We start from the raw sequence: 72,089 nt of genomic DNA on the forward strand, positions 1-72,089 counted from the left end.
ACCAAGGCAAACCTAAGATGTACTCTTATTGATGAGGTGCTAAATCCTGAAGCAGAAAAAGAGAGCAAATAGCTCAGTAATTCTTTGGATTCATATGTGAACAGATTCAAGTTGTTGCATTGACACCAAGTGGAGAACCTTTTCCATTTAAAACCATAGCCTCTTCAAGTTGATAGTTTTCTGGCAAACACTATTGAAGTCAATATTCAAAAGCCACTTAGAAGAATAGCATCAAGGCAGATTTTAGCCAGATAAGTCATTTTCTGGCTAAAATCTAGCTGGTGGAGAAGTGTTCCAGAAGATCTGGAAGGGGGTCTGAAGGCTTCCTTATCAATCTTTCATCAGAGTCTGGTGGCCAGGGGACACTCATCGAGGATGCTAATGATGAAGACGGTGACGGGGAGGGGTATACTCTTGGTCACCTCAGAGGGGCATGCACTTGGTGTGTGTTCTCTAACTGGCTAGATTCTGCTGCAAGTGAATGCCAAGCACCAGAACCACCACACGAGGGTTCTGATGGGGTATTGGTATAAACTGATGATACTGGGACTCCTTCTTGTGAAAGTAAATCTGATATTCTCCTTCTCCTTAGACTCCAGAGAGGTAAAGAAAACCTTCACTAGGCCACTACTTGGTTGAGGGACTGTCACACCCTCTGTCCTGGTGTTTGTGGTGGAACATCCTCTTCTGCTAATAGAATGGAATCCTGTACGTCTTCCAGGCTCTGGAAAAATTGGAGGCTATTTAGACATGAGTTCTATCAGAGAGCAAGTGAGATCTGGGACCTCTAGACAAAACTCTCCATTAATTTTGTTGGTGTAAGAGCTCTGGCAATTGGTGAGGGTTCTGCCCCTGTTAGCACTCTCGATAGGCCAGCTGCATGGGAAGCTCTTGATGATGGAACTGTTTTAATGGTCAAAGGTGTCAAGGATCAATGTTCCAGGGCTCAATGCATCAAAAATCAAAGAGGTATGTGCTAATGGAGCAAAGAGCTTGTACTTCAATGGCATCAGTGCCTTGTGTGTTGATGGCGCCTGGAACTTGTGCATCGATGGTGCCAATGTGCTGTGCGTTGATGGTGCTGATGCACCTGAGACTGTGCTTCTTTGGCACAAGCTGCGCCGGTGGCTCCTCGGAGTAGCACATCTTTTGCTTCCTTCAACATGTCACTTCTGTTTACTTGATTCAAAGGATTCAACCTGTTTTGGCAACAAGGTAATTTATGAGGAGCTCCTACTCAACTCAATTCCCACGGAGGCAGATGAGGCTGCACTTCAGGAAGAGGACCAACTATGGCCTCTGAGAGATTTAAGGAGTTCTTCCAGTTTGCAGGCCCTCAATCTTCGGGTACCTTGACCTCCAGGCTCAAGTTTCAGCACCTACGGCAATAGGCACCCGAAGGTTGTCTTTCCTGCCTTGCATCTTATTCAGTCATAGGCAGTTCTTCTGTGTCATGCCTTTCATAAATATCTGATAAAAATACAACCAATTCATACTGTTCCTCCTTTTTACAAGATGTACTTTATGTTTTAAAACAAAGTAGTTGTTGTGTGAATCCACTTGGATACTTTGGTGTTAATCCATTAGTCCAGGATAAAGTTACCACCTAAAACTTGTCTAATCTTTATACTTTTTAGAAAAAGATTAATAGAAACATATTGACAAGGATAAATGCTTGGGGAATAATTATCCGATTGAAAGATAGGATTATAATTTAGAGATTTGAAATCAAAATAATTTTCATAATTTTCACAACATAACCTCCTGTCATTACTATTTTATTTTTGATGCAATATTAATCAGTAAAGAAGAATCTAGTCAGAATTGCCAAAAAAGTGCTTCTGTAACCATAGATTATGCTTTGCTAAGATGCAGACGCATCTTAGCAAAGCATAATCTATGGTTAATGTGCGCAGGCCATCAAATTTTTGATGGCCTGCGCACATTAAAACCGGGGGTTACGCACGGGGCCAGGCCATGCGCGCACCAAGCACATTTTAGAAAGGGCCCGGCCCCATGCGTAACCCCTGATACATATAGAAGCGCCAGACCAGCAAAAAGAGACGGACTGGGGGGGGGGGGGGGGGGGCATGGTCTGGGCAGATGCCAGCTGGGACAGTGGCCATTAGGCCCTGTCCCGGGTAAGCATGCACCAGTAGCTGACCGACACGTGTAACTTACCTCTACTCCGAAGGAGTAGGTAAGTTATAAAACAAAAAAAAAAAAAAGGGTAGGTAGGTAGGGGTTAGGATTGGGGAGGAGAGGGGAAAAAGTAGGAAGGTTAGGTAGGGGTATAGGGAAGTTCCCTCCCAGTCCGCTCCTTAATTGGAGTGGAATGAGAGGGAACTGGGGAAGGCCTACTTGCATCACCATGCATAAGTTTCTAAAATCCCCCCGCCCTGCACGTGAGAGTCCTGACCTGCCCACACGTGTGCGGGAGCCATATTTTATAAGATGTGCGCACCGACATGCACCTGTTATAAAAAAGCTGTGTCCATGTGCACATGGATGCCCGTCCAGTTCTTTTAAAATTGACCCCTTTTTGAGGGGGAACATTTTTTAACAATAAAATTGACAAGATAAGTGCTAAAGATGCCAAATTCCAACTTTCCACACCATTTAGCAGAGCCAATTAGAGTGGTGTTCAAACCTGTCCTTGGACCCTCCCCCCCAGCCAATTAGGATAGTCTTAATGAATATGTACTGTATTTGCATGCACTGCCACAAAAAGATGCAAATATATATCATGCATATTCATTAAGGATACCCTGGAAACTCAATTGGCTAGGTGGGGGGGTCTGAGAATCAGTTTGAACACCACTCTGTTGTAGAGCCTTCTGTCTCGCAGATTCCCATACCTGCCCTGGCTAGTTGAGTTTTCCAGGATAGCCTTAATTGATTTGCATGAGATAAATTTACATGCTTTGGAAATCTATTATTTGCAAAATTTCTCATGCATATTCTTTGTGACTATTCTTAAAACTCAGCTGCCCCTTTCCTCCAAAACAAAAGCTTTTTGTCATGTGAAGTTCCTGCAAAAGAATTCACAGTGCTTCCTCAAAAGATTTTCATTTCCATTTTCTACCAAATCATGACAACCACAGGGTCGGTCAGCCATGCGTCTGCAGTTTGCTGCCTCCTTGTGAACCAAACAGGAAACAAAGTTTACATTTCTCACAACAGTTGCTAATTTTATGCATTGCAGGCAAGAAACCCTTAAATATTGCCCAGATAACACCCCTCCCTCCCAAAAAAAAAAAAAAAACCAACCAAAACCAAAACCCAGGATAAAAGATGTTGCATTCAGCACAAAACCAGTATTAGCAAGATAAGCCAATTTTATTTTTTTGGGTGCATTACTTTTGTGTCTGACTGTATGCATAAGCACATATGCACACAGCCCGAGAGATTGCTGGACAGGCAGGAAGGTGAGGCTAGCCATCTAGCTGGGCCAGAAGCAAGACGGGGGCCCTGCCCATCCCTGCCACTACCGTCACCCCTGCACTTACCTTTTCTGTCATCCATCAACAAAGATTTCCTGCGCTGCAGTAGGTCCACAGGACTCCCGGCAGTTTGTTGATGGAGGCCATGCCTGGGCTCCACTTCTCTGTGCTGTAGATGCTCTCGTGGGATGGGTGGGAGTGGGCTGATGGGAGTGCTGCCTCCTAGCAAGGGACCTTCATTTTCAGTTTATTTTTCCCCAAGAGTGTATCAGTGTTCATTACCACAAGAACAAAAATGGGAGAAATCGGTGGAAGAAAGCGACTCAGCATTTTTGTGGTAAATATCATTTTTGTTCTTGTGGTAATGAACACTGATAAATTCCATGGGGAAAAATAAAATGAAAACTGAAGGTGAAGCTCCCTACTCATAAGAGAAGCAGAGAGGAGTACGTCCAATTTGTGATAAATGTGGAGCATGCACTTCCTCACATTATTTCCAGAAAACCTTTGTGCTCATTCAAGGTGCCAGTTAGTTTACCAGCACGGGAAATCAAATCTTATGTTTATGCACAGCACAAGGACAACGGCACAAAAAGCTTCCCTATAGTTCTCTGCCAAAGTGTTTAAACCCTGCCTTGTAGAAACAGCCTTACCTTTAAAGCCAAAAAGGCAATCCAGTCTTTCTACTGCCAATTGGAACTGAGCAGTGAGTGTTGTGGTTTGGTTTTTTTTTTAAATTATGTGGACTGAGAACACCAACTCATGTTTACATAAGGCTATCAACTGGCTCTTGAATGGTAATGATTTTTTTTGTCACAAACATTCCAAGTCAGGTGACCTAGAAGAGAAAGGCTCTGTAAAATCTGAAAATATCCACTTATCAAGTCTTTCTCTATATAGTATTTGTTCCATCTGCGCTTTGCTTCTACTCCTGGTATACCATACCAGACAGCCTTTCCATTTCATAGGACAGAAACTGTTTTCCTTAATTCACTAGGAATGGATCTACTTGTTGGGATCTATCCAGTACTTGTGATCTGGATTGACAACAGTTGGGAGACAGGTTGCTGGACTTTATTGACTTTTGGCCTGACTCATCATACTAAGCCTGACTCATCATACTAAGCCTCAACTTAGTATTGAATGCTAATAAAACCGAAATGCTCATTGTCTCCCAAGATCGACGCACAATCTCTTCCAGCCTTTCTCTACCAAACACAAACAACTCGTTCTCATCTGAAGTCAGAGACCTTGGAGCATGGCTAGATAATCATCTAAACCTAAAAAAGTTCGTAAACAATACCACAAAGGACTGCTTTTACAAACTGCAAGTCCTCAAAAAACTTAAACCCCTCCTTCACTTCTCCGACTTTAGGCTAGTACTACAATCCATCATTCTTTCCAAGCTCGACTACTGCAACTCCCTGCTACTAGGTATTCCCGCCAACACTATCAAACCATTACAGATGGTTCACAATTCAGCGGCTAGAATTCTAACTAGCACTAACAAAAAAGATCATATCACCCCAATCCTTCGGAACTTACATTGGCTCCCCATTAAAAAAAGGATACTCTATAAGGTACTCACTATCATCCACTAAGCGACAAACAAATTAGCCCCCATCACATTAAGCTCTGAACTCCAACCGCACACTTCCTCCAGACCAATCAGAAGCGCATACAGAGGAACACTGCATGCTCCGCAAATAAAATCATCATTGAGCAAACGAGCGCTATCTTCAGCAGGCCCACACCAGTGGAACACGCTTCCCCCAGATCTTAGACTAGAACCCAGTCATCAAGAATTCAAAAAAAGACTGAAGACTTTTCTCTTCCAACAAGCTTTCCCAGACGCTTAATCTTACTGTGACTGACAGACTTCCTAATTACTGACAAACTTACTGTGACTGACAGACTTCCTAATTACCAGGTATCCCTTAACTAAGGACACTGTATCAAGTACTATTTTTAAGAATCTGCAACTGGACAATTATCTTTGAGCTCAAAAATTCACTTTATTTCATATATATTAGGCACTGCTTATATTTATATTTATTGCTATGTTAAATAGTTATACTTCTTATATAAAGTATTATATTTCTTTATTACCAGTTAAAATATTATTACTTTATTTAGCACTATGTTAAATTGTCAACCAGTTATACTGTTCCATATGTTATACGGTTCCATGTAAAGCTCCGCTCTTTGTTGAGCAGTTCTTCGTTGTATGTAAACCGGAGTGATTTGTAGTCCCTACAAGAACTTCGGTATATAAAAATTAAAAATAAATAAATAATAAATAAAATCATGGTGTATATCTTGAAGATGATATTCAGTACTACGTGCCCAGATAATTTTGGACACATCTAGTTATCTGGCTAAATAGCCAGCTAAGTGGCAGGCAGGTTGAGGGTAGTCCAGGGGGAGCCAACCTTAGCCACCTAACTGATCCAGCTAACTCTGAGTTAGCCAGATAACTTACCCAGCTAAGGCTGGTGGGCCCACAGGGCTGTCCTCAGTTTACACAGCCGTACTTTTCCAGTTAACTTTAAGATAGCTGGATATATTCAGTGGCGCAGAGCCAGATACATTTATCTGACTAAATAGCCCAGTTGAAGATGGACCTCCTTTTGTTCCTGGATAAGAATGTGCAAATTTTCCCACAATAATATGTTCGAATTACTTAGATTTGATGTGAAAAATATTCAAATCTCATGTTTTGTCCTGCTAACTCCAAGTTAACTAGACAAACCCTTTGAATATTGACCTTAAAGTAGTTTTCCAATCTTGCTTGTGTCTATATATCTACTTATTTATTTAAAAAGGTACTCATGTTGCACTCTTATCTCATATCTTGTCCATAGTGAATTATAATAAAACATACATATATTTTTCTACTGCAGGAGGAAAAGGGTTCACAAATATAAGCACAGGAAAGAGATCTCAGGATTAAGGAGATGAAAAGGGGATGTTGAGAAGACTGTGGAAAGGAAGGAGAGCTAGAAATTTGGGAAAAGAGAATGAGGAGGAAGTGAAATGGGGTGAGGTGAGACAATGGGATCGGAAAACTCAAGGAGGGAACAGTGGGGAAGAGAAGAAGAGGAAAACCACACATTTGGGACAGGAGAAGAAGAGGCGGTGCTGGGATTGAAGAATAGAAGGGGGAAGAGGAGGAATCAGAGGAGGATCTTGGCTCAGGGTTGAGGGTGGGGCCCAAGGTCTGGGGAGAAAGTTGAAGGAAGGACTGGAGGCTCCAAGATCTGAGGGGTAGATTCTAAGATGGGAGGGAAGATCAAGATTTCAGTGGGAGATGTCCCTTCTCTCTAACCTACCACCCACTCTGGCACGGGCACACACACCCAGCACCTATTCCTTTTCTCTCTCACATACACAAACACTGATGCTGTCCTGCTTCCTTCTCTCACACATGCACACAGCTGATCCCTTCCCTACCAGACTCCCTTATCAGCCTAACACCCCCAAAATGATTTTTCTCTGCTTCCCAAGCCCCTTATGATCTCTGTCTGACCCTCCTTGCCCCCAATAATCTTTCTCTCTCCTTCCTCAATACTCACGCTCTTCTCATTTCATACCTCTGTCACTACAGCTGAACAGGGCCAGAAAGACAGCAATGGCAATAACAGGGCTGGATTAGGGAGGAGTTTTTGTGTGTTCTGCTCGTCTTACTTCTCCCTTCCTGCTTACTGCAGGGGATGGAGCTGAATATAGAGGACTGATCCCTGCTAAGTGGGATGCAACAGGGCTAGGAGGCAGCAACTCTGCTGCCCCCTGATTTTTGCCACCCTAGGCAAAGGTTTAGTGTACCTATTGGCAAATCCAGGCCTGCATATCTCCATTTCCAGGCTTCATCCTGAGCTTTGGTAGTAGATTGGATCATTTGAAGTTGCTGTAAATCCAAAAAATTAAAAAGAGCATGTGTGGGGCAACAAAGTTGGGCATGTGCAAGTTGTCAGAGTTTAACAGACAGTGACAGCAGATGAATACCACCAAGTCCATCTCTCTACTAATTTCCTGCATGCATGCAGACTCTACTTCAGCTCCAGCTTTACCCTCACTGTCCTATTGCTAAGAGTATTCTTTGCATGTCCCATACCTTCTGCCATTCCAAGAACACATTCCCACACAATCTTTGCTTTCCTCCTCCCACCTCCTATCATGATCTTTTGCTATAGAAACTTCCTTTCCATCAAGAACTTGCTGGCATTCTGTATAATAATATATACCCCTGATCTCTCTCTCATATTCCCATATTCTTCCTTCAGGTTGTGCTAGGTTGGAAGCCTTCCTCTGGATTATTTCTGCTCTCTTTCTAGCCCTTCAGAGATGCAGATTTAACACAGTATACAGTACCCTAGACTAGAGGAAATCTCATCAATTATGTGTAGACCACTAGTAGCATCACCTTTCTTCTGCTGGTTATAAAACTCATGTATCCTAGCACAGTGTTTCCTACATTTTTAAGACCTAGGTACAGCTTTCTTAACAAAAATGTTGTGTGGTACACCAACCTCTGCAAAGCAGGCTGTGCCGACCTGGAGAGGACGAATATGCTGCTGAATTTGTACCTCTAGTCAATACCCATGAATTCCCATCATCCCATCCACCATCAATCCAGCATTGGAGGATAAAGTCCAAGTTGCAGTTGGGGGTTTAGCATATTTTTTCAGAAATAATGCCTTGGTTTTAGCCACAATCTAGCTCCATTGCTGTACAAAAAGGGAGTTGTGCCTTGGTACTTGCTGTATTTAACATGGACACCTCGCACACCTGCTGCTTCTTTTGCTCTTTACTGCCTACAGATTCCTTTTTTTCCTACCCTCAACTCATTATGGACAAACTCTTCTTTCTAGCCAAATTGACGGGCGCTCAAGCCAATGAAAGCACATGGAAGGGCGGGCGTGGGGGGGGGGGGGGGTAGCTGTCAGCCAGAAGTCGAGCTGGCTCACAGGAGAACCGGGACCTGCGCGGGGGGGGGGGGGGGGGGGGGGGGGGGGGGGGGGGGGGGGGGGGGACCGCTTTCGCCGCCAGCTGCCCCCTCCGGAGGACGGCAGAGGAGGCTGAAAAACAACAAAAGGTAAGTTGGTACATTTCGAGCTGCTTCGGGAGGAGGGGATTTTAGGTTTTCATGGGTTAAAGTTGGGATCCACTTCCTGGTGCCTGTCATTTCAAATGTCATTTGAAATAACAGGTACCAGTGCTCCCAGGATACTGTATAGGCGCTGTATTAAGCACCTATACAGTAAAATGGGTTGCGTGGGCCTAACACTTCACAGACGCTTCTTGGACGTGGCTTGCATTTGCAAGCTATTTAAATACAGGATCAAGTGGTAGGTGAGCAAGACTGTGCGTGCGGCAAACGCGGGTGCGCCCGGCACTAACGCAGCTCTTCCTACCACTCCTTACTGTATCGGCCCGTTAATATGGGGATAAGACAGAGGCTGAAAGGACTCAAATGATCAGGAGTAGGGGAAAATGAGTAAGTATGGCATGTGCTAAACAAAGTAGCGCCTTACTATCCAGGCCCTGTCTGCCACTCAATTACCACATTCCATGGCTCATGCTATAGGTAGGATGAAGAGACATGTACAGTTACACGAGCCACCTACTCATATACATTTAAGAGCCACCAGTTGTAGCACGTGGTGCTGATCTGGAGCTGAGCAGTTGGCCGTGGTCACTTTTCTGTGGCATACCTGATCAGCTCTGAAGATCTACAGGTTGGGAAACTGATCTATTAATTACAAACTGGGGCTAGGGGTGTTATTTCATTAGAGGGTAGGCAAAAAGGATTACCACCTCTCTGACCCCTGGCCTTCTTGTTTGGATTGGGTTTTTTTTGTATGCATATCAAATATTTAGCTTGTTTAGGCATAAGCAATGTTTGCTTCTCCCTTGAGGGCCTACTTACCAAAACGTGTTAATGTACATTGCAGAAAATAGGCACCATTAAATGCCAAGAAGTCAGCATGTTTTGATAAACGGACCCCTTAGTTTGCAATGTGCCATTCTGATTCTTATATGTCATGTCAACAATGGGGTGGTTTAGTAATAAGAAACTTTAAAAATGGCTTATTAGTATTACTCATTTTTTCATTTGTGATTGTTCTAATTCAAAGGAAGGTTGTGTCTTTGTCATTCTATGTCCACATGAATTAAAATATTACTTGACTGTATCTACACAGGGCTCCTTGATAAAGTAAACCAAATGATCATTTATTCATTTTTATTTCAATAATGAAGAATCTACAAGAGGACCACCCTATTTCTAAATTTAGCAGACGTAAAAGAAAACTACAGGGACACGCAACTCTACTCCTCCAGGACCACAAACCAGTCTGGTTTTCAGCATGATCAACTAATGCAAATTAATCTAGTTCATTAAAATAAATGTGACTCTTGAAAATTCATTTTGGGTATCCTGAAAACCAGACAACGTTGCAGCCCTCAAGAGGCAAGGGGGGGGGGGGGGGGTCATGGCCCTGATACAGTGAGAAGGTGCCCTTAGAGTTGTGTACATAACCCCATAAATTGTCAGCAACTTGTGCATTGTTCAATGCAAGTTTAAAAAAAAAAAAAGAGAAGAGAAGAGATCTTACAGAAATACTTAGAAACAGAGGATCCTGCCAGTAAGTTTTCTGCCAATAGTCACAGAGCATCAACAAGAGAGAACAACTTTGGCCTTATGGAGTGTTAGGGATTACAAAATGCTTAAACAGCTGCTACTGAAGAAAGAACAACTCCTCTGCACAGCAAGTATTATTTATACTCAAAGCATAGTAGCAGATAAATATCACAAAATATACACTACTAACATTTTCTGTTATCTGCACAGATGTCCAAGCGATGTCTTGTTCATGTCTTGGGTAAAAACACAGTCTCTCCCTTTGTTTAATATGGTAAGCCATTCCAAAATGCTAAACTATGGTGGAATTCCAGGCCTGAACTCTGTACAGTTAAATGGATTTTCACTGGATATCATCATCATCATAAAGATCTTCAAAATCTGTAACCAAAAATCAAGTATTTAAAGTTACTGCACAGTAAAATGAGCCCCCACACACACACACATACTGATAGCATTCAAAGTAAAAGTGGGGTACTGACAAACAAGTATTTTAGAGTAAATTAACTGGTTTGTAGATCCTATTACCTAACAAAATATAACCATCAAGGCTGCAAAAAAAATCCCAAATGCCAAGTCACGCTGGTGCGTAAACTCAGTGCCTGGCACCTACCACCAGAGGTACTGGGAATAGCAGCAGCAGCAGCATGAGCTTTTGAGGACAGAGTCCACTTCGCCAGATGCATCAAGTGGACTCTGTCCTCAAAGGTTCATGACTCAATAAATTGGTTAGTCTATAAGATGCTACCCATCTCATAATTTTTAAAGATAAAAGTTAAGTACTTTAAAATGAATACGAAATGAGGTAAGTAACCAATATAATATAGACCAAGAGAGGCATTACATGATCCTAATTATGGAAATGATCAGTTAAACTATCATTTTGAATAATCTGGAGACTACATACAGCATAGGAAGACAAATATATACTGTTATAACAGTCAAGCTTAAGATATCAAAAAGGTTTGATTTACTGTAACAGATTTTTATATTTAACAGCTTTTCTATACCAACATTAAAATACACAACATATTGGTTTACATTTTAATAAAATGATGAAAAGTACAATAAACAGGGGAGGGGGAAACAGGACAACCGATAAATAGGATATAGGAAGCAAGGAAGAAGCAAACTTAACAGAATGAAACCAATAAAGAGTGATAAAATAAAATGGAAAAGAGAATTTACAAAATGCAACAGTATTACATAGTTACATGATTCAGCAGGTTAACTTTGGAACAATGAGGATAACATCGAAGGTCATGGGGAAGGGGCAGGAGTCAGCGAGAATTTATCTGTAAAGCCTGGTGGAAAAGCCATGTCTTTAGCATTTTTCGGAATCTGAAAGGGCATGGCTCCAGGCAGAGATTGAGAGGTAGAGTATTCCAGTGAGTGGGGCCAGCAATCGACAAGGCACGATCTCTTGTGGCTGTAAGTCGGGCTTTCTTTAGTGGGGGGACTTGTAATGTGCATTTGCGATTCATTCTAGTAGGGCGGGAGGATTGTGTAAGTTTCAATGGCTCACTTAGCCATGAGGAATTATATTTGTGGATGGCTTTGTGTATGATGGTAAGGATTTTAAGAAGTATACGATATGAGATGGGGAGCCAATGTAGGTCCTTGAGAATAGGGGTTATGTGATCTGATTTGCGGGCATTGCTAATTATCCTTGCTGTTGCATTTTGTAATATCTGTAGAGATCTGATGGTGGAGAGAGGGAGGCCAAGGTAAAGGGAATTGCAGTAATCAAGCTTAGAAGATAGTGGCTTGGATGACAGTTTTGAGATCGTGTGTGTGTGGAGTAGAGGCTTGAGCTTTTTTATAACCATGAGTTTATAAAAACCTCCTTTTATGACAGAGGTAATATGGTTTTTCAGGTTCAGATGTGCATCAACTAGGACGCCATGGTTTCGTACATGAGGTTGAGAAGTGAGAGTGGCGATCATAGGGTCGTTGGAAGGAGAGCGCTTGAAGGTCTGTTGGTTATGGATGAGGATGAGCTCAGTTTTAGCGGCGTTGAGGACAAGCTGAAGGGAGGTCAGAAAAGTGTTAAACAGCACAACTCCTTTGCCACATACAAGAGGCAAATTTAGTAACAGCTGCCAACTGATCTGCCATCTCAAGATGAGAATCTATTAATACTGCCCTGCTCTGCTTCTGCACTCGCTGCCTTTCAGCTGCTTCAGCAGCTAGGTCCACGCTGGGAACCGGCTACCGGACTAAGGCACACCTCTGAGGGATCTCGGAAATCACCTCAGGAATTCTCAACTGGGGGAGGAACCCTGAGGTATCAGCACAGGAAAGTGGGGCTTGACCTCCCTTTAAAAGTAAAGGTAAAAAATCTGGCTACACGCAGGGAAAGTGTGTATTGACATCGCTTATAAGAAATGTTTGTTGCAATCACTGTAATGTTTCCTGTTGCACCAGATGAGTTTCATTGTACTAATTGTTCTATTGATAAAGATACTTAAACCCCCAGCCCCCCAAAGTGTGCATAAAACATGTTTTTCTGTGTGCTAAACCAGGCAAATATACTGGAATACAATAGGAAAAATTAACCAATGTATTACAATAACTCAAGTCCCTATTATTAAATAAGGGAGCATTTTCAAGAAGAATAAAAGATAATGAAATAGAAAAATGTAAACACACAATTAGGAGAGAATACAATTCTTTACATCAGCTATTCCTCTCAGATTACCATACTAATCCCAAGTTTCCAATTGGCTGTCTTTTTAAAAAAAAAAAAAAAAAAAAAGTCTTCAAATGGGCAGGGTCCTGAAAAACAAACTTGTTCCTCTGGTGTGTAATCAGGCACTTGCAAGGCAATTTTAAAAAGAATAATGCTCCCAACGCCACAATTCTTGTCTTTAGTTATAAAAAACTGCTTCTAGCCACATCAGGAAAAACTTGGACTTTTTGCCCACAGAAAAGGAAACCTTTATTTTTAAAATATTTTTGGAGCACCAGATTCTTATCTGAAACAGACCAAAAGAATAGCTCTAGTTAGTATATCTATGGAAGTCTCTAAAAAGCAAGTTAGGATTATACTCTTGAGGGTCTCCATTATATCCTTCTGCCCTTCATTCCTCCTTTTAAAGCAGGGAATGTAATGTTTTTTTATATCAAAACTTATCTATAGGAATACTTAATGTTTCTCTAATAGACTTCTTGAATAATTCCATTGATAACCTAGACATTGGAAGATTTAAAATCTTAAATTTTTAACCCTCATATCATTTTCCAAGTTGTATATATATATGGTGAGATTATCCTTAATAAAAAAAAAAAAAAAAAAAGAGTCCCACTAGCTTGCACATAGGTAACTTGAGTATTTAATAATGAAACTGTTGATTCTAAAAGCAGTCAATCGTGTACAATATTCAAGAATTGTCTGTTTCACCAGAAAATTTTCCAAATTGAGCTGATTAGAACAGTGACTTCTCTATTTTAATGACTACTCTCCAAACATCCGCAAGACTCATTTTCAGGTTCTATTAGCTCAGAGCCTGAAATTTCCAACTGGGAAGGAACAGTTAAAGTGTTAGGGGCAAAAGTACTACTCACAGCTTGAAAAAGCTCTTGGCTTCATCCTGCCAACTGAGTTCAATCCCGGATCTTGTTGGTTAACTGTAGCCTGTAAACTGGCCTCAGGAGATCTGGAGACAGAGAGAGGAGGCTGATCGTGGCCCAGTCTGGCTAAAGGACCAGATGAGAAATATATCAGGAAATTAATTTCTAGCTGACTCACCCTGCGAACCAAGTGTGAGTCCATAGACCCTTTCAGCAAGGACGATCCCGGAGTAGAAGTAACTTTAGCTTTCCTTTTTCTTCCCATGGACCTTCTATGGGGTGCCTTCCAAAATTGCAAGGAGGTGTGCACCCCCTTAGGTGTGCAGCTTCGGCTGCACGCCACTGCCTCACTGATTAAGTAGGTTCACTGTCATTTTAAAAGTTTGCTGACAGAAAACTTTTGCTGTAAAATAGTCCTGATTACTACTCGAATTTAATTTCATAGTTAAATTCTTTCCCCTGTTACTAGATATATATACTTAAATTCATCTTCAGATTACTTTCTCTAGGCACTGCATTGGTCACATCAGGCATGAAGCAAACATCACTCCCAGCTTCTCTCAGCCCTTCCCTTTTGTGACTTTGGCAGCCTCAAAAATATTCTCATATTGTAGATCAGCTATTCTCAACTGATGTGTCTCGCACTCCCACTGACTTGGCTGCTCTTCTCTCCCCTTTCACCCCAGCAAGAGAGGCAGACATCCTTCCACTGCTGACGCTGAAGCTACCAGCATGCTCAAGCCCAGATGGGAACAGAAGCATTCTTAGTAGAAACTGGGAACTGCAGCATGGGCTTTTCTTCTTCCCACAACACGGAAGAGAAGTGATGAGTAGTGGGGTGTGTGGAAGAAGAAAGGGCCATGCTGCATTCAGAAGTAGCGGCAGCATCGGCTAGAGGAGCAGCGCGGGCACAGAGAAAAACAGCCGACAATCCACAACGGGAGACAGCGTTATAATCACACCTGCTGTGGAACCTTCTTGGGCCACAGAAGCTGCTGCAGCTCCCATTTGTGGGGATGGAATGATTGAGAGCCAGTCAGCGTGTGTGCGTGAGTGAGTGAGTGAGTGAGAGAGAGAGAATGTGTTTGTGAGAGTGAGCACGTGTGATTGAAAGCATGTGCATAAGAGAAAATGTGTGCACATGAGAGGGACCGGTTGGGGAAGGGAGGCAGCACCCGTCAGGGTGGCGAAGCACGTGCGTACACACGCAAGTGAGAGTGGTCATAGAGGCGACGTTAGAGCAGCGGGCTACAAACCAGGGAAGCCAGGGCGCAAATCCCACTGCCGATCCTTTTGACCTTAGGCAAATCACTTCACGCTCCATTGCCTCAGGTACAAAACAGATTGTAAGACAGGGGACAGGGAAATCCTAATTAAAATTGCAGTTGGAATGATTGTTATAAGGGTAAGAAGTGTTCATGAATGTTAATGCCGGTGGGCAAATATGCATGCAGCAGTGTTTTGAAATATTTGCAGTGGCCTAATTTGTGTTCGGAGGAAGGCCTACAGATGAGATAAGAAGCTAAAGGAAGCAAACAAAGCAATGAAATAAAAATTAGAGCAGATGTGTATGTGTTGGTCAACTCGTTTCAGTGGTACGTGCAGATCATATGTATGGAGAATAGGTGCACAAAACTGATGTTATGTGCCTTTGTGAGCAGCCAATGGAAAAATGCTTGACCCTTGTAATTAACCAGAAACTTCACAACCTCTGCTGGGTCACTAAAGATCTTTGGCTTTGATAAGAGGGAAATCCTCAGCCGTTGCTGGAAACTGGAGTGAAAATTAGAAACCTATTTTGCATAGGCATAACTAATGATTTCAATACAGCTCAGTTGTAAATTGCAAACTATGGGCTGAAAATACTAAAGTATTTACATTTTAAAATGATTCGGGACCTCCAAGACAGATACTTCATTTTCGAGACAAAGAATGTGTCTTTAAACAAAAATAAAAGACAACTTGGGCTTCTAATTAGGTGATGGTAGAATGAATTTTTCCTTGGTAATTCATGGTTGTTGCATCTCAAAAAAAGACAGTTATGATGGAGAAGGTACAGAGAAGGGCGACCAAAATGATAAAGTGGATGGAACAGCTCCCCTATGAGGAAAGGCTGAAGAGGTTAGGGCTGTTCAGCTTGGAGACAAGAGATGGATGAGGAGGATAGGAGAGGTCTTGAATGAGTAGATGTGAATCGGTTATTTACACTTTTGGATAAAGGGATTAGGGGGCACTCCATGAAGTTAGCATGTAGCACATTTAAGACCAGTCAGAAAATATTCTTTCACTCAACGCACAATAAAGCTCTGGAATTTGTTGCCAGAGGATGTGGTTAGTGCAGTTAGTGTAGCTGTATTTAAAAAAGGTTTGGATAAGTTCTTGGAGAAGTCCATTAACTACTATCAATCAAGTTGACTATTACTGGCATCAGTAGTATGGGATCTTCTTAGTCTTTGGGTACTTGCCATGTTCTTGTGGCTTGATCTGGCCTCTGTTGGAAACAGGATGTTGGGCTTGATGGACCCTTGGTCCTGACTCAGCTTGATAATTTCTTATGGTACTCTTCATTTCCTTTAAATCAGGCACCAGTAGATTGATTTGAGATCCTATATGCCTCATTTCAAAAAGAATTAATCTGCATCTCTCTTTCCAGCTGGTATTTATGGACTCTGGTCTGCTGCATCTGGCAGCAGTGCACCATGTTCTGCACAGCCAGCTTGATTGGGAGCGGGACATGAGTAGCCGGAGACGACTAATCTGGTTTTACTTCCAATATCTGTTGTGTAGCTGTACTCATCTTCTCTAAAAATAACAGGTTTCTGAGGAAATGTTTGTTCAATGCTGGCAGAATTCTGACGTAATGTCTCTCTCAATGGAGCTTAAATAGAAGGCAGCCATTACTTTTAGAGCCCCTAGGGCCCCTCCAACTGAAGTACTTTTAAGTTTCCAAGTAAAACGTTTTTCCTCCATTTAGTCTGAATATCACAATTTCTAAAGATATAAACACATGTACAGGCTCTTCTGAACCCAAGTAGTCCAGAAAGAATTATAGATTAGACAGGTTAAACAAACAAACTTTGCATTCCAAAAAGATTCTCACCATTAAAGAAATCAGCATGAACTGCTTTTTCATTGGCTGCCAAATCCATCAGAAGACCCGTACTTCCTCCTGCCTAAAAGAGAGATTATAGTGAGTGTCAAATTATCGGAACTTTTCACCAATGCAAAACAAAAGCAAGGAAATAATCACTAAACTATTTTGATTTCTTTCCACCTACAAAAGTTTATATTGTAAAATTAAGGGTATTTTAATTGGAGACTAAACATAGCAGAATCCTCTCTGTAGGTTGAGCAGGGCCTGGTGACTACAAGCATGATTTAACACTTTTTTTTCCATTCCCCATCTATAGGAATAAAGATTAGTAAATGAAGTCATATGTCACCTTGGAATAGGAAATATTAACAGGTTGTGTCAGGACTGGATTATGACATTGTGAGGCTTGAATTGGGTCGAGTGATCCATACCATTATAAAAAACAATATATTTTGAGAGAAAATACATTGAGTCTATAACTACAAGAGCTTTACATCAACATAGAATAAAACTAAATTTCTTTATATATATTTTTGCCACTTGCTACTTTCAAATGAACATAGTTATCTACTTTAATAACTAGATATGAATACTTTATATTTACAATAACTCAAAAAAGCAGTGACAGAGACAAACCAATTTACTTAATGGAATGATGAAATGATACTTAAAGAATACAAGATGCAATAGTGAATTATGCATGTGTGTGATTTATATATACAGTGGCTTGCGAAATTATTCGAACCCCCTCAAGTCAGCAGATTCGTGTGGATTTCAAATGACATCTACACAGATTGTTTCAGACAGTATGTTTATTGCAAACCAGTATGCTTTTAAAGTAAAATTTCAAAGTCACAATTCATTATTTCTCTGCATTTTTTGTAAAATAAAATTAAAAATTGAAAAATGCTTGCAATTCCTCCATTTTTATGGACTTGGACATTTACAATATGGGGGTTTTTTCCTGTTGCAGGAATGTTCATTCTATCTGGGTGTTTTTCTTTTCTTGTTCTACTGTGGTATATTATAAATATTTGCCTGTTTGATTTTCCTTATGGATTTATTTCATAATGAAAATGAAGTAAACAGGAGCAAAGGCACATAAACGTTATACAAGTGAGCCTTACACAGTGAGTTCCAGCCATTAGCAGCTGAGGAGGATGCTATAAATTGATGTCACGCCTAGGGTGAATCTCACATGAGTATGAGCTTGGAAACAGTTACACAAGACGGCAGTCTGACTGCATTTTTTTTCCAGTTTTTACTGGCAGTGAGAATGAGAAATTACTACTTACCTTTTCTTTAGTATAGTTAGATGAATCCAGAACCAGGGGGTTAAGCATCTCTACCAGCAGATGGAGATGGAGCAAAAGGTGGCAAAGTATATATACTCCTGCAGTGACATCAGCCTGCCAGTATTCTCTTCAAAAGCCAAACTGTGAACAGGCTAGCAAAAACCTGATTAACAGATAATCACAGTACTCAGCCAATAGGAAACACTGAGCTCAGACAAGAATGCCTCAACACTAGTTTAGGGACTGGAACACTTACCAATAAACCCTGGAACGCATCACATCTGACTATACTAAAGAAAAGGAAATTATCAGGCAAGTAGTAATTTGTCATTGCTTAGCATCTAGTCAGATGAATCCAGAACCAGTGGGATGTACCCAAGATACTCCCGAATAGGGCGGGAGGCTGCCCGCGGTCCAGTCAAAACTGCACGTGCAAAGGCTGCCTCCTCTCGGGTCTGCACATCCAGATAATATCCGGAAAAGGTGTGTAAGGAGGACCATGTTGAGCTCAGCAAATGTCGACAGGAGACAACAATTAACTTCCGCCCATGACATTGCCTGAGCCATAGTAGAATGAGCCCTAACCTGACTAGGCAACGGCTGTTCAGCATCCGCATACGTGACCACGTCCTTAACCCAGCGAGCAATTGTAACCTGTGAAGCCGGCTTGCCCCGTTTACTACCACCATGGAGGACAAACAGGCAATCCATTTTTTTGGAAAGGTTTAGAAGCTTCCAGATACCTTACAATATGTCGACATTCCTTCGCATCTCTCTCTATCCAGAGACAGTAGGGAAATGGACTGATTCAAGTAAAAATCTAAAACCACTTTTGGCAAAAAGAAAGGAACAACATACAACTGTATCATCCCTGAAGTCACTCAGAGGAATGGCTCCCAGCAAGACAAGGACTGCAGCTCAAATTCTACACGCAGAACAAATCGCCACAAGAAACACCATTTTCAAGGTCAGTAACCACAAGGAAAGGTTATATAATCGGTCTAAACATAGGACCTGCTAAGAAATCCAAAACTAGATTTAAGACTCCACAAAGACACAGGTAACCGCAAGGGATGATGAATGTGTTTCACTCCTTTCAAGAAACGGGCCACATCTGGATGAGCTGACAAGAGGCCACCATTCATCTGAAACAGGCAAGAGCCGCTACTAGCACCTTTTAAGGAATTAAAGGCCACCACTTTATTCAATCCATCCTGCAAAGATCATGCTCGTTTTGAAATTTTAACTGAACAAGGAAAAATACCGTGATGGTCACACCAAGCCTCAAAAAAACTTGCCAAACCCACACATAGGCTAAGGAAGTGGAGACCTTGTTGCTCATAGCAAGGTGGCAATCACTGCAGCAGAATCTCCCTGCTTCAGCAAGCAAGCCCTCTCAATGGCCATACCATAAGACAGAGTCAGATCTTCATGAAGAACAGGTTCCTGCCACAACAGATTCCTGTGCACCAGAAACCGGAGGAAGGAATCTACCAGGAGCCGATGCAGATCCACATACCACGGTCTCCTAAATCAGTCAATCTGGTGCCATCAAAAGCACCATCTTTCTGTGACCCTCAATCCTCCAAACCATTCTGCCCAACAAAGGCCACGGAAGAAACGCATACAGCAGTTTGTCCTCCGGACATTCCTGCATGACAGCATAGATGCCCAATGACTTTGGATCTCTCCTGCAACTGAAGAATCAAGGAACCTTTGCATTGCGAGAAGTTGGCAGGAGGTCTAGAAACGAAGAACCCAGCAATTCACTACCACCTGAAATGCCTCATCCAACAGCACCCATTCTCCTGGGTCCAGACTCTCCCTGTTGAGAAAGTCTGCTCTTATATTATTTTTTTCCTACAATATGCAAGACCGAGATGCACTTCTGTCCATACCATAAGTTAGTCTATCTCCTGTGACACTTGCAGGCTTTTGATTCCTCCCTGACTATTGATGTAAGCCACTGTCGTGGCACTGTCTGACATTATCCGGACTGCTCGACCCTGCAACCTCGCCAAGCGAAACGCCCAGGCTTCCAGTCGATTGATGTTCCAGAGAGACTGCCGCACTCCAGTGCCTTTGCGCTGTCAGTTTCTGACAGTGAGCTCCCCAACCCTGGAAGCTCACATCCATTGTGACTAAGCAGTCCGATGATTCTAGGGAAAATCCCTAGCTGTAGCTGAGAGCACACCTCCATCAGCAGGTGAAGCGGAAGCGAATAGTCCTGATGGCTCGAATGAGAAGCAGGGAGTGCTGAAGAGGACACATGAGCCTTTCCCAATGGCACTTCTTCCAGGGTCGCCACCATCGAACCTGCAGACAGGACCACACTGTTGGGTGTATAATGTTTCAGACGCACTTGCACCATCAACTTTTGAACACGAGCTTCCAGCAGGAAAACCCTGCCCTGCTTTGTGTCAAACCGAACACCAAGATACTCAACAACTGAGACGGCTGATGACTGCTCTTGGCTAGGATCACCATCCAACCGAGCTCCTGCATCAGGGAGATCACTTTGCAGGTCACCAGGCAGCTCTCTTCCAGAGACTTGGCTTGAATCAGCCAGTCATCCAAACATGGGTGCACCAGGATCCCATCCTCTCAAGTCTGCCATCACCACCATAATCTTGGAAAAAAGTTCTGGGCGTGGTGGCCAGACCAAAAGGCAGCACCCAGAATTGGATGGCACCCCAACACCGCAAAATGCAGAAAATGTTGCTCCAATTGGATGGGAATATGAAGGTATGCCTCGGACAGATCCAAGGAGGTCAGAAATTCCCAATTGCAAGGTCATTATCACTGAGCACGTTTCCATGCGAAAATGAGTCACCCGCAAATGACGGTTGACCCCTTTGAAATCCAGGATGGGACGAATGGAGCCCTCCTTCATGGGAACAATGAAATAAATGGAATATCGACCTGTATTTTCTTGAGATGTGGGCACTGGGACCACAGCCCTCAGACTGAGGAGCCTTGACAATGTATACTCCACTGCCCATTTCTTCTGAAGTGACAGGGAGGCATCATGAACACTGCAAAATTCCAGCACATACCCCTCTCGTATAACCTCCAGGACCCACTGATCCGATATGATTTCGACCCATCTCTGATAAAAAGAGAGAAGGGCTGCCCCTCCCCATCTCCTGTTCCTGGGGATGGATCAGCAAACCTTCATTGGGAGGCTTGGAGGATTCACCAGCTGAGCCCGCACCCCTTCTGGGCTGTCTGGGACAAAAGGACTCAGACTGTAAAGCCATTATCACTACCTTCATGTTCTGTGTAAACGGATGTGATATTCCCAATGAATGTCCATCTATAAAAAGAAGTTAAATTATTGAAAGGTTGAGTCCTCTGAAATGTTGCTCCTCTGTAGGGAAGAAAATAGATCCCCTGGCACGACCTCTCATGTCAAAGGAGCACGGCATCTGCTCCTTATCCTCCAGCAGCCGAGGAACCAGGGATTTGCCTGCTTCAACTCTCACCCAAACGAGAGTGAGCCTTTAAAAGGCAGCTTCGCAAGGTTAGCCTTGTAGGTTGCATCGGCCGTCCAATTTCTTAGCTAACACTATCACCTGGCCGCTATTACCAAAGCTACCCCTCTCGCTGAGGTGCGGACCAAATCACAACCCACATCTGCCAAAAAAGTGGCTGATTCCATAACTGCCCTGGAATTCACTCCAGATTCATCGACCTGAGAGGGAAATAAAAAAAAGAGCGAGTCACCAGGGAACAAGCAGCTACCTGCAAAGACATTGCCACTGCTTCAAATTCTTGCTTAAGGATTGCCTGAAACCTATCGTGCTCATTTAAGACCACTCCTACCTTCGTAGGAATAGTTCGCTTGGAGACGGCACAGACAAGTGCATCCACTTTCAGAAAACAGAAACCACTGGATCCAGGGGGGTACAGGCCTTCCAAGGCCCAACCCCCTTTGAAATTAGCCTAAGGGGCATCCCACTCAAGATCAATCAATTCTTGAATGGCCTCCTTAACAGGGAAAAAACAAGAGGTGTATGCAAAGAAACCAAAATGGTGTTTTTCTTTGGCTCAGACATGGAATCTGCCTCAGGTACTCCCAGCATCTTCAATGTCTGGGAAAATCAGAGCTGGTAGCTCATCTCTATGAAAAAAACCCCACAACATAGTCCTATACGGTTCCAGTCCTGGAGGAATTTCCCCATCCTCCAGAGAATCAGGATTGGCCTCATCATCAGTGCCATCCGGATTCCTATCGGGAGGACCTGTTGCCAATCTAGGTGTAGTCCGGCATTTAACAGTAGTATGAGGCGAGTGAAGTCACTGCATGTGACTCTGACCTGAACGGACAGGGTGGATGACTACACCCGAAGAAAGCATTGCAATCCTTAAAAAAAAAAAAAAATCCTACCTAAGAAAAGGCAGAAGGATCCACGCCAAAACTAGAAGCCACTTGTGCTGTGCCCACTGAGCTTCTGTTCCTTGCCGATGAACCAGTTAAGGAGTTCCAAGGTCAGACACTCCTCTTGAGATGTCTTCACCCAGGCCATCATCAGCCTGGGAAGAACCAGGACTTAGTAAAATCAGAAGATAATTCTCCCCGAGCCTCTAAGCAGCACTGGCACAAATTAGAGGGTTCACCAGGCTCACATGCCCAAATATGACAGGCAGCACAGATGGCAAGGCATTTTGGTTTCTAAGGCCAGGCGCCAGTCTGTCAGTAAGCTTAAATGGTGACTGAAGGTGTGCGTCCAGCTGAATTGACGCTGTCAAATTTAGGTATCCTAAGGCTAGGCATTGCAAAACTAGATGCACTGCCACCTTCCCAACTTAAGCATATGACCAATGCGTCCCAACTTCTGTGCACAGGCAGCGCATGCTTAACATGGCCACTATCACCTGAGCACCAAAACAGGCATTCCAACTAAGCATCCAAAAACCTGGTGCACAACTTGCACACAGACACACTTGCATGCACCAACGGTCCTGAAGAGGGCAGCCTAACATGCAGTAAAGCAAGCAAAACCACCACTGCGGCATACCATGCAGTGCACGGAGAAAAGTCTAACACTGGGGCCTAGCCCACCTGGGCTGATCAACCCGCCAGGCTGCCCAAGTCCCTTAACCTCCCTCGGAAGTGGGAACGAACTGCCCATCGAGCACGGACCAGAGTACGGGGGAAGGCCTTATGACCTTACTACTTTTTTTTTTTTAAACCTTACCTGACCTCAGTCTTTACCGGCTAAGTACAGAGATGGTCTCCAGCTGTGAGAGAGGAGAGGGCATATACAGTCAGCACCATACTCAGCTTCCTGCACCCACTGCCTTAGAGCTGTTTTAACAGCTAAGTCCACACCGGCTGAAAGAAACAGCTATCAGACCATGGAAATCACCTCAGGAATACTCAACTGAGGGAGAGACCATTTGGCATCACTGCAGGGAGAATTAAATCTTTTTATTTCTCCTAAAAATTTGAAGCAATCCCCAGTAGGAAGATACACATTCACCATCTACTGGAAACAGAGAATAATGGCAGGCTGATGTCACTGTAGGAGTATATATATACTGTGATGTCAGCTTTGCTCTGTTTCCATCTGCTGGTAGAGGTGCATAACCCACTGGTCCTGAATTCATCTGTCTGAGGGCTAGGAAAGAAAAGGATTACAATCAGAAAAAATTCCACCCAAGGAAAGGCAAGAGGATCCATGTCAAAACCAGAAGGCACCTGCGCCATGCCCACTGAGCTACCTTTCACCACTGACGAACCAGTAAAGGGAGGTCCAAAGTTAGGTGCCCCTCCTAACCTGTCTTTACCCAAGACCTTCATCAGGCTAGGAAGAACCAGGCTTAGTAAAATCAGAGGAGAGTAATTCCCCCTGTGCCTCCAAACAGCGCTGACACAAGTTAGAAAGAACGTTAGGCTGAGATGCCAGAATAGGACACACCACACGAAGGGCCAGGAGCTTAAATTTCTTCACTACAGGCACCATCAGGTAAGGTTCACAACACCATGCTAAAATAAGCACCCAACTTAAACTCTGACAGGACGCTCCGAGAATGCATATAAAAACAATTGCATTCGTGTGTAAGAGTGTAAAAAAGGCACATGCGTTCTTGCACAATTTGGGCACTCTGGTAGGCGCTCCTATGGCCTTAACTAGGCGCCCAGCTAGGCGCTCAACTAGGCGTGCAACCAAAACACATAACAGGCCGGACAGTTGGGCACACAAGTCATGATCCAACGAAACTGAAGCGAGAAGTATGATGCACAAAAAGTGCGCAAAGGCGCCGCCACAGCCTACCACACAGCCAAACAGCCGAGCCTCTGAGTGGGGCCTAGCCGCAAGGGCTGCTCAACCAGCCAGACTACCCCCTCCCCCCGACCACCACCGGAAGCAGGAACAGCTGTTGGATTACCCGCCAAGCAAAGAGACCAGAAAGGGGGGAGAGAAGGAATCCTTAATCAACTCCCCTTCTCAAAAAATTTTACAAAACTTTACCTGAGCTCAGCCTGTCCCAGCTGACTACAAACATGGTCTCCGGCTGTGGGGGGTGCAGGTAAATACCATCAACACAAGCTTCCTGCACCCACTTGTCTTTCAGCTAAGTCCACACCAGCTCAAAGGCCAGCTACTGGACCAAGGCACTCATCTGAGGGACCACGGAAACCACCTCAAGAATTCTCAAGTGGGAGAGGGACCACTTGGTATCACCACAAGAGAGCAAACTAAATTTCCTTGTTTCTTTCTCCTTCTAAAACTTGAAGCAATCCCCAGTAGGGAGATGCATGCCTACCACCTGCTGGAGACAGAAATATTGGCAGGCTGAAGTTATTGCAGAAGTATAAATCCACTAGTTCTAGATTCATCTGAACAGGCCCTAAGAAATAAGTTCCAAAGGCACAATCACAATTTTAATGGTAGCTGCTAGCCAACAAAACTTTGCCTCAGAAGACATAGGGGCTGATATAAGATTCATGGCGCTACTTTTTTTTTTTTTGCACATGCGGCAAAAGCAGGCGCCTCTGCGGGATGAGGGGACAGCATGCAAATGAGATCCGTATGCTTTTGTGCGCATAATACCGAATACATGTGCCAATACACATATAAGCTCTGATAGACAGCTATAAGATACACACTAAAATATAGAACTGTTGCACAATTCATTTCAAACCTTAGAACACGGCAAATGATCAAAGACAACAAAAGATAAAGTACATGTGATATGTTTAGAAATAAAACTCTACCCCAAAGGTAACTTCACTACTTTGGGTTCTTTTGAGATAGTGCCCATTTGTCCTCAGTTGTTGGTGTGGGTAAAGGCAAATATGCGATCAGACCCATACAGTTGGCATGGCTTTTTACTCGGAGGCATATGCACTCAGATATGCAGCAGAGTTGGCATGACTTATGCATCTCAGCCATGTGCTTAAAATTTAACTCCTGCCCTGATGCAGGTGCTAAAAAAACAGGTGTAAAAAATCTGCACCAACCTTTCTCCATGCCAGTATGGCTCTCTGCATTGCCTGGGAATAGTTAACTGCCTCTTTGTATGGACTCGCGCTAAACCAGCCGCAGCTTTTTGTGCGGGTTTGTGCATACATTTTTTCCCCACACTAAACGCATTACATACATGCATAAGATTAGCGTGGAAAAACAAGTGTAATACCGCACACATAAACCACAGGTTTACCGCAGCTTATTATTGACCCCCTTAGTATTTCTCTGACAGTTAGTTTTTCAAGTGCAATTCCCATGTTTCTCTTAGCACTGGAATCCTGCTTGTCAATGAATAAGTGAAAGGAAAGGCTAGGATATTTGTGTACTGTTTATATTTTGCAATATTTTAAAGGAAAACATCTATATTTAGAGAGAATCTCTCTCCCATATATTCTTTATATATCAACCGTATTTGGGGGTTTTTTTTGGTTTTTTTTTTTTAATACATGCCCCAAGCTGTAGCTTCATTATCTTGTCTTAAACCAGCACTGGGGTTGTTATCTTTTATTGTGCCAACAAAAGATGATGTAGTACATGGGATCTGAGATCATATACAGTGTCTTGTAAAATTCTTCACATCCTTGTACATTGATGTTCAGCAGACTAAAAAAAACAAATCAAAATACGTTAACGTAGGAGTTTGTTTCAGTGATCTACATAACATTCTCTACACTTTGATCATGAAAGAATTCTAGAAAGAGTCTAAAAATAGAGTCTGGATTGCATACTCAATACTTGATGAAGGCCTCTTTTACAGCAACGGCAGCCATAAGTGTGTCTTACCAACTTTGGACAGTAGGATGGTGCTATTTTTGCTCATTCTTCTTGACATAAGAGCTCAAACTTTTTTCAAGATGGCTAGGGATCATAAGTGGATTGCAGTCTTCAAATCATTGCCACAGATTTTTCTCATTTGATTCAGGTCTGGGCCATTCAAGGACATTTTCTCTCTTCTTACTGACCCGCTCCATTGTTGCTTTTGCTTTGCATTATTCTGCTGAAAGGTGAATCTTCTCCCTAGTCCCAGGTCTATGGCAGACTGGAATAGGTTTTCTTCCAGGATGTGAATGTACTTTGCACAATCCTTCTCTTTCTGTTGTCACAAGCCTCCCTGTCCCTACAAAACATCATATAACATGATACTACCACCACATTAGCTGGGTGACAAGTTACGTGTTTAATGCCACACTTATCGTTTAGCATGGAGACCAAAATGTTTTGCTTTCGTCTCAGAAGACCACAAAAACCTTATCCCATGTGCATACAGTGTTCCCTAAGTGTTTCTTTGCAAACGTGTGTGAAGCATATGGCTTTTCTTCAGCAGTGGCTTCCTTCTTACCATGCTTGTGGAGTAATCTTTAAAATTGTTAACAGTCCACATATTCCCCAGTCCTAGCCAGAGATCTGTGTAGCTCCATTAAAGTCATCGTAGACCTCAAAGTGACCTTCCACAGCAGCTTCCTTAACCCACGGCTATTCATTTTGGAGGAATGGCTTAATCGTAGTAACTGTTTTCACTTTACAATGATGGACCTGACAGTACCCCAAGGGATATTCAGACACACTGAAATTTTCTTCTAGCTTCCCCCAATTTGTTCCTTTGATTGAATGTTATCTTGGAGTTCTCCTGGCAGCTCCTTGATCACCATGTTTGCTTCACTTCATACAACAGAAACAGCTCAATTCTTCATTCAAGAGCATTTAAAGCAGTTCAGCTACTATGACTGGACACAGGTGGTCTTTATTATAGGCCTTAAAGCAATTTTTTGAAGTAAAGCTAATTTGGATTTGCTATGATAAATTGTATGAAGACTTCTGTAATTGAGATTTCTTTTCTTAAATTACTCTTGGAATATTTCAGTATTTCTTTCATGATAAAAATGTAGAGTATGTTGTGAAGATCAGTGAAATAAACTGCTACATTAATACATTTTGATTCGTATTTTTTAGACAAGATATGAAATAATATAATAGGATGGGAAGACTTTTACAAGTAAGTCCCTTCCTCACATGACATCTGAAGACAGCAGCTAGATGTCAATATATATATTTTGTTGGGGGGGGGGGAGGGGGACAATTAGAAGGTATCAAAAAACTTAAAAGGATTCCAGTTTTCTATAAGACCAATATGAACATAAAAAGATGACATTTCTTATGTTTCAATATTTTGAGATGACACCTGTGTAGTTCTACTCCATCCTTTACACTCTTTTGGGTGCATGTTTTTTTTAGTTATAGAAAATAAATTCACAAGAAGAAAACTACAGTTATCTGAAGGGTGGTGCCTTGGGTTTCTAAGATTTCACATTTTAGACAAAAATTAACTAGATGTTTTTGAAAATTCTCAAAAAATATTAATAACTACATCAGTTTTCTCAAGTATTTTGCATTGACTGCTGAAGGTCTGCTGATGGCAGGGTAAGAAGTTTACGGCAGGAAGTTGGTTGGCCATAAGATAGCTTCCAGGTCAACATAATCACCAAAACTGATGGGCTGTAGCAGACTCAGACAAACCAACATGAAAGAAATAGGTAAGGAAAGGTTGAACACTATTTCATAAAATTTTTGAAGGTTTCTTTTTCTGTTTGTTTTGTTTTTAAGTTAGCATGTCACTTATCCGGTACTTAGTTCAATCTGCCAGCTTCTTGCTAAAATAACCAAGTGTATTTATTATATTCCTTGTTAAATTTGTACTGTTGAATTAAACCAGAGAGGTCAGGGGAAGGAAAACCAAATACACCTACCTTCCTCGCATGAACAAAATACAACTAAAATAAAAGTTGTCTTGGGCTGCACAAATATAAAGCAGACAAAAAATATTTTTTCGCCTGTATTTTATATAAGTTATTAGAAGTTACACATCATACAACGGGGGTAAAACCAACCCGTTCCGCGTGACCCGCAAGAGACATCATGAGCAGTGTACCGTAAATAAAACGGAAATTAGAAGATTCAAAATGAGATCAGAGGAATTTAAAAAAGTTTTCCCCACATCGTTGGAAGCCTGCATCTCCAACACTCATGTGCATGTATATGATGAGATCCGTGTTTACGCATTTAGATACAAGACACAAAATTACAGACATAGCCATCGGACAAACAACAAGCAGCGAGATGCAGTACTACCCGACACAAGTTTTTAAAACTGTTTCCCAAAGCACCGCGAGCTCTCCGCCCCTTCCCTGAACGCTGTCCCCCACCTCGTCCAGGTCCACGTAAGGCCCCGCACCCTCCGGGAACATTTCATCCACCGCTGGCTTCATGGCGCCCGCAGCTTCGGGCAAAATGAGAACGCCGCCGAGCTCCAGTGATTACCGCGCTACAGAAACCCTGCTTTCCCTTCCGGCTCCTCTTCCGGCTGATTCCGGCACACAGTCGGACGCTTCCGGTGGCGAGAGCGCGTGCCTAAGAAGACGGAGAACCCTTCTAGCCTTCGGAGGATCACACTCTACTGCCCGGCGTCTTGCGCTATGTGACGTAATGGGGTTTGGAGGCTGGTTTTTATTCGAGGAAGTAGCGGCGAAGGAGGAAGTAGCAATTTCCCACTAAATAACGGTTTCCTTTCTCAACTCGAATGGTTGCAGTTGGCGGTTTCTGTTTTCGTTTCCTGCTATGTAACAAATGTTGCTTTGTAGCCTTGTTCCATCAGGCAGACTAGCCTATCTTTTTAGGTATTTGTTTTACTTACATTTAAGCTTTCCTCCTCCTTCCCAGATATTCTTTATTCTCTAGCTTGGTTAGGTTGTAAAAGAAGTAATGGGCTGTGATGGTGCAGGGTGCTGGCTCGGAATCGTTAGAATGCCTAGCATGATCCAATGGTGGCCAGCCGGACAGGGACATCATGAGTGGGCACTGTCACGGCATCTTGTTGGGACGCTATCACCAAGCCATCAGCTTGTTGCACTGACAGTGATAACGTCTCTTTCGTTGTTGCTTTGCCCGCCAGTCTTTTACACTGCTTCTTTTCCAGTTCTTCACCCCAACCAAATTTATCTTTTGCCTCCACTGCCTTTTCTTGCTGCCTGTTCCACCTGAAGCCGGATAGTAGTGCTTCTGAATAGTGCTACTTTCTGCTACTGTCCAAGAATTCAGGTTAAACCACTTAGTGCTGGCAGGTATCACATTGTCCTCACAAGACTTGTCAGTACCATGCAATTTAAATTGAATTGGTAGAGTTTCATGGAAGAGGAAAGAAGTACATTTAAGGCAGGGGCTTCCCAAACTGTGAGCCCCAAATGAAAACAGCACTCGAGTGCCAGCAGCAATATTAGCATTCGTGTTTAAAATCTCAATTTAAGCCAGTAGGGCACGGGGAACCTGGGGGCAATATATACTTGCAGGCCTTGCATGAGTTTCTGTGGTAATAAGCCATTCATGAGGAGAGATTAGGACTGCTGCAGGGTTCATGAGCTTGCATTGGCTCAGGGGCTTTGCTCTAACTTTTATTAATAATGCCACTGACAGATCACTATCAGGCTTGGAACCAGCCATGAAAGTGGGGGGGGGGGGGGGGGGGAGGTTGATCCCTTGGGTGCTGGAGTTGGCTGGACTTAAGCGGGGCTTCTGGGTGGTGAAGGATCCATCACAGAAGTAGAAGGCCAGCAAGAAGAAGAAGGAGTACTCGGCCAGTTCAAGCAGAGGCCGAGTACTCCTGGGGGGATTCTGTGCAAAAAAAATTTAAAATTCTGCGCACAAAAACTGAAAATTCTGCAAACTTTATATTGGTCAAAATAACATAATTTACATGACAATCTAAGTAATTACATTTTAAATTATTACAGAAAAAAGTTATTACTTAAAGTTGCAGAATTTTGAATATTTTGAGCAGAATTTTCCTAGAAATTCACTGTAAGAGTGTCCTTTCCACATACACACCCCCTCATACAGGCTCCCTCACTCTCTCGCAGACACACATACACATATCCCCACATACAGGGCCCTCTCTCGCATACACACCCACACAATCTCCCTTTCTCTCTCACACATACATCCTCATACAAGCTACCTATGTCTCTCACGCAGCCCTTCACACAGGCTAGCACCCTCACATACACACGATCCCAATCTCACACACATACACACTCTTCACAATCTCCTCATATAGGCTTCCTTTCTCTGAAACCCACACTCAAGCATCCCCCCCCCCACCCATGCACTCTTACCTCCTATGCTCTCTCTCTCACCCTCCTCCTCTCTGTCACCCTCCCCTCATATAGGCTCCCTCTCTGAAACCCACACTCAAGCACCCCCCACTCCCCCTCTTACTAACCAAGCTGCTCTCACCCTCCCCCACACCCCCCTCCTCTCTCACACAACATTTTCTCTCACCGGCATCCCCCTCCCCTCTTATAGGCTCCCTCTCTGAAATCCACCCTCTCTTACCTCCCATGCTCTCACATCCTCCTGCTCTCTCTCACCCTCCCCACCCACCTCTTACCAACCATGCTCTGTCACCCTCCCCTCTCTCACACACACACATTCTCTCTCACCGGCTTCCCCCCATGCTCTCTCTCACACCCTCCTGCTCTCTCTCACCCTCCCCGACACCCATTCTCTGTCACCGGCATGCCGCGGGACGCGCTCCGTTCGCGGTGAAGACAAAGGCCCGGCGTGCCGTTCGCGGCGAAAAGGGAAGGCCCCCGTGTGCCGCGAATGGCGCGCCGGGCCTTCATCTTTGCCGCGAATGAAGTGCGGCACACGGGGGCCTTCTCTTTTCGCCGCGAACGGTGCTCCGGGCCTTCGTCTTCGCCATTCGCAACATGCTGGGGTCTCCTCTGCTATTTTCTGCGCAGAATTGCCAAATTCTGCACAGATGGGGAATTCTGCATTCTGCAGTAGCGCAGAATTCCTCCAGGAATAGCCGAGGCAGGCAGCAGATGGCAAAAATGAGAACAAACAGAGGTCAGGGTGGGCAGCAATCCAACAAAGTCAAAAGAAGGTCCGAAGTCAAGCTAGGAATCCAAACTAAGATGAAGCAGGGTCCAAGCTGAGGAATCAGTCTGGAGGGAGGAAGGCAAGATGGAACAGAAAGGAGAGAAGATGAACGAGGAACCACTGGACGAAGACAGGACCACCGAGGACACAGGAACCAAAGACAGGTCACAGGAACAGGAACCAGGACAACGTGGCAATCAGCTACTCCAAGGAGTTCGACCTATTGCTGAGGAGCAGGCCTTATATATTGGCAGGCCTGTGATGTCATCCTAAGGCGCCACAGGGCTTTTCCCGTCACAGGCCCTTTCCATACAGCTTTCCAGACTGTTACGACTGTCGCTGCCCGACGTCTCCACTCTGCCCTCCTTACCTCTTTGGCGACTCCTCCCGCAGTTGATGGATGTCTGGCTGCTGCGGTGTCTGCCTGCCGTCCTCTCCGGCATCCCCGGTCCGGCTTGGGCGCTGCATCCCGCCATGTTGTTCAGCTGCCATAGGGCGCGCACACCGCACGGCCCTGCTTCTTATTCCTTCTTTGGCGCGAACCTCAGGTGCGTCCCCCTGTGATGACGTCACTCATCCCGGATACAAAAGCCTCCTCTATTTGGTAGCTATTCGAGTTAGCAAGGTGGTGAAGGGTGAAGGAACTCCTTACAGATGGGATTCGCTCTCCGTACCTAGCTACTCTGCCTCTCCTTTATTGGACTTACTCTATCGGGGTACCTGCTCCTCGGGAGCCTCTCTCTTTTCTTTCAGTCGCTGTCTGGAACCGGTACTTGTTCCTCGAGGGCCCATGTTCCCGGACTTGCTGCCTGAGCTCACTTCTGCTTGGAAGAAACCGCTGCCTACACCATCAGTGAGTTACCATCTATACTCTCTCAGAGCTGTTCCCTGGAACCAGGTATTCGCTTCTCGAGGGCCTGCCTCTATTCCAGCTTCTGTGTTACCTTCCAGGAGAAACTGCTGCGTGAGTAATCAACCTACGAGGCTTTATACCAGAACCCTGTGTATGCTCCACTGTACTCACTATCTCAGTTTCTCTCCACTACAGCACAGCCATTGAGGGATCGCTGTTCCAGTGTCCTGAGGGACTACAAGCCCAGCCGGGCTTCATCTCTACTCACTACTGCCACCTCTGGTGGCTTCTAAACTCTGTTTAATAAAAGATATTCTGTGTTGTGTGTCCTAAAGCTGAGCCTGACCTGTCGTCCCTCACAGGACTTCCCCCATGGGCATGGTCAACAGCCACAGTGTCCAAGGGTCCACCCAAAACCTTACAAACAATAACACAAACATTGCTATTCTCTAGTATAGATTACTGCAATTCTTTTTTCATTGGCTTTCCTAAATATACTCTCTGTCCTTTACAGATTATCCAAAACTCTGCAGCTCGCTTACTGATTGACACACCAGTTCATGAGCACATTACCCCAATTTTACAGCAACTCCACTGGTTACCACAATCATACAGTCTCTCTTACATAATATTCAATCACCATGGATAAACACTATCATGAAAATACATTCTCTGGCGAGATCCCTCCGATTAGAAAATAAGAATATTTTGGATATCCCCTCCCCTAAAATTGAGCATCTGGTTGAAACTAGGGAAAGAGCATTTTCAATAGCAGGTCCAACCTTTTGGAATTCGTTACCAAATGAACTGAGAAACATAAAAGATCCTATGTTTTTTAAGAAAGCTTTAAAGACTTTTTATTTAAACTCCCTTGTAATGTCTAAATCCAGGTGTATGATTGTTTGACTATTCGCTGCTATGCAATTTTATTTTATGTGACTGTCTCCATGTTTTAAAACAAATCTGTGAATATGATATTGTAACCCTGAACGTAGGAAGGGCAGGCTATAAATGTTTTAAATAAATTTAAAAAAAAGGCTCAGCTGCATGTGCTCCTAGGGGTGCTCGCTCAGCTGAGCAGTGTCCCTCGCTGTCCACATCGAGCCTGTGTGGCGGTCGGCCATGTTTCCACCAGTTGGCTCATCGGGCCACCCCCCTTGGTCCGGGACTGTAGGTAAGTGTGGCTGGTCACAGGATAGACCCCCGGCTGGCCATCAGAACAGTAGCCCTCCTCTAAACCCCCTACCAAGTGGACTGGGTTTTTTGGGGTAAGCAGCGTGGAATGCCTTTAGGAGGTTCTTGTCCAAGATGTTCGAGGCAGGTTCCCATGTGTTTTCCTCTAGGCCGTACCCTTCCCAAGAGATCAGGTACTCCCATTTTTTGTTCTGACGTTGAACATCCAGTATCTCACTCACTTGATAGACATGGTCCTCTTCAGTGGATATTCTTGGGGTCTGGTCACCTCCGGGATGGCCGTGTGAAGATTAGAGGCTTGAGGAGGAAGACGTGAAACACATCATGGATCCCCAGAGAGGCAGATAGCCAGAGTTGGTAGGTCACAGTCCCCACCTGCTGAGAGATGGGGAAAGGTCCGATGTAGCAAGGGATGAGCCTCATGGAGGGCATTTTGAGCCAAATGTAGCAGGTGCTTAACCAAACCTTGTCTCCTGGTTTGAACTGCAACGCCGGTCGCTGGTGCATGTCCATCGCCTTTTTGGCTCTCTGTGTGGCCTTTTGAAGCATATCTTTAGCATGAATCCAGAGTTCCTGGAGCTCTTGTGCAGTTAGTTGTGTTGCTAGTGAACGGACAGACAGTGGAATTGGCAGTGGCGGGGAAGGCTGTTTCCTGTATACAACCTGAAATGGGGAAGAACCCGTAGTGGAGCTATTGTGGGAAAATTCCAACCAGAGAAAGAGGGTCGCCAATTGTCCTGGCGTTTGTTGGCATAAGCCCTTAGGAAGGTTTCCAAAGTCTGATTTGTTTGTTCTGCCTGGCCGTTGGCTTGAGGGTGGTAGGCAGTAGTATAATCCAAAATGATGTTGAATTTACAACAAAGAGAGTGCCAGTATCTGGCAGTTAACTGGGTCCCTCGATCCAAAACGATATGCTTGGACATATGCAGGTGAAAAATGTGGGTAGTGAACAGCTGGGGCAGTTCAGGTGCTGAGGGAAGGCATGGGAGAGGAACAAAGTGAGCCATTTTTGAGAATTGGTTGATCACGACTCAGACAGGAGGTCCACCACAAAGTCGGTGGACAGATGGGTCCAGGGTTCCCTGGGGGTACAATGACTGTAACAGCCCCCAAGTTTGTCCCACCAACATTTTTTGCTGTGCATAGGTAGGACATGAGTCCACGTAGGCCCTGACATCTCTGCATCTCAGGTCACCAGTAATACTGCTGGAGCAATGTGAGAGTCCGGGCCTGCCCAGGGTGACCTGAGACATGGGAATAGTGACACCATTCCAATACCTTGGTCAGAGGTAGCATGGAGCAACCATCTTTCCTGGGGGGATGGTCCCAGAAGAGGCCAAGAGAATCCAGGCTGGATCGATGATGTGCCTGGGGTGATCCGGCGAGTCTTCTGCCTTAAAGGAGGGAGGGAGGGCAACCTGCCCGGGCGTTCTTGGTAGCAGGCCAATACTTCACCTCGAAGTCAAAATGTGCAAAGAACAGGGATCATTGGGCTTGGCAAGCATTCAGATGTTGGGCATGGTGGAGATGTTTCAAGTTTTTGTGGTCGGTATATATAGTAATTCGGTGTTTTGTACTTTCCAACCACTATCACCACTCCTTGAGCAATTCCATAAATTCCGTTCGACGGAGGAGATCTTGTGGTGGAAGAAGTAGCAAGGGCAGAGGACCCCTATACTGTAGTGGTTGGCTCAGCATGGCACCTACACCCAAGGAAGGGGCGTTGACATCTAGGATGAATGGACGTGTGGGGTCCAGATGGTGGAGGCACGGTTCATGGAGAAAGGCCTGCTTTTGTTCAAAGAAGGCAACAACTGATTCAGTTGGCCAAATCTTGGTATTGACTCCCTTTCTGGTGAGTGCCGTGAGGGCGGCCATGATCCGGGAGTAATTGGGGATGAAGTACCGGTAATAGTTTGCAAAACCCAAATTCTCTGCAAGGCTCAAAAGGCCCGAAAGTTGTACCCAATCCTGTTTATACTTGACCTTCTCCAGATCCATATGGAAGCTACTTCTGGAAACTATATATCCCAGGAAGGGTAGACTCTCCTTTTCAAAGAAGCACTTCTCCAATTTAGCATATAAATTATTTGCCCGTAGTCACTGAAGGACTTCACAAACGCCTTATCGATGTGATGAGAGGTTCTTTGAGAAGATGAGAATGTCATTGAGGTAAACTATGACACAGGCATACAGAAGATCCCTGAAGATTTCATTCTGCATGTTTTAGAATAACAAGGGGGCGTTATATAGGTCTAAGGGCATCACCAAATACTCGTAATGGCCATACCATGTGTTAAACACTGTCTTCCATTCGTTGCCTTGCTTTATCCAAATGAGATTGTAGGCCCCTTGGAGGTTCAACTTCGTGAATACTTTGGCTCCCTGAAGGTGATATTCAAGGTGCGTACTCACCATGGAGCGATACAGAGGTATTATGACATCCTCCATTTTATTTTCCATTCTCTTCTTAATAATTCCTAACATTCTGTTTGCTTTTTTGATCACCACAGCTCACTGGGCCGACAGTTTCAATGTATTATCCACTAGGACGCCTAGATCATTTTCCTGGGTGGTAACCTATCATTGTCTAACTACAGCAAGGGTTATTTTTCCCTATATTTATCACTTTGCACTTGTCCACGTTAAATTTAATCTGCCATTTGGAAGCCCAATCTTCTAGTCTCGTAAGGTCCTCCTACAATTCATCACAATCTGCTTGAGATTTAACTACTCTGCGTAATTTTGTGTCATCTGCAAATTTGATAACCTCACTTGTTGTACCCCTTTCCAGATCATTTATAAATATATTAAAAAGCACTGGTCCAAGTACAGATCTCTGAGGCATTCCTCTGTTTACCTTTTTCCACTGGGAAAACTGACCATTTAATCCTACTCTCTGTTTCCTGTCTTTTAACCAACTTGCAATCCACAAAAGGACATCACTTCCTATCCCATGACTTTTTAGTTTTCTTAGAAGCCTTTCATGCGGGACTTTAGCGAACGCCTTCTGAAAATCCAAATACACCACATCTACCAGTTCACCTTTGTCCACATATTTATTCACCCCTTCAAAAAAATGTAGGAGATTTGTGAGGCAAGACTTACCTTGGGTAAATCCATGCTGACTGTGTCCATCAAACCATGTCTATCTAAATGTTTTGTGATTTTATTCTTTATAACAGTTTCCACGATTTTTCTCAGCACTGAAGTCAGGCTCACCGATCTATAGTTTCCTGGAGTTACATTGGCCATCTTCCAGTCTTCTGGTTCATCAGATGATTTTAATGATAGGTTACACATTTTTACTAATAGGTCTGAAATGTCATTTTTTAGTTCTTTCAGAATCCTGGGATGTATACCATCTGGTCCAGGAGATTTACTACTCTTTAGTTTGTCAATCAGGCCTACCACATCTTCCAGATTCACTTTGATTTGGTTCAGTTGATCTGAACCATCAACCATGAAAGCCTTCTTTGGAACGGGTATCTCTCTAATATCTTTTTCAGTAAATACTAGAGATGTGAATCGGAACTGAAATCCGAACCGATTCTGGTTCCGATTCACATCTATAGAGATGTGAATCGGAACTGAAATCCAAACCGATTCTGGTTCCGATTCACATCTCTAGTAAATACTGAAGCAAATAAATCATTTAATCTTTCCACAATGGCCTTATCTTCTCTAAGTGCCCCTTTAACCCCTTGATCATCCAACGGTTCAACCAAATTCCCTTGCAGGCTTTCTGCTTTGGATATATTTTTAAAAGTTTTTATTGTGAGTTTTTGCCTCTATGGCCAACTTCTTTTCAAATTTCTCTTAGCCTGTCTTATCAATATCTTACATTTAACTTGTCAGCACTTATATGTTATCCTATTTCCTGCTGTTAGATCTTTCATCCAATTTTTAAATGAAGATCTTTTGGCTAAAATAGCCTCTTTCATCTCACCTTTTAACCATGTCTGTAATATTTGTGCCTTCCTTCCGCCTTTCTTAATGCATGGAATACATCTGGTCTGTGCTTCTAGGATGGTATTTTTTAACAATGTCCACACCTGTTGCTCACTTTTTACCTTTGTAGTTACACCTTTCAGTTTTTTTCTATTTTTCTCATTTTATCAAAGTTTCCCTTTTGAAAATTCAGCACTAGAGCTGTGGATTTACATACTGTCCCCCTTCCAGTCATTAATTCAAATTTGATCATATTAAAATCACTATTGCCAAGCGGCCCCACCATGGTTACCTCTCTCACCAAATCCCGTGCTCCATTGAGAATTATATCTAAAATTGTTCCCTCTCTTGTCGGCTCCTGAACCAATAGCTCCATAAAACTGTTTTTTATTCCATCCAGAAACTTTATTTCTCTAGCATGCCTGATGTTTTACTTACCCAGTCTGTCTCACCATTTTGGTCAGGTGGATGGTAGTTGTTATGGTTAAGCGGTGTTTGGGTGGATTCTTGGGTACTGTGGCAGATGACCACGCCCACGGGGAGGAGCCCCGTGAGGCACCACAGTACTGGGCTAAACGCAGACGCACAAGCACAGAGTTTAGTTCTTGTATTATAGAAACATAGAAATGACGGCAGAAGAAGACCGAATGGCCCATCCAGTCTGCCCAGCAAGCTTCACACATTTTTTCTCTCATACTTATCTGTTTCTCTTAGCTCTTTGTTCTATTCCCCTTCCACCCCCACCATTAATGTAGAGAGCAGTGATGGAGCTGCATCCAAATGAAATATCTAGCTTGATTAGTTAGGGGTAGTAGGGGTAGTAATCGGCGCAATAAGCAAGCTACACCCATGCTTATTTGTTTTACCTAGACTATGTTGTACAGCCCTTGTTGGTTGTTTTTTTTTCTCCCCTGCCGTTGAAGCAGAGAGCCATGCTGGATATGCATTGAAAGTGAAGTATCAGGCACATTTGGTTTGGGGTAGTAACCGCCGTAACAAGCCAGCTACTCCTTGCTTTGTGATTGTGAATCCTTTTTTTCTTCACCCCTGTCGTTGAAACTATGCAGGATATGCGTGAAGCATCAGTTTTTTTTTTTAGTTTTTTTTTCCCTGCTGTTGAAGCAGAGAGCCATGCTGGAAATGCGTGATGTATCAGTCTTTCTCCCATGCCGTTGAAGCAGAGAGCCATGCTGGATATGCATGGAAAGTGAAGTATCAGGCACATTTGGTTTGGGGTAGTAACCGCCGTAACAAGCCAGCTACTCCCCGCTTTGTGAGTGCAAACCCTTTTTTCCTTCTCCCTTGCCGTTGAAGCAGAGAGCTCTGCTGGATGTGTGAAGTATGAGTTATTCTTCTCCCCTGTCGTTGAAGCAGAGAGCTATGCTGTATATGCATTGAAAGTGAAGTATCAGGCATATTTGGTTTGGGGTAGTATTAAAGAGCTTGTAGTGTACCACCAGAGGTGGCAGTAGTGAAGTAGTCTGGAAGTAGCAGTCTCGGGACCCTCGGCAGAGGGGACCCTTTTCACCCTGTTGGTATAGGGGGATTCCGGTGCAGGTTTCCCAGCAAGGTAGTACTATGGATGAGATAGACTGAGAGATTACTCACTAGATGGTTGCAGTTGGTATGCGATTCCATCAGGTCGAAGAAGTTTGGTAGCGGCACCAAGGCAGGGAGAGCAGGCCCCTGAGGAGCAGGTACCTAGGTTAGCAATACTCCGAAGGGCAGAGAGAGAGCTTCCAGCGGCAGCATGGAAACGGTAGAGTAGCTTAGAACCGGCCGAAACCAATCCTTTGCTAACTCAACAAGCTAGCAACAAAGTACAGGCTATATACCCGGATGGCGTGACGTCAGTAGAGGGGAACTCCCCCGAGGTTCGCACCAGTGCTGGAATAAAGACATGGGTGGCGTGCACTTGCGCACCCTAGTAGGCCCTTGAGAGGAGCATGGCAGGAGACAGCACCATAGCCGTTCCGGGGACGCCAGAGAGGTTGGCTTGTAGACGCGGTGGCAGCCATTTTCCCAAGGGATGCGGGAGGAGCCATGAATAAGATGAGGCAAACGGGGTGAAGTCGTCTAGCACCGATGGACGCAACAGTAGTATACTCCTATTACTATTCTCTTCCCCAACACACAAGGGATTTCTACCCATAAAGAATTGATTGTACATTTAGTCTCATGCCACCAAGATGCTCCTCTCTGTCATTGCAATGTAATTTCTATCCTGGTATAGCAATATCCCATTGGTTATCCTCTTTCCACCATGTCTCTGAGATGCCAATTAAGTCTATGACATCATTCACTGCTATACACTAATTCTCCCATCTACTTAGACTTCTGGCATTAGCATACAGACATTTCAAAGTGAGTTTTTTGTTTGTATTTATATTCTGCTTTTCAGTTGAGAGGGATAAATTAGATTCTTTAAGCTCAGGTGAGTTTTTAATTATAGGCACTTGGACTACTTTTCTTATTATTGGAACCTCTCTGTTGGGATGCCCTAACTCTAATGCTTCATTAGTATCCTTAGAATATACCTCACTCTGAACCATGCGCTGCTGAGAGACTGACAGCTTTCCTCTTTGTTCTAGTTTAAAAGCTGCTCTATCTCCTTTTTGAAGGTTAGCGCCAGCAGCCTGGTTCCACCCTGGTGAAGCCCATCCCTTCGGAAAAGACTCCCCCTTCTCCAAAAGGTTCCCAAGACCCTTACAAAACTGAATCCCTCTTCCCTGCACCATTGTCTCATCCATGCATTGAGAATCTGGAGCTCTGCCTGCCTCTGGGGACCTGCACATGGAACAGGAAGAATTTCAGAGAATGCTACCCTGGAGGCTCTGGATTTCAGCTTTCCAACTAAGAGCCTAAATTTGGCTTCCAGAACCTCCTGCCCACATTTTCTTATGTCATTGGTGCCCACATGTACCACAACAGCCGGCTCCTCCTCAGCACTGTCTAAAATCCTATTTAGGTGAAGTGTGAGGTCCGCCACCTTTGCACCAGGTACGCATGTTACCAGTCCTCATGCCCACCAGCCACCCAGCTGTCTATATTCCTAATAATCGAATCAACAACTATGACAGCCGACCTAACCCGTCCCTCCTTGGTAGGGATGTGCAGAGCAAAAGTTTATGTTCATAAGTCCATAAGTCGAAAGGGGGTCCTGACCCCCCCAAGCTGGCCAAAAGTTCCTTTTGGGCCCAACGAGGGTCCCGGAGCGAACCCGCGGGGAATCACGTGACGCCGCGTCACTCCGACGTGGCGCCGACGTCACATGCTCCTCGCAAAGGAGTTGAGAAATGGCGTCCTGACTCCCCGCTGGATCACCAGGGAGTTGTGGTAAGTCTTGGGGGGGGGGGGGGATTAAGGAGGGTGAGGGGTTTAAATTTTTATTTGGGATCAACAATCGCGATTTCCAACGTATTCAACATAGCTATGTTGAATAAGTTGGAAATCTGATCGTTTTCGCCTCATCACTTTTTTAAGTTAAAAAAAAAAAAAGTTGCGTTTTACATTTAAGTTCAAAACGAATGCACACCCCTACTCCTTGGCAGAAGCCCTAGGAGACACATCCTCGGTGCGAGAGGACGATGCACCACTTGGAGAGCAGGTCCTTGCTACAGGATCATTTCCTGCTGCACCAGGTTGATGCTGTCTGATCATGAGACCTTCCTCCTCCAAGCCAGCACCAGGGATGCCAGACTGGAGTTGGGACTTAAGCTACTATGTCCCTGAAGGTCTCATCTATATACCTTTCTGTCTGCCTCGGCTCCTCCAGGTCTGTCACTCTAGCCTCCAGAGATCGGACTCGTTCTCTGAGAGTCAGGAGCTCTTTGCATCGGTTGCACACATACAGCTTCTCAACGGCAGTAAAAAATCATACATGTGACACTCGATGCAAAAAACTGGGAGGCCCCCCTCTTGCTGCTGGACTGCTGCCTTCCTCTTAAATTTGTTCAGTTCCTAGTTAAGTTTTAGGTTGCTATGGGTGTAGTATTGCATACGATTAGGATCCTTTAAATGTATTAGTGTATTCACTATATATCTGGTAGTGATCTACAAGGGAATGATCAAACTCTTGATAAGGTGTGGGGAATTTCTGTGCTTAAGTTAAAAGGCTGATTTTTTTTTTAATTTCTTTTTTAAGTGTGAAAGTGACACCTGCCTTTAAAGGATGAGTTAGGGGTGAGTGGGAGGGTTGGGAAATACAAACACACAAACTTCTGTTTGTTGCCTGACTTTCTGACTACCTATTTAAAATAAAACACACAAACACACTAAATAATATACCCCAATAGTTTACTTCTCCCCAATACTTTTAAATTTAAAAAATTTCTCCAAGCAGTATCAAGGTGAACTTCTGTCCTTATTTTTGACAGACGCACAGTTTGACGCTGTATTGTCAGATGCTGCTGAGCTTGTTGATAGTGGACGCATACCATGGCGCCAGTAGTAAAGAAGCCTGGGCGCCTTGTGATGTGTGCTGCTTGCCATATTAGAGCATCACACCCTTGTGTACCCTCTAAACTGTGTCACCGCGGCCTAGAGGAGCAGGGGGAGTTCTCTGGTGGATTTTGCTGAGCCCCTTCCCTAACATAGCAGGAATGTAACTGGAGTGGGATATGACAGATGTTTCACCTGATTTTGAGGCCCCCCCTAACTGAATCATCAGCAGGGGAGGAACACTCAGTGGGTGCTAGACCGCTGCCCCCCCCCCCCTTCTTTTTGCCATAAGAACATGCCATACTGGGTCAGACCAAGGGTCCATCAAGCCCAGCATCCTGTTTCCAACAGTGGCCAATCCAGGCCATAAGAACCTGGCAAGTACCCAAAAACTAAGTCTATTCCATGTTACTGTTAGTAATAGCAGTGGCTATTTTCTAAGTCAATTTAATTAATAGCAGGTAATGAACTTCTACTCCAAGAACTTATCCAATCCTTTTTTAAACACAGCTATACTATTTGCACTAACCACATCCTCTGGCAACAAATTCCAGAGTTTAATTGTGTGTTGAGTAAAAAAGAACTTTCTCCAATTAGTTTTAAATGAGCCACATGCTAACTTCATGGAGCTAAGCATATGCAGTGTGAAGAAGGCAATACTGATGGTCTCCAGTAATAAACTTCTTCTTTAGCTCTTGCTGTCTTCCTTAGGACCATACACTGAGTGTTCAGTTGTATGGCCTAGTCCATATGGTCTTGCCTGCTAGATAAGTGGATAGTTGGAATGTGCAAGGGCATTCTAGCATGCAAGGTCATGTAGCGGGCAAACCTGGTACCTAGTGAACCATTAACACAAAAACCACAAAATGAAAGGAGCCAACCAGGAAGTATATTTTTCAAACCAGTGACTACTTTATTAGCGAAGACATGAAGTCTACTGTTTGAAATAAAGTCAAAGCCTTAGGTGATCACATTCTGCAAGGACAAGATTGCAAATAGCACAAAACTTAAATTACATGAACAGCACATTCTGTGCAGACCTGTACATACATTGTTAGAAATGACATCATTATGTAAACTGTACACTGTGTGGGTCAAACACTTGTGTTGTGGCTGATGTAGATGTTAAATGTGTTTATGTATAAGACAGGAAGTAGACCAATTTTACAGCACAGTAATACAGTTCAACATCATGTACAAATCTATTTAATGAAGACTTATTATTCAAATGTTTGCATTTTATTTAACATTTATTCAAACTATAGCTTTCTTAGATTATATGTTCACATAAACCAATCACATTTGTTAATTATTCTTCTTAAATATTCTCTTACAGTTTGAAATATCTTAGCAATTGAATTCTAAACAAGAGCTTAAATGACTAACATCAATATATTACTGTCAGATAAATATTTTTTTTTATAACTCCTTTCTTATTCAACGCTATAAGATACATATTTACTTCAATGTCTTTAGAATCTGATTCTTTCTGTTTCCTTTTTAGCTCTATCTCAACAAAAGTCTTTATAAAGGTAAGTAACTTTGGTCTCTGTTGTGAGTCCTTGTTATATTATGTGTTCAGCTCAGGCCTGGCTATTAAATTGTTTAAAGTTTCTTGTATTTATCTTTTTTCTGTTACCTTCTTTCTTCTTTACTTTCATTGCTGGCCAGTGCTGTATCTCTTTCCTTCTTTCTTTAACACTATTCTTTAAATAATTTAAAATCTATCTCCTTATCACAGCTCTGTAACTTCAGTATACTAAGTGACAGTGAGTACCCTATGTGAGAAGGTGGTATAAGCTAATTGTTACTGTTAAATATCTAATTAATAAAACAACCAATAATTATTTTCCCTACTATAAGTTCAAAAGAATTACTTTGTATATTTTCAGACTCTCACTCTCTCTATTTTCAATTCATCTACCTTATAAATGGGCTCTTACCGACGGCCCGCAAATGCGCAGTAGAGAGCAGCTCTACTGCGCATGCGTGGAGCAGAGCTCTGCCGGACATGCTGCGCATGCGCGGGCGACAGAGCACGCCAGTCACAGCGGGGGGGGGGGGGGGGAAGAGCAGCGGCGGACGTGGAATTTTGCGGCGGGGAGGAGCAGTGGCGGGCGGTATCTGAGCTTCGGGCGGGCCAGCAACGAGCCCAGTGGTGAGGCGAGCACGCGAGAGAGACCCCCGGAGATCACGTCGGGCCGACAACTTGAGCCCATCCGTCTGTTGCTGGGGGAGGGGGGCAGGGAGGGACAGCAGTGAGAACGGGCCGACAACTTGAGCCCGTCCTGCTGACGCCGGGGAAGGGAGGGACAGCAGTGAAAGGTTGGGCTGACAACAGCCTGAGCCCGTCCCTCCACTGCCGCTGCCGCCGGGGAATGGGTTAGGGAGGACCAGCATGTAAAGGGACAGCAGTGAGAAGCCACAGTACACAGGGAGGGAGGTACGGAGAGAGGGACAACAGCCGGCCCTGTAGAAGAGATCAAGAGGGAGTGGAAGAGGGCTGAGGGAGAGGGAAGGGGTTGAGGATGAGGTGAGAGGGGAAGGAAAGGGAAGATGAGGGGATGGAAGGAAAAGGGAAGAGGATACAAGTGCATAAGTGGGAAGGGTAAGAAGTTGTAGAGAAGAGAAAGAGGGAGTGAAGGAGGACTGAGGGAGAGGGAAAGGGTTGTGGATGAGGTGAGAGGGGAAGGAAAGAGAAGATGAGAGGGGATGGATGGAAAAGGTAAGAGGATATGAGTGCATAAGTGGGAAGGGTAAGACGTTCTGGAGAAGAGAAAAACGGAGAGGAGTAGGGCTGAGGGAGAGGGAAGAGGTTGTGGATGAGGTGAGGGGAAGGAAAGGGAAGATGAGAGGGGATGGAAGGAAAAGGGAAGAGGATATGAGTGCATAAGTGGGAAGGGTAAGACGTTCTGGAGAAGAGAAAAACAGAGGAGTAGGGCTGAGGGACAGGATAGGGGTTGTGGATGAGGTGAGAGGGGAAGATGAGAGGGGATGGAAGGAAAAGGGAAGAGGATATCAGTGAGTAAGTGGGAAGGGTAAGAAGTTGTGGAGAACAGAGCAGCTCTGATGACCTGCCAGTCTGATTGATGGAATCTCGCCCGTTGTTTTATTACTCAAGCCAACTCTCCAATAAATTTTAAAAATATTAAAAGTTTTTACCTAAAAAAAAATTCCATACACTCCATTCATACACCACTCATTACAAAGCTTTTCTTTTTAAAATTAGCTGTTTCCCTAAAGTTTTAGTGCAATTCAAAGTAATGATGAGCACCTCCTTCCTCATTGCAAGCCATCTCCTAACTGTCTAACTCAATTAACTGTCTCTTGTTTTCAATGCAAGGTTATTCTTGCTCTTGATGATGTCATTCCGTCAAATAGTTCTGGGAGCTAGTTGTTTCTCCTTTTTAATATTGTTTGTTTGTTCCCTCTCTAATTTGTATTAAACACTGATGTTCTTGCTTAATTTTAGGTAGCTTTGTTGACTTTTAATATATTGCTAATTTTAAATTCAGTCTTTGTGCTAGTTCTAATACTCTTACGCTGGCTCCTTCTCTCGTATCCAGGGAAGCCAATGACACGTGTCCCTGGATACGATATCTCTAATCAGCTTGTCTGTGACCTAATCTTTAGTGCGCGGTGATGCGTCATCTGGTTCCATTGGGGATGGGGGTGTGTGGGCTGGTCCGTTAATGTTAAAAATTCAACCTTTATTTTTCTTTTATCCTTTAAAATTGTTTATCTTGTACATAAAAAAATATTTCTCACTTCCTTTAATTTTTCCTTATTTATCCTAAGCTTTGTTCACTCCGTCAGGATCTTAGAATACATTTTTACTTTTATTTAAATTCTTTTCACTTTTTACTTAGATTTTTATTATTATTCTCAGTTGCCCCGACTGGTATTTTCTTCTGTATATAGCAGCTTAAACTCTAATTAGTACTTATTCCGATAGGAGATTAACAAATTTCTTCAGAGGGAGAAAGCTGGTGTCATTCACCTCTCCCAGGTCTCCTTTCCTGCTCCTTATCTTTCATTTATTTCAACTTTACCTAATTTTCTTTATTTTTACTTAAATTGCTGCCTGCCCCTTTCTAAGAGTCTCAGGCGGTGAGTGACGTCACTACCTACATTTTCTACAGTGGCTTGAACTTTTTGTTTAATTACATGAAACTTCCTGCGGCAGTTTTACAACAAAAATAAAATTGTTAGAAAGGCTTATCACATCAGCGACGGCAGTGGCAGCTGGAGGGATAGACTTCCATATTTTTTTTATTGCGGCTCTAGTCCTGGGAGGAAGTCTCTGCCGGCAGCATCAGCCTTCTTTATTATAGCTGATCGCTGTCAGTCAGCTTTATCCTCCAGAGTTTAGTTTTTCTTTCTGTTATGTAGCTCTGTGAAGGTAGTTTAGCTCATTCAATGCATTTCAGCCTATAAACAGAGTCATTCTGGTTGGCCCGCTATCTCTTTTCTCACTCCCTGGCCTGTGGAAGTATCACTATCCCTTGTGGTGGGGAGATCTGCTTCGTTGGTTCGCAACGCAACAGGATGGTCGTATTCAGATTCTCCCTATAGTCGGGTCTTTTTTTTTGCCACTCCCTTCCTGTTCCAGACCTTTTTGGATGCCTCTTTTAATCTTTCCTTGACTTGATTTGCCATACTCCGGTAATAGCCACAGTGATGGCTCCTTTCCCACTGCAGCCTCCAGGCAGAGCTGCAGAGCTGAAATTTGACAAGATCATTATTTGTGCCTCTCCTTTCTACAACTCAGCTGTTTATCGCACTTTTCATTTTTTATTTATTTATTTATTTTTAATTATTGCAGTGATCAGGCTCTTTCTGCAGTTATTTCAGACATCTCAGCCAGCTGTCTGTTTCTTCATTTTCCCTTGCACCACCTTCTTACTTTGTGAGGGTATGAGGAAGCTTACTGGTATCACATTATTTTTTGTTTGTTGGTTTTTTTTTTAATCTTTTTTTGCTTCCTTTATTCACAGGTCTGTATTCTTCATTGGATCAGTTCTGGCCTTTAGCCTCTGGCAGTCCCTGGTAACCTCACAGAGCAGTAGTCTTAGCCTCTGCCCTGCTGCTGTCACTGCCTTTGGCCCATTCAACTCGGGCCGCAATCACCTCGGATCCCTCTATAAGTCATCATGTATTCCTAGGATCAGGTAAATCTTAATCTAAGATTTTTTATTAGAGTACCCCCTTTACAATTACATATACAGGCTTTGCATCTTATCCTTTTGTCACAATCTTCATTTCAACAAAAAACACAGAAAGTGGAAGTAGCACCCCCATTAGCTACAGTACAGCTCTAATGTTGGAACTGATAACAGCTTTGCTATGTGATGGCTAGGAAAAGGCCCCAGACAGTTCATGTTGAAAGAGTGCATTCAAGGGGACAGCCTAAGGGCCAAGGCAGCAAAGGTTAAGTAGCAGGCAGCAGGACCAGGACTGGAGAGTGCAGCGTGGAGGCCTAGGAGAAGACACAGCAGCATGGAGGCAACAGGACCAGGAGAAGGCACCACAGCATGGAAGCAGAAGCAGCATGAGCTGAGATGAGACACCAGCATCTGGAGCAGGAGATGAGACATGATAAGAAGAGGCAGCAGCTGGACTGTGACTAGAGGTCACATCAAAGAGGATGGAATATGGGCAGACCATCGAGGAGGGCTTTAGAGTTAGGCTGCTGGGCCACAATGGCTGACATTAGATCATCCCGTCTGCATGCTGGCATACGAACTCTGTAGTGAGGACGCGCCCAGCAGGCTTCTTCCATCTAGCCGGCACAGGTACTCTGTAGAAGGGCCCGCCTAAGATTCTTGGTAACACTCTTCTTATTTGGCATTCAAATCCACCACCTTTGGTCTTTATGGCACCTTGCCACGTTGTGGCTTTCCACTTGGGGGGGGGGGGGACATGTCTTTTGGGAGCCTACTCCTCAGGCATCTATCAGCCTGGGGACTGCTGTGGGGTGTGGACTCTAGTGATGCTGGGGAAGACTCAGATGGCTGCTGAGCACTTTCATCATACTATTGACTGCTGCAGCCAGCGGCATAACATTCTGCATGTTTGCGGCAATCTGATCTCGCAGGATCTGGTTCTGCCTGTTGACAGTCCTCCTGTGGTGCCCTCCTGAGGCGCACTAGCTCTGCCCATATGTGTCAGAGGTATGCCCCATGCCTCCTTTCCAGCTGGTCCAGCTGCTGGTGCATGAACTCTTCTGTTGGTGGCAGGGATGTTGTTGGTGCTGGTGGCGGTGCTGTGATGGTGGTGTGGAGTGCAGAACTTTGGGCCTCCAAATGTGGCATGACGGGGCTTCTGGGCTGCTCCTGCCAAGGGTGTGGTGCTTCAGGCTGGCGCTGTGGTGTGCTGGCTCAAGGTTGTAATGAATCTATTGGCTCCCTCTCAAGGCTAGGCTCCTCCATGAAGCCAGAGAGGTTGAGGGACACATTGAGTGGGCTGGGTGAACCCAGGGGTTACAGCATCTGCAATGCCTCCTGAGCTTTGGCTGCTGCTGCTGCTCCCCCTCCTCCTCCTTGTTCACCTGGGTCTGGGCATCCATCAGGAAGGTCCTGTGCAAAAGGGCTGCTGCGCTGCTGGTCTCTGGGGCTTGCTGGCTGGTCCCTGGGGTTTCCTGGCTGGGACCAGCAGCTTCATGGACAAGAGCTGTGGAAATAAAACATAAGATATATAAGTACCAATGGCAGCAAGTATCCTTTTTTATTGGGCATCATAGGTGTACTTTGCTTCTTAAGCATTGTGAGTATCTTATGCCAAATCGTTGTAGCCTGCCTATTTACAGGTGAGATGAACTTACCAACTGCAGCTCGCATGGTGTCCAGCTGCTCAGCCCTGCCCTCGAAGGCATCCAGTTCCAGCCTTTGCATGTTGTGCTCTTCCATGGGGGTGAGGATGATGGGACAAGGGGCTTCTCCTTCAGTCTATTGTATATATTTATTTCTGGCCACCATCATGGCTTTCAACTATGCCTTGATGTCCTGGTACCTGTGGGCCACCTGCTTCCTGCTTCGTTGGACTCTGCTGCACCTGGAGATGCCCTGGGCTATATTACACCAGATTTGGCCCTTGGATGCCTTTGAGGTCTTCGCTGCCCAGTTGCCAGACAGCATGGCATAATGCTCCAGGACACCTGCAATGACCATCTCATTATCCTGCACACTGAACTTGATAGCCCTGAGATGAGGGCATCCTGCTGCCTGCCTGCCAGAAGGGGGTGCCACTTCCACTTCCAGAGAGGTGTCCTCCCTTTTCTCACTCTCACTCTCCCTCCCACTCCTCTCTCCTTTCCCTTCCTCCCCCCACTTCCTGCCCCATGCTCTGCCAACTCCCTTCCCGTCTGCTCTCTCTCTCTATCCTTATTTATTTATTTGAGTGTTTTTTATTCTGTCGTTCCATGTGAAAAACACTAGTTCACAATGGTATACAAGGTTGGCACTCACAAACGTAAGATGAGTTACAAAGGTAGGTATGCACAGATGAACAGGGTAAACATACTAAACTAAGGGTGTACTACATAGGCAGACACATAAGAAGACATAATATCCTTAGCCTGCCGCCCTCCCTCCATCCTCATCTGCCTATCACCTTTCCCTGCCTCCTCCTATCCCTTCCCTCCTGGCTATCTCTACTCCTGTCCCTGTCCCTACTCCTACTCCTATTCCTCATCCTATCAATCCTGCCCTTGTCCTCCTGCCTCCTCTCCTCTCTCCCCATGCCTCTAAAATTCCATCCTCCTCACTCTTCCTCACCACAAACACTTCTCTACCAACACCCCTCCTTCACCATCACTGCTTCTCACGCCTCCACTCAACCACTCCTCCACCAACACCACTCCTCACTCCTCAACTCACACCACTCCTCCTCACTCTGCCACTCCTCCACCACTACTCCTCTACACCAAAAGACAGACAAACTGGGCAAACAAACAAAAACTTTCACTCCAACAAAGACCTCTGATCAGTAAACCTCCAATGCCTTGGTATCTCAACATAGTCCTATCCCAACTCAAACTGCTCAAGTCGATGGACTTGAAGTTTTGCACCTGAAAAATGTTGTTTCTCATGGCCATCACATCATTACAAAGAATAAGTGACGTTCAGGTTCTGGTTTCATGTTCAGCATTACCTAAGATTTTTCATAATAGGGTGGTTCCGCAAATCCACCCCACGTTTCTTCTGAAAGTGGAGTTTGTGTTTCACATTAATCAAGCTGTTATGCTGCTTACATTCTTTTATTTATTTATTTATTTAATTATATTTATTTAATTTATATTCCACTTTTCAGTACTTCAAATAGATTACATTCAGGTACTGTAGGTATTTCCCTATCCCAGAGAGCTTACAATCTAAGGACCTCATTTACTAAGCATTTTCCCACAGACACAGAATGGGAGAAAAACCTTAGTAAATCAGGCCCTATGTTTGTACCTGAAGCAATGGAAAATAGATTCTTCACTATTTGGGACTGTAAGAGGTGAATTTTCAAAAGGTGTTACATGTGTAAAAATTACTAGTGTATCAATTTTCAAAAGTCCACTTACACGGCTAAAGTTCATTTACACATGTAAAACCAAGTTTTAAGCATGTAAATACTTTTGAAAATCAGTATAAACTAAAGAGGACTCATTCTTACCATCAAACTTGTCAACTGATAGTGTAGTTTGATCCCAATAGATTAGGAAGGGTAGTTGCCAAACAAACTTTGTCCAATTGGCTAGTGAACTATATAGCACAGTGTTACGTGCTGGCTGGCTTACAAATTACAGACTCAGTCAGCGATCATCTAGTGCAGAGCTTTCCAAACTTTTCATGTTGGTGACACACTTTTTAGACAAACATAATTTCGGGACACAGTAATTCAGTTTACTAGCAAACCAGAGGTTAAAGGTTAAACGAACTAAATGTATTTCGACAATTTATGTATGTTTCCTTAAATATATACATAATAAAATGTTTCACGACACAACCTATCTTGTGAAAACCTCTCATTTATATTAAAAATATATAATATTCCAAGCTTAATGTTATTGTTCTAATTTATGAATAACAATAATAAAAGAAAGTTATTGTGTTATTCAATTTACCTCTTTAATGAGATATATGAGCTTGATGGGATGAACACAGATTTTGAATATTTGGTGTTAATAAGAAAGTCCAAAGGGTCTTCTGCGTAATTTTAAAAAGCTGGCCAGTTTCAAGACTGGAATTTATAGGAAGGGACAGAATGTCAATATAAATCCTGCACCTCCAGTTCTGTAACTCTGTGCATCCACTGAAATTCCCCCAAACATAAGACGCACCTGACCATAAGACGCACCTAGGATTCAGAGGGGGAAAATAAAAAAAAAAAAATTTGTTCTAAACCAGCTCTGTGTCTGGGCGTCTTATGGAGCAAATTAGGGGAGTGTATAGCTTTTTTTTTTTCTCCCCATTTTGTTTTCGGGTCTGGGGAGGGCCATTTCGGTCCACTCCCCAGATCAGAAAACTTTTCTTTCTCTGGGAACCCCTCCCCCCAAAAAAAAAAACCCCATCCCAACCCTTTAAATTAACAACCCCCCACCCTCCTGACCCCCCCCAAGACCTGCCGACTTAATTTACTGCAACCCCCCACCCTCCTGACTCCCCCAAGACCTGCCGACTTAATTTACTACAACCCCCCACCCTCCTGACTCCCCCAAGACCTGCCGACTTAATTTACTGCAACCCACCACCCTCCTGACCCCCCCCAAGACCTGCCGACTTAATTTACTGCAACCCACCACCCTCCTGACCCCCTCCAAGACCTGCCAACTTAATTTACTACAACCCCCACCCTCCTGACCCCCCCAAGACCTGCCGACTTAATTTACTGCAACCCCCCACCCTCCTGCCCCCCCAAGACCTGCCAAACGTCCATGGTGGTCCAGCGGGGGTCCAGGAGCGGTCCGGGAACGATCTCTTGGGCGTGGGCCGTCGGCTGCCAGTAATCAAAATGGCGCCGACGGCCCTTTGCCCTCACTATGTCACTGGGACCGACCGCTGCTATTGGTCGGTCTCAGTGACATAGTGAGGGCAAAGGGCCATCGGCGCCATTTTGTTTACTGGCAGCCGACGGCCGAAGCCCAGGAGATCGTTCCCGGACCCCCGCTGGACCACCAGGGACGTTTGGCAGGTCTTGGGGGGTCAGGAGGGTGAGGGGTTGCAGTAAATTAAGTCGGCAGGTCTTGGGGGAGTCAGCAGGGGGGTGGGGGGGTTTGTTAGATTTTTGTTTGTTTTTTTTTAATATTCGCTCCATAAGACGCACATACATTTCCCCCCCACTTTTGGGGGAAAAAAGTGCATCTTATGGAGCGAAAAATACGGTAAGTTCCACCACGGCTCACCGATCTTCATGCGAAACTTCACTGCTCAGCCGCCAGTGGGATGAGGTCCACCGGCGGCTGCATTGGTTCCCACTTGCCGGTGTGTCACGTGCACCGGGCTTGCGCGACACACCGGCACACCTCAGGCGACACAGTAAAGTGTCGCGACACACACTTTGGAAAGCTCTGATCTAGTGAGTACAGAGCCTCTTCTGCTGAACACATTTTCAAAACTGCTATTTGGTCTGTGGACATCTTCATGTCTCACTATAGTATGACCAGCATGTTCCAAGGAGACAATAACTTTGAACAACAAGCAGTGCTATGCAGCCTGTTCACCCAGTAGTCCACTCTCCACTTGGTGGGGTCCAAGTTGTCTTTAAGCATTCCACAATGCATTCCTCAGCATGGGACTCCCCCACACACAATGGTTAACTCATGCCTGCTTGTTGATAGAGAAAACAAGTTTGCTTACCTATAACAGGTTGTTCCATAGACAGCAGGATGATTTAGTCATAATTAATACCCGGCCACCTCCCTGGGGAGTGAATTCCTCATTAAAGCTTATAGTCTGGGAGAGAATGAGGGGCTCATGAGGCAGCGTGCATATGTGGGAACTCCCACACTTGCTCAGTAATGTCTTTACTGAGTTATGAGAGCTGAGTCCGTACTGATGCCATTGTATCCTGTGATGTGGGATTTTTAATGCTTTTATATATGAGTGTTATATATTTATTTGATATTAATGTAATTGTTTTAATTATTGTCCCATTGTTTGCTTTCAATCTGTAGCCCCTGAAGCAGCCCTCATATGGGAAAAACTCAGGCCTAGAGTCGGGCATCTACTGGGCAACTGATTTATTAATAAACAAGTAACAAGGACCTCTGGATCTATCTCTTTTTTCACATTCCATCAGGTCACACCTGCACCATGGGATATGGTGTCCCCTCAGTCATGGTGTTCTATGCAGTCCCACGGGTCGCTCACTCCAAAATCTGGTTAAGACTGTTTTAACATCCACTTTCAAGAAAACACTGGGATTTGTCGTCATATTTTTCTTAATGCAGTATTTCCCAACTATTTCAAGCTCAACCGCACCTACATTAACAAAAATGTGGGGCACACCAACTTTCATGGGAAGAGCAAACCAGACATGGGGAGGACTCATATGGTCATAAGAAAAGCTAGGGAAGCACTGAATGCCCCAGCAGTCTCTTTTACAAATTTGAAAACAAAGAAAGAGAGAGAGTGACCAGAGACACACATGAACTTGCCACAATGGGCCAGTTATCTCTATGTACAAATGCAGGAAAACAGAGAAGTCAGTATGATGAGGGCAGCTGGCTGACACATGTGTCTTCCAGAGCTCCTCCACTGCTGCTGCTGCTCCCAACATTCAGAATGAGTCACAGCCAGGGCTCAGTTCTTGCTCTCCCTGTCTCATTCAGTCTGGGGTTAAGACAGAAGCTGGAGCAACTCAAAGGGAGAAACTCAAGAGGGAAAATATGAGGGGGTGCTATGTGCACTATGTGAGCCGAACAAAGTGGGATCCAGCTATCCATGCTTTGCTTACTGCCCATTTATTCCACATTCCAGGGCTCATGCTATTGCTAGATAGGAAAGGCATGTATTACACATGTTCCCAGAAAGCAGCTCCTATATGTTGAAAAGTCACCTCTGCAAGGTACTGAGAGCAGAACCCAGGTGCTGGTCTGGTTCTGATCATTGGGCACTGCTGACTTTTCTGTGGCACACTTGATCAAGTCTGAAGGCACATTGTTTGGGAAACCCTGCCTGAATGGGATATTATTACAGTAAATAAGGAGGTGGCCAGCAGCCCTTTAAGAGATACTGTATTCCTTAGCAGACCTCCATCACTGTAGCTCATAGTCTGTTTTGTTACGAGCGCGCGCGGGCGCGGTCGTCTCGGGCAGGTGGTGAGCCCTTGGGCCACGGCAGGACCCCAGGAGGAGCCCAAGGCCACACCGTGGGAGGTGAGCTGAGCAGGCATAGTGAGCCAGGCAGGCAGGAACAGAAGCAGGGAGTCCGACCCTCAGCCGGACCTGCATGCCCATGGTAGCCAACACGGGGAAGTTGACTAATGAACGGTCCTCCGACTGTTCCCGGCCCTTTCGGACCTGCTGCAGGGAACGGCAACGGGCAGCAGGCCGGACAGAGGCGAGGGCAGACAGAGTCCTTAAACAGAAGACATCAAACGGGGCAGAAGCAGGCTGAAGCAAGACGGAGACATCAGGTCAAGGGCTGAAGCGAGACACAGGAAAGGCCCAGGCGAGCAGGAACTCCGATGCTGGGATACTCACATCCGAAGCCCCCTCGGCTGGCAGAAGCTCAAGAGCCCGTGGGACGAATCCCTCCTGTTGGCCACTCCAGGGCCCAACAGGACAGAAGGCTCAGGAACCAGGTCAAGGCAGAGACAGGTAGACATCCGGACAAGGGCTGAAGCAGACACTGAAGACAAGGCCGGACAGGAACATTGCACTGTCCATCAGGGCGCCCTACTCAGCCCGCCCGTGGGACTGAGTCGCGGACCACCCTGTCCCAGACGCGCCCTACTCAGCCCAGGAAGGCTGGTCGCGGACCACGCTGAGAAGGAGGGTGCAGGGAAGACCCAGGCGAACAGGAACTCCGATGCTGGGATACTCACATCCGAAGCCCCCTCGGCTGGCAGAAAGAGGAGCAGACATCAGGAAACACGTCAAGGCAGACATCAGGAAACACGTCAAGGCAGACATCAGGAAACATGGAGGACCTGGATCGGCAAGGTTACAGACAACTGTAATGCACAATCCGAAGGCCTTGTGCAAGTGAACAGACAGTCCTTAAATACTGGAGGTAGAAGGCAACTCCCTGGGAGGAGCTTGCCAGGACCGCCCACCGCGGGTCCTATAAGTCAGGTGGAGAGCTGCGGGCCAGCCCCTAGGAGAAGGGCGTCGCCAAACAGGAAGTCCAAACGCTGAGGCATGCAAGCCACAGGCACAGCTAGGCCTCTCAGGCCCTGGAGCAAGTCCCGGATGGAACACAGGCGAGGCCCTGGCTTCAGAGCGGCCTCTGGAGGAAGGTAAGAGACCTCCTGTAGCGCAGCAGCAGGGGGGATCGCAACATGTTTAATGAAAGAAGGGGCTGTGGCAATTTTAATAATGATACCATCTCCTGCAAGGATAAAAAAAATGGGTCCACATGGCTGAGGGGAAAAAAGCCCCTGGAAAGGAGCAGAAAACAAAACAGGAGAGAGAGAGACAGAGAAGCAGCAGGTCAGGGGTTGCAGGTGGCCATGTTTGTTAAAAAGACAGAAACAAAAATGAAGGAGAGTGAGTGGCTGATGGAACATTTGCTGTGGATCAGTGAGTGTGAGTTTTACAAAACTGGAGTGTCTATGAGAGACTGAGAAACTACCAGAGTTGCTGCAACAGATATCGTTAGTTAGGGAGACATGTATTGACTGGATCTAGATTCTGGAGGAGATTAGACAAGGACCAGAAAAGACTTCTTGATGCTGAAGAAAGAAAATGAGTAAGCTAAATCTAGTGCACCCCATAAATTAAAATTTTCAGGCCAGAAAATATATTCAATTTATAAACAATATACAAAACTGACAGAAATACAGCACTTAAGCGATAAAGCCAGCAGACCCATCGACCTGAGAGAATTTGTACAAAACCTGGAATAAACAAGTTTTAAGAAAAGGACTCTTATTCTTGCATGCAATTGACGTATTCTTCAGACTATAGAGGCTCATGGATTAAACTGCGGTATTATTCCAAGGTAGTTTACTGCAGCTTAGAAAAATGCATGGTATTTTACCATGGGGGACAATACCACAGATTAATAGGACCCAAATGCTGTACCTGAGGCCACCATCTTGTTAAAGGGCTTTACTGGCCCAAACGAATCCACCTCTATGGGAAGGCTCCTGTCCCACCACCCTTCTGCCTCTAGAGAGGGCCCTAATGCAAAAAATAAAAATATAAGAAAGTTCCATTCTTGCTCGAATGCCCCTCCCCTTGCCAATCCTGCCTTTTTTCTTGAAAAAGACCCACTTCTCCAGGCTCCAATCCCCCACTCCTTGGCCTTAAGAACCCCTTGAAACCTCTGACTCACTCTAGCCCATGCCCCCCCATACCCCCTAGGCTCAGAGCGTTGCGCTATCTGAATCATAATAGGGCATAATTTGCATAGCGGCCGGCCGGTGCCATTTTGATTCAAACAGTGCAGAGCCTGGAGCACAGCAGGTGCTCCAGGACCCAGTAGACCACCAGGTTTTTAAAGCTATGCCTGAAGGATGGAGTAGGGTGTGTCAAGGAAGATCCTAAGGCCAGGGATCGGGGGTTTGGAGACTGGGGGGATGTCTTTTGTTGCAAAGGGGCAGGAATGGCAAGAGAGAGCGGTGTCCACTGTGCAAGCAACATTTTCTTTTCTTTTTCTTTTTTACATTTAATGCATGTAGCCAGATCAAAATTATTAAACAAGTTAAACAAAGCAAGGAAGAATTCAAGTGATGGTTACTTGTGAAAAGCCGAGGTCCTTTATCAGCTTCAAATCATTCATCTAAAATTGGTTTTATAATTACATAAAACGCAAAGGTAATACGATAAAGAGCATTAGAGAAATTGCACAGCTAGGATTGCAGTGTTCTTTGATGATTGAAATCACAGCTAGCCCCTGGCTGGGAACACTGTTTAACCTTGAATAAACCTTCAGCAAACCTTGTAGAGAATGCATAGAAGAAAGTGGAGACCTGAATGTTCTGAACTGCAAAGCTGAAGATAACACACACAAAACGTAATTGCATGTAGCAGATAAACCTGATAAGTAAGCAGCTGATGGTTGGACACAAGGGTAGCTGGTTGTTGAGATGATGGAAAAGTACCATAAAGCAAGTTTGCTTACCTCTAAACAGGGTTTTCCGTAGACCCTCACGGCTTTGTTAGACCGCCTTCCTTTCTGTTTTTTGGGTCCCTTCCTCACCAGTGCCTTCTCTGTTCTTTCCTATACCGGTGCTTCAGATACAACATCATCATTAGATTGCAACCAGCAGCCAATCGAGTCAGCCAGAATAGCTCACAGGTGCACAGTACAGTCCCTGTGGACATCAGTCCTCCCTCTATATGGCTCATACTGTATGATCCCCCCCTCGCCTTCCCCCTCAGAAGGAAGTAGTTAGCCCAGGAAAGGAAGCAAATTCACAAGGTACCTATTGAAGACAAACTGGAGGAACGGAGATGAGGGAGAAAGAAGCCCCTTGAAAAGTAGAAGGCCTCAAAATCCATCTCCCCCTGGGGATTAGATGCAGAGGTGTGGAAGTGGGGTCTTAGGGATTAAGTTAGAGAAGTGGGGATATGGAGGAGACAATAGTGGAAAGACAAGCACTAGTACATGTAGGGGATGGAGGATAAAAAGGAACAAGGTGTATTTGAGGGGAAGAGGAGAGAGCATGTATGTATTGCATATAAAAGTGCTCCTTACCAGCTGATAACCCTGGGCCTTGCTCCCTTCTACAGTTAGCCCTGGGTGAGGGAGGAAGAGAGAGAAACCCCAGAGTAGAAGGCAAAAGGACAAGTTAGAAGCTCCAGGGAAAGCAGGGACTTAGGCATCAGGTGATAATTTTGGAGAATGGCGACAAGGGATAGGAGGAAAGCAAGGGTTTGAGGATTAGGTGGGAAAGTGGAAGAATCTGAACAGATTGGGTAGGATTGAGTAAGAGCATGAGGATTGAATAGGAGAGTGAAAGGGATTGAGTGTGGTAGAACAAGGTCTTGGATTTGGAAGGTGAGCAAGAATTGAGAGTTTGAGCAGGGATTCAGATTAAGGGAGACAAAGGGAATGATTGGGTGGGAGATATGACTACTGTAATTCCCTACTCCTAGGCCTCCCCGTCTCTACCATCAAACCTTTATAAATCCTTCAAAATACAGCAGCGAGAAATCTAACCAACATCCGTAAAACTGACCACATTACTCCGATCCTTAAGGAACTACACTGGCTCCCTATCTCCTCCCGCATCCTTTATAAGAACCTCTCTATTATACATAAAACTATTCACAACAACAACATGCATTGGTTTGACAATACCTTCCGACTCCATACCTCTAATCGCCCCACCAGAACAGCATATAAAGGCTCTCTACACATCCCCTCCCATAAGACCCATCGCCTGACATCCACAAAAAAGTGAGCCTTCTCTATAACAGGACCCACCCTCTGGAACTCCATGCGGTCCGACCTTCGTCTTGAGCCAAGCACTCAAAAATTAAAAAAAAAAACCCTAAAAACATGGCTTTTTAAGCAAGCATTCCCAGATTAAACTCTGCGCCCACATCAATTTCACTGCAATGCTCACCAGCTCTGAGCTTGCTGCCCGCACCATGACCTTTCACTCCTCCCCTCCAAGGCTCCAATTGTACACCCCTCACCCCCTCCCAGTGTAGTCCCCTCCTCCCCCCATCGCACAGTATCCCTCCTCGCCCCTTTTCCCCCTTCCCCCTACCCCCTATGCCAGCAAACATATCTGCTGCCGCTTGTAAACAATAGGGCGGATTTTAAACTCCCTGCTCGCGTAAATCCAGCCGGATTTACGCGAGCAGGGCCCTCCCGTGCCGGCGCGCCTATTTTGCATAGGCCGCCGGCACGCGCAGAGCCCTGGGACTCACGTAAGTCCCGGGGTTTTTGAAAAGGGGCGTGTGGGTGGTGTGTCGGGGGCGGGGCCTAATGACGCCACATTTGGGGGCGTGGCGTGGCGTTTGGGGGGCGGGCCCGGGGGCATTCCGGGGGCGTGGCCACGCCCTCCGGAACAGCCCCTGGGTCGGGTCTTGGCGCGCCAGCAGCCCGCTGTCGCGCGCAGATTTATGTCTGCCTCCAGCAGGCGTAAATCCATGGATAAAGGTAGGGGGGTTTAGATAGGGCCGGGGGGGGTGGGTTAGGTAGGAGAAGTGAGGGGAAGGTGAGGGGAGGTCGAAAGAAAGTTCCCTTCGAGGCCGCTCCGATTTCGGAGCGGCCTCGGAGGGAACGGAGGCAGGTTGTGTGGCTCGGCGCGCGCAGGCTGCCCAAAATCGGCAGCCTTGCGCGTGCCGATCCTGGATTTTATAAGATACGCGCGGCTACGCCTGGTGCGCCAACAAAAGTACGCGATCGCGTTATGTTTTAAAATCTACCCTAATATTTGCAATGTTTTTGTTTAATCTCTGCTTCTCACCTCCAAGTTGCATCTTCCCTGTTCAACGTACCTTTTGTTACAAGTTTTATGTAAACTGATATGATGTTCCCACGAATACCGGTATATAAAAATGTTAAATAAATAAACAAAATATGAGTGTCTGTGTTTGGGGGGGGGGGAAGGGGGGGTGTTGGGCTGGAGCTTGTGAGACAGAGTGCAGAAGGGTGGAAAGACGATGCGAAGCCAGGGTTTGAGAGGCAGTGAGAAAAGACAGGGCTTTGGAGGAGATGTGAGAGGTTGGAAATAGGGGAGCTAGGAAAAAGGGGAAATGAGAGGCTAGGTAGGGGGGTAAGAGAAAGAAGAAAGGGGCTGGAAACCAGGGAGGGAAATGAATGACAGGGAAGGGAGGGAGAGTACAAGAAGCAGAGGAAAATAGATGAGATCTGGTGAGTAGGTGAATACAGAAGGTAGAAATTTTGGATTATGGAAGGGTGAAAGACAGTGAAAGGAAAGCTGGGGAAGGAATGAGAAACAGAGGGAGAGTGGGAGATGGAAATCTGGTTAAAAGCTGAGAGGTGAAAAAATTGAGGACTGGAGGGGGAGAGGAAGCGATGACATCTAGCTATGAGTGGATAGAGAGATGGAGAAGAGGGAAATGATTAAAAAAGATGAAAGGGAAAGAACAATATAGAGAAGGAAGGGAAGAAGGACAGCAGGAAAGAAAAGACATGGGAAAAGAACATAGGAGAAGATCAACAAACAAAGTAGAAAAGAGACTGGAAATAATGCAATTAAAAAAAATTAAGACAGGCTTGCATGACCAGATGAGCATATTATGCATTTGTAAGGGGCAGCACATCCAGAGTGGGTGCGGTAGGCTGGCGGCAGCAGGAGAGGCTACTGGGCCACCAGTAGAGCCTGATCCGCTGGTGGCCAAAGAAGAGGAGAGGCTGCTGGTGGAGCTCAACCCGCCAGTGGCTGAAAATGAGGCCCAGTGTTCCATTTCATTTGAATGTGTAGGAGGAGGCACACAAAGAACCTTTCCCATGGGCACACCCATTTTCTGTTCCCCCCCAAACAGGAAGGCATGGCCCAATGACAACAGGAGGCCGTGGGACCAAGGTAGAGCTCATCCCACTATAGCCCAATGGGTTGTCCATCAAGGGCAATTATTTCCCTTATGCTCCTCATTACTACTTTAGACATTTCCTTCCTCTTGGGACAGTGCCATGGAACACCACCCTATTTTCTCTAGGGTGGGTTGCTCATTTAGACGTATAACTGGGGACTGCTGGCCTGCCATCTCACTGATGGAAAGAGCTATGGGATCAGTTTGGTGAAAAGGCTTCCGCTTTTCAACATCCTTTCTCTTGCTTTTACTTTGAGTTGGAGAAGGGGTCCCCAGGCTACTACTGATACCCTCCCCTGGTGCAAATGCTAATGGGTACTGCTTCTGCAGGTGATGGTGCATACCAGCTTTTTTTATATGCTCCACTTGCTTCCCTTGACTGATATCCTTGCTACAGTGACTGCATTGAACAAAATGCGGGTCCTCCTGTACTTTAATGTGCCTCCAGATCAGAGATGTATTTTATGATCTCTTCTCTATATCCTTGGGGAGCTGATGGTGGCAATAGAGTTAAGGTTGAGGGTGGAGCCTGAGGAAAAATGTTAAGGGCATTGCTCACATGCTTTACCTGTGCTGCCTGTTCTTCTTGGGGGTTGATCTCCACATCATCAGTATCTTCTCTCTCCCTCATCACCTTTCTGGAGGCTAACATGCTACTGACTATATCTCCCAAATTCTCTTCAGTTACTAGCTCTTCAGCATTTACTAATTCAAAGAATCCCAGACAAGATTCTTCCTCTGAATCAATTGGTAAAAATGGTCCTTCACTGCCTCAGAAGCAGGATCCATAGAGGAACATGCTGCTGGTTTTGGCTGTTGCCATTTTCTTGCTTCTGCCTGTACCCCTGCCTTGTTACTGCGAGTGTTAGATGTCTCTCCCCTTTTTCCCTTTGTTCCAAAACAAGAGAGAGACGAACATTGCTGTCCAAATTTCAATTTCTTCTGCTTTTTGTTGCCTTCCCCAGATGCCACTTTGCAGCTAGAAATGTCTCTCTTTAATTTTAGGGCAGGACTGTTTAGTTTTTTTTATCACTGCTATTATGTTGGGCTGCATCTGCACCAATTACCCTACCCCCACCAAGCCTATTAACATTTCCTCTTCTCCCTTTTCCTGCCATAATGGAATTTGTTGCATTACCTAGTGGGTTTTTTGGGGGTTTTTTTGCAATATTGTAACTGTATCCTCACAGTACCACTCTACTCTGTGTGGAGAACTGTCTGTCATATACATACACATAGATTCAGTATATGTGTGTGTGCTGTGTGAACTCAGTCCTGACAGTGACGCCTTATACAATCCACACACAAGAAAACTGTTAAATAAACAGATTCAAAAAGACTAATAGCCTGGTAAAACTATTCTTCTCTTTAGACTGTCAATGTGCACTGTTCACCTCAATGGGGTCCAAACAGAAACAGACAAATGAATTACTAGCACTTTGCACTGCTAAAATCAAAATCTGCAGAAGTGTCATTGTCTGTCTTTTTGCCAGTGAGATCACTGCAGCACAAAGAAGATCAGAAGCAGTCTTTTACCTAATCCAAACATTTCTAAGCTTTTTTTTTTTTTTTTTTAAACTCTGAGAGCTCAAGCACTAGAGTAGAAATATAGATTGCTTCTTGCACATGCTCAGACTTTACAGTGGAAGAGGGTTAACATCACTTGATCCAGATAGCAGCCATAGACTATTTAAAAAGCTGCTGCACTGTGATTTGTCCTCTCTATGGTTTCCTTGCCAACCTGTCCCGCCTCAGGTCTGACAAGGCTATGAGGTCACAAGGCAAGAGTTGTTGCTACAGTTACCAGTTGTTGTTTTGTTCAGCAATACATAGCTGTAGATTTCAATGGGCCATAGACTTGAATTGGAAACATAAACAAATGAGACAAAGACTTTTTGTTTTATTCATGGGACCCCTCCATTTGTTATGGGGGATTACAAATGAAACAAAAATTGACTCATTCATTGTCTTTTTCTTGTTTGTTTCAAACAAATGCACATCCCTAAGATCTAAGATCTAGAATTATTTTCACACGTAAAACATGCCTATGCACACATAAAATAGGTGTAGAAAGTTGGTAGTTCCCTGCATTATTAAAAAAAAAAATGTGTGTGTACTGAAACATACACACATACTTTTGGGGTGGAGATATGTGGTATTTTATAAACTATGTAGTTCCTGCACACAACTTATAAAATACAGAGTACTTTTGTGTGCACATGTTTATGCATCCATGTGCTGGCTTATGTACACCAGTGAAGTTTAACTTCCCTATATGCTAATTGTACTGTGTCTACAAAAAACATCCCTTAATAACTGGGCTCTGATAATTTTCACTGAAAGCAGTTATTTCTTGAAAAAATTGGTTTCCCTTACTCACTAGTGCCATGTAATTGGTAATATATTTTTAACCATCCAGCACCAGTGACAACTGAGCCTCAAGTAGCTGACTGCAGTTACTGAAAGAAAGGTAAAATCAATCTGCAATTCTTACAATACATGCTATGATGACTATTCTTTCCTGATGCTATTTTTTATGGTTGTTTACCGCAACCAATAAAGTCTCTGGGACAGAGACAAATCATTTTCAAACTAAAAGGCTAAGAATTGATTTTGGATTCCTGCACACATGGAGTTTTACCAAGATTCTCTTCTTCTCTGGTGTGAGGAATTTGGAATTACCTTCTCAACAAGTAAAAGGGGATATACTTGGATATTATATTAAGCTTTTTTTTTTTGGGGGGGGGGTAGTATTTTGTTATGTCTCATATTTAATGCCTACTGTCCAGCCTGTTCAGATATGAATGTATGAATTGGCAGCAGAGATTGGCTGACTCCTCAGCCACTGTCATCTTTTCAAAAAGATTATCTGTTCTGCAGTACAGAGCTTTGCTTTTTATCACCATCATACATTAAGAAGCCCACGTACTAAAAATGCCCTCCAATTTTGTATGTGAAAAATACTTACAGCAGGATTTTAAATCAGCCACGTGCGTAGAAATCACCACTTACAAGCATGGGCTGTGCGCATTTTAAAAAGGGCCCGGCTACGCACGTAAGTGGCGATATGCGCATAAGTGCCGGGACCTGACTAATGGGTGGGTCCAGGGGGTGAGGTCAGGCCCTGAAGTAACTTGTAGAATAAAAAGTAAAAAAAAAAAAAATGGGGGATTTAGAGGGTGGAGAGGAGAGGGGACGGGATAGGGAGGTTAGGGTAGGAGGTAGGAAAGTTCCCTCCCAGTCCGCTCCTAAGCGGACTGGGAGGGAACTGAGGGAGCCTTGATGTCGTCGCTGCGCGAATTTTGCAAAATGTTACTCCCCCCTTGCACACGGATTATAAAATCTGGTGCGTTTGTGCTTGTGGCCCACGTATTTTATAACATGTGCGCCGGTGCACACATGTTATAAAATCGGCATGTCCATTTTAAAATCTACCTTTTAGTCTATTTGAGTTGAGGACAGTGACTAGAGGAACAAAATGTAGTGCATTCAGTTTTGTAATGCTCTACCTGCATTAAGTTATGATTTACTGTAAGAGCTATAGGATTAAGATCCTATAAGCTTTGGCTCTTTTTTTTCACTGTTCAACTCCAGGCTGGAAATTGCTAATACAGTGATTAATTCCATCTGTAGGCATGATAATTTGCCTGCCAGTGAATTGATCTGAGTGAAATTTGGGAGGAAGGTCAACCATGAGCCTGGCATCTATCCTTTTGAGAATGTCCTTGTACTGATAAGGATGAGATCATTTTTAATAGGGAAGAAGATGAAAAGCACTCCATTTCCAGGCATCGGCAGGATTTGTTCTCCCTTGGTATTTTTTTTTTTATTGTGCATATCCCATTTTTCATTTCTAGCACATATATAGCACTATATTCATAGAGCTTTTTAAATAATATTTAAAAAGTCAACTAACGAGCTGAGTAGAGATAATTTATAAAGGTATCATTTCTATTCAACTAAATACAAGCTTTTGGGAACAGTAAAGTCACTTCTTCAGGTTTTCTTTGGTAGTATATTTAATGGATCTTTTCATCTTCAGTTGTATGTGGTAATTATGATATCCAGAACCAAATTTCCCATTAGGCAGAACAGACCCATGCCCAAGGGTATCTCACTGCATGGGGAGCCATGGATAGGTTTGGAGAAGATCCCCTACTTCATTACCATGTTGGCAAGATCCTCATCCTTCCCACTCCCATGCTGGCAGGAGGAAGGCAGAGATCACTGAGTATCTTAGATCTGTGCCTAGAAGTATGTAAAATGTAAATCCAACCCAAAGAAGAGGGTTTTGTGAATATTCAGTGCTCTAAAGTCAATGAAATTATGTAAGTGTGCATATGTGAAGCAAAAACATCTAATAAAATAATCAATCCAAATGAAAATCAATAAACAAGTAAAAAAATATCACTACAGAAAACTTTCAAAGCATTTCAATGAAATGTTAACTAATTATGTAATTATAATTCACATATACATACCTTTAGTAAATATACAGTCATAGGTCAAATTCTGAATGATCAAAATATGAGTTGGGTGTTTTATTTTATTGTAGTAATTTCTTTTTATATATTTGTTAAGGTTGTGTATTTACTAAGTATATGTTAATGTATATATTATTCCTATTCCCAATAAATTATTTATTTATTGGGCTGTCCTGGTGGTTCAAGGTAAATGTACACTGCTATGCGAGGAGAATGAGTTTCATTCCTGGGCTGGGTTTCTGCTCTCCGAGCTGGCCAGGTTAGGGATTATGCAGAGGCAGAGCTCTTAGCCCTTGAAGGGAAGAATTCATAGCAGTCACTCAAGAGTGACACCTAAAGGCCAGAGTTAAGGCCCGCGTTAGCCAAGTTCCAGTGGAAGCTGAGGTTTGTGACCCTTGCCAAAGGACTGTCACTCTGATTGATGACTAGGCTAAGAGGTGAATTTTAAAAGCCAAGCATGCACCAAAATTGGGAGAAGTGTGTGCATGTAAGGAGTCTTCTGAGCATTCAGGGACGTAGGCCCTCGAGGAGCGAGTACCGGATCCCGTCTTAGCAATCTGAAATCAAGAAGAGAGAGCGGGGCCCCCGAGGAGCGGGTACCCCTTGGTAAGTTTGAGGAGGCAGAGCAGCAGCGAAGAGTTATCCCCCCTTGCTAACTCGATTCGTAGTTGCAAGCAAAGACCTATTAAGTTGGAAGCGGATGACGTCACTACGGGGGGGGGGGGACGCCCCCGAGATTCGCACCCTTGCTGGTACAAACACTGGAGCGCGCGCGCCCTTGTGTCATCAGGAACATGGTGGATCCGCAGCGTCAGGCCAGCCCGGGGATTCCGGGGAGAAGTGGCGAGGAGAAGCCGCAGCAGCATCTGTCTGTCAGACCCGAAGGGAGTCGCCACAAAGGTAGAGAGGGTGGAGCGAGGGTGAGAACAAGCACAAACGCAACACCTGGCTACAACTGCACTCCACATTTCGACTGGGAGTCGCTCCAGCTTACCCAGTGGGGTCCTCATTGCCAAGAATGTTGTTTACGGCAGGTGTCCCCGTCCATACCAGTGCTAACATCCACCACCCTTCCTGGATTACCTACACCCTACGCTGACTACCAAGATGTCTTTTCCAAGCAGCAAGCTCCTCTTCGGAAGTTTAACTGCCCAATCGAACTGTTACCCAGCAGCACACCTCCCAAGGGCAGAACTTACCCTCTCTCACTTCCTGAGACCCAAGCTATGTCCACCTACATCAAGCCAAAGGTTTTATTAGACCCTCTACATCCCCTGCGGGTGCCGGTTTCTTTTTTGTAAAGAAAAAGGATGGCACCTTAAGGCCGTGTATTGACTACCGAGGCTTGAACGCCGCCACCCACAAAGACCAGTACCCACTGCTGCTCATCAGTGAGCTATTCGATCGGCTCCAGGGGGCTTGAATCTTCACTACGTTGGACCTACGTGGGGTCTATAATTTGGTCCATATTCAACCCGAGGATGTATGGAAGACCACGTTCAACACGGGATGGACACTACGAATATGTAGTAATGCCCTTTGGGCTTTGCAACACCCCTGCCATCTTCCAGAGGATGATGAATGAGATCTTTTGAGACCTCCTATATATTCTTTCGTTGTAGTAGATGACATCTTGATTTTTTCAAAAGTCTTGGAATCTCATCTCTCTCATGTCCAGACCGTTCTCCAGCAATGTAGGGAACACCATCTCTACGCCATACTTGAAAAATGCCTTTTTGAACAGTCTAGCTCCCATTCCTGGGCTACATCATCTCCAGCCAAGGATTCACCATGGTCCCGGACAAACTCCAAGGTATTCGTGACTGGCCCCAGCCAGTTGGCCTGCAGGCCCTACAAAGGTTCTTAGGATTCACAAACTATTACCGCTATTTTATCGCTGACTATTCCACATTGGCCACTCCACTCACCACCATGACTAGAAAAGGTGTGACCTCCGGGAGTGGAGTCCCAAAGCCCAGTCTGCATTCCAGGCCCTTAAGGAGGCCTTCCGCACTGATCCATGTCTCCGGCATCCAGACCCGAATCGCCCCTTCATCGTAGAAGTTGACGCGTCCACCATTGGTGCCGGGGTGGTTCTCAGCCAGTACTCCTCAAAAGGAGTCCTTGTTCTGTGCTCCTTTTACTCCCACAAGTTCTCTCCTGCAAAACACAATTATACCATCGGAGACCGCAAACTTCTAGCCATGAAGCTCGCCCTCCAGGAGTGGCGCCCCTGGCTGGAAGGGGTGCAGCACAAATTCACCATTTACACGGACCACAAAAACTAAGAACATCTAAAGGAGGCTCAGCTTTTGAACGCACGGCAGGCCCGCTGGGCCCTCTTCTTCACATTTTGGACCACGCTACCACCTGCCCGTTCAATTTTGGACCACGCTACTGCCCACCTGAGAAGAATCTCTGCGCCAATGCACTCTCACATTCTGTAGAGCTGGAAGATATTCCTGAGACTCCAACGCATAGTATAGATCCAGCCTGCATCGTTCTCGCAGTTATTACCACCGTGCCAGCTGGCAAGACGGTGGTGCCTCGCCACCTTCGAGAACAAGTGCTACAATGGGCCCACAACTCCTGACTCGCTGGCCATCCCGGCCGAGCCCGAACTCTCGAGATGCTCAACCCAGTATAGTCAAGGACTCCCGAGACTATGTAAACTCTTGTCCTGTCTGCGCTCAACAAACACCTCCCACTGGATGCCTGTGGTGGCTTCTTCAGCCCTTTCCTGCACCCACAGAACCTTGGACTAGTCTTTCTACAGATTTCATTGTGGAACTGCCCCCTTCCAAGGGACACATCATAATCTGGGTCATAATAGACTGTTTCTCCAAAATGGCCCATTTTGTGCCTTTACCTGGTCTACCGTCAGCTCTTGAACTTGCCCGACTCTTCCTGAATCACGTCTTCCGTCTCCACGGATTGCTGCAAGAGATCATCTCAGACCGTGGCCCTCAGTTCGCTGCTAAGTACTGGAGATCCCTCTGCAGAAAATTCAATATCACTTTAAACCTTACCTCTGCCTACCACCTACAGGTTAATGGTCAGGCTGAGAGAACCAACCGCTCCCTGAAGGCCTTCCTCTGGTCCTACGTTAATGACCAACAGCACAATTGGGTCGATCTCCTCCCGTGGACAGAGTTGTCACACAACACCCACATCGCATCCACCACTGGGACTTCTCCGTTTGTGGTGGTTTTTGGTCAGCAGCCCTGCCTGCCTCTCCCAGTTCCCATCTCCCCTCTCCCATCTCCTGCAGCACAGTCCATGGCCCAGACCATCCGCCGGCTATGGGATCAGGTCAAGGAACGCCTCTGTCAAGTGGCCGATTGTGCTAAACGGATGGCAGATGCCCACCGTCGGACCGCCCCGGTATTTCTTCCTGGACAGAAGGTCTGGCTCAGCACAAGGCCTATCCGCCTTCGGCTGCCATCTCAACGACTGGCACCTAAGTATATAGGCCCATTTCCTGTCCTATGCCGGGTGGGAGCAGTAACCTACCAGCTGAAGTTACCTGTGAGCCTTGGGATCCACAATACATTCCATGTATCTCTGCTCAAGCCATTAGTTTTAACTTAGCCCTCACGGAGAATACCGCAACCCACTCAACTTGCTACGGAACCAGAGGCTACCCTCCGAGTCTGGGAGGTTCTAGACGTCCATCGCCATAGAGGGCCTGGGAGTACCTCCTGTCGTGGGAGGGCTTCAGTCTGGAGGAAAATTCATGGGAGCCATCTCAACACATCTTTGACGAAGACCTCCTTCGTACCTTCCATCATCAGTACCCAGAGAAGCCTAGACCGGTAAGGGGGAGGCCTAGAAGGGGGGGGGTACTGTTGCGCGCCCCGGCCGCGCTGGTGCCATGGCTAGGCCTGCTCACCTCGGGCTCCCCTCCGCAAGGCTTGGCCCATCCTCCCTCGCAGCTGCAGCCAGCCCCCAGCATCCACAGTGTCCCACGGCGTCTCCAGGGCCGTCGGGGCCTTCGACCTCGCACTGCCCCTCATGTCGGGGCTCAGCATCTTCACCGGCATCGGGTCCGCTCCTAGGCGTGCATGCATGCACGGATCACCCGACCCTTTAAAGGGCAGGAAACTCCTCCGCGGCGTGCAGCGATGACGTCACCTGAGCCCTGCATAAAAGGCAGGGCTCATTCTCCAGTTCCTTGCCTTGGCAAATGGGTCGTCACATTCTGTGAAGCTAGTTGCCGTCCACTGTTCCTGCATTCCTGTTCCTGTGCTTGTTCCAGTGTTCCTGCGTTCCCATGCTCCTCCTGTGCCCAGCGTCTGTTCCTGATTCCTGTTCCACGTTCCGCTTCCCAGGATTTACCTTCTCGGACTGATACATGGTACTGACCTCTGCTTGCCCCTGACTACGTTTTAGACCACTGTCTGGAACTGACCTCTGCCTGACACTGACCATTCTTGAACTGATACCTGGAACTGACCTCTGCCTGACACTGACCATTCTTGAACTGATACCTGGAACTGACCTCTGCCTGACACTGACCATTCTTGAACTGATACCTGGAACTGACCTCTGCCTGCTACTGACTACGCTCAGACTGATACCTGGAACTGACCTCCGCTTGCTACTGACCATGCTCGGACTGATACCTGGAACTGACCTCTGCTTGCTACTGACCATGCTCGGACTGATACCTGGAACTGACCTCTGCCTGCTACTGACCATGCTCGGACTGATACCTGGAACTGACCTCCGCTTGCTACTGACCATGCTTGTACTGATACCTGGAACTGACCTCCGCTTGCTACTGACCATGCTCGGACTGATACCTAGAACTGACTTCCGCTTGCTAATGACCACTCTCGGACTGATACCTGGAACTGACCTCCGCTTGCTACTGACCATGCTCGGACTGATACCTAGAACTGACACTTTCTTTGGCTAACCACCCTCGGACGGATACCCTGACTTTGACCCTTGCGCTTCACTTTGATATTCTCTTCGCTTCTCTTGTGACCACCAGGCCTTCCTGCTCTGACACTGCCCACAGGCTTCTACAAACTAGACCACTAGGTGCTGCCTATCCGGGTCCAGGGCTCATCCAGTGCTGGCAAGGGTTGAAGCAGGCCCCAAGGACGTCCGGGCAGAGGTTTCTGTCTGGCATAATTGGAACAGGAGGCTAAGTAAGCTAGAGTGTCTTCTTTCATGCTGGGCCACCAATAGTACTTTTGTAGCTTAGCCAGTGTTCGTCATTGACCAGGGTGTCCGGCCAGTCTCGAATCATGTGCCCATCTTAGCAATTTCTTTCTTAGATTGCAGGGTACAATGGTCTTGCCTGGGGGTACCGGATGTGTAGCTGTGAGAACTACTTTCTTTGGGTCAATAATATGCTGGGGTTCATCAAGTACGTCCTCTGAGAGAAAAGAGCAAGATAATGCATCTGCTCTGACATTCTTGTCACCAGGGCGATATTTCAGCAAAAAGTCAAATCTGTTGAAGAACAGGGACCACCGCTTGTCTATGGTTGAGGCATTGAGCGTGACGGAGGTACTCCAGATTTTTGTGACCAGTGTAAACAGTAATCTGATGTTGTGCACCCTCAAGCCAGGGGCACCATTCTTCAAATGCCATTTTTATTGCCAACAGTTCTTTATCCCCAATGCTGTAGTTCTTCGCTGGCGAGAAGTGTCGGGAAAAGAATGAATGGGTGAAATATATTTGAATCACCGGTCTGGCTTAGCACGGCCTCTACACCCACATCAGAGGCATCGACTTCCACAATGAAGGATCGAGTAGGGTCCAGATGGCGAAGACATGGTTTACTTTGAAAGGCGGTTTTTAACTTCTGGAACACAGTCACAGTTTCCATACACTAAGTAGCAGTGTTGGCTCCCTTCTTAGTCATTGCTGTTAATGGAATAGTCAATGAAGAGTAATTTTTAATAAAGGTCTGGTATTAATTGGTAAATTCCAAAAATCGTCTTAGAGCTTTTAGGCCCATGGGTTGTGGCCATTTTTGAATACTCTCAAGCTTCTGAGGGTCCATTTGGAAACCATTGTTTGAGACAATGTAACCTAAGAAGGGCATGGATTCTTTAAGAAATTCACATTTAGACAATTTGGCGTACAAGCGGTTCTCACAAAGTCTCTGCAGAACTCTTTTGACATCTTCCTGATGGGATTGCTGGTCCTGAGAAAATATCAAGATGTCATCTAAATAGACAATGACACATTGGTAGACTAAATCATGCAGAATATCGTTCATCATGTTTTGGAAGACAGCCGGGGCGTTGCACAAGCCGAAGGTCATCACCAGGTATTCAAAGTGTCCATCCCGGGTATTAAAAGCCATCTTCCATTCAACACCAGAGCGGATGCGAACTAAATTATATGCTCATTTGAGGTCAAGCTTGAAGAATATCTTGGCTCCCTGTAGCCTATCAAATAGCTCTAAGATGAGTGGTAAAGGATAGCGTTCCTTTATGGTGATCTCATTCAGACCTCTGTAGTCAATGCACGAACGTAATGTTCTGACCTTTTCCCCACGAAGAAAAATCCTGCGCCAGCAGGAGACTTAGAAGGTCTTATGAAGCCTTTCTGGAGATTCTACTGAATGCATTCCAACATTGCCTTATTCTCCACTATGGAGAGGAGGTAGACCCTTCCTTTGGGTGGTTCCATATTTGGCTTCAAATGAATTACGCAGTCATATGATCTATGTGGAGGTAACACATCAGCAGCTTCTTTTGAGAATACATCTTGGTAAGATGCATATTGAGACGGCAACCCAGGCAACAACGAGGTAGTTGGCATGCATGGTATTGGAGAGATCTCCATCAAGCATTTGCCATGACAGTCTGGACACCGACGTGAAAGCTCCAAAGTGGTCCAGTTGAACTGTGACATGTGTTTCTGCAGCCACGGTAGCCCAAGTACCAAAGGGTGCATGGCCTTCGCTAGCACAAAGAAGGAAATAGTCTCTGTATGAAGAGCACCGGTACGCAAGCTCACTGGTTCTGTAAGCAGTGTTACTTCACCCGGTAAGGGCTCGTCATGAATAGGGG

General features: G+C 45.0%; 1 protein-coding gene and 1 long non-coding RNA gene across 3 annotated transcripts; one reads left to right on the top strand and one right to left on the bottom strand.

Annotated features, from left to right (window-relative positions):
• Positions 1-9,656: 9,656 nt before the first annotated feature.
• COPS9 (COP9 signalosome subunit 9) lies at positions 9,657-28,986 on the bottom strand. 2 transcript variants are annotated; one of them, XM_029616629.1, is made up of 4 exons: positions 28,727-28,986; positions 16,760-16,832; positions 13,654-13,785; positions 9,657-10,467 (listed from the first exon to the last, which is right to left on the bottom strand). In XM_029616629.1, the coding sequence occupies exons 1-4, from the start codon at positions 28,787-28,789 to the stop codon at positions 10,430-10,432; spliced, it is 306 nt and encodes a 101-aa protein (XP_029472489.1). In that variant the 5' UTR covers positions 28,790-28,986; the 3' UTR covers positions 9,657-10,429. The 2 variants fall into 2 exon arrangements, with proteins under 2 accessions (XP_029472489.1, XP_029472490.1); XM_029616630.1 differs by lacking the exon at positions 13,654-13,785.
• A 39-nt stretch (positions 28,987-29,025) lies between these two features.
• Positions 29,026-53,127, top strand: LOC115099199. Its single transcript, XR_003858709.1, has 4 exons — positions 29,026-29,197; positions 43,403-43,430; positions 46,896-47,069; positions 53,057-53,127. It is a non-coding gene; the product is annotated as an uncharacterized LOC115099199 (long non-coding RNA).
• The last annotated feature ends 18,962 nt before the right edge of the window (positions 53,128-72,089 follow it).

The sequence above is a fragment of the Rhinatrema bivittatum genome, chromosome 9, assembly GCF_901001135.1.
Source record: "Rhinatrema bivittatum chromosome 9, aRhiBiv1.1, whole genome shotgun sequence".
NCBI classification, from domain to species: domain Eukaryota; kingdom Metazoa; phylum Chordata; class Amphibia; order Gymnophiona; family Rhinatrematidae; genus Rhinatrema; species Rhinatrema bivittatum.

Coding starts and splice junctions, on each gene's coding strand:
- COPS9 (XM_029616629.1), bottom strand. CDS start 28,789: ATGAAGCCAGCGGTGGATGAAATGTTCCCGGAGGGTGCGGGGCCTTAC. Junction 13,786..16,759: donor TCATGCTGATTTCTTTAATG/GTGAGAATCTTT, acceptor CTGGTCCTTTAG/CCAGACTGGGCCACGATCAG. Junction 10,468..13,653: donor GCCAAGAGCTTTTTCAAGCT/GTGAGTAGTACT, acceptor TTTTGGTTACAG/ATTTTGAAGATCTTTATGAT.